The sequence below is a fragment of the Cherax quadricarinatus genome, chromosome 18 (genome assembly GCF_038502225.1).
Source record: "Cherax quadricarinatus isolate ZL_2023a chromosome 18, ASM3850222v1, whole genome shotgun sequence".
Taxonomy (NCBI): domain Eukaryota; kingdom Metazoa; phylum Arthropoda; class Malacostraca; order Decapoda; family Parastacidae; genus Cherax; species Cherax quadricarinatus.
In genome coordinates, this window is record NC_091309.1 from 2,032,179 (window position 1) to 2,104,267 (window position 72,089).

Here is a 72,089-nt window from a genome sequence, read left to right on the forward strand (position 1 = left end):
GCTACCATTTCACCAGTACAGTACCACAACTGGCTGTCATTTCCCTATATCTAGAAGGGTAGTTCCCTCTGTATCTGGCGGCGGCGGTTCCTCCCTGTATCTGGCGGCGGCGGTTCCTCCCTGTATCTGGCGGCGGCGGTTCCTCCCTGTATCTGGCGGCGGCGGTTCCTCCCTGTATCTGGCGGCGGCGGTTCCTCCCTGTATCTGGCGGCGGCGGTTCCTCCCTGTATCTGGCGGCGGCGGTTCCTCCCTGTATCTGGCGGCGGCGGTTCCTCCCTGTATCTGGCGGCGGCGGTTCCTCCCTGTATCTGGCGGCGGCGGTTCCTCCCTGTATCTGGCGGCGGCGGTTCCTCCCTGTATCTGGCGGCGGCGGTTCCTCCCTGTATCTGGCGGCGGCGGTTCCTCCCTGTATCTGGCGGCGGCGGTTCCTCCCTGTATCTGGCGGCGGCGGTTCCTCCCTGTATCTGGCGGCGGCGGTTCCTCCCTGTATCTGGCGGCGGCGGTTCCTCCCTGTATCTGGCGGCGGCGGTTCCTCCCTGTATCTGGCGGCGGCGGTTCCTCCCTGTATCTGGCGGCGGCGGTTCCTCCCTGTATCTGGCGGCGGCGGTTCCTCCCTGTATCTGGCGGCGGCGGTTCCTCCCTGTATCTGGCGGCGGCGGTTCCTCCCTGTATCTGGCGGCGGCGGTTCCTCCCTGTATCTGGCGGCGGCGGTTCCTCCCTGTATCTGGCGGCGGCGGTTCCTCCCTGTATCTGGCGGCGGCGGTTCCTCCCTGTATCTGGCGGCGGCGGTTCCTCCCTGTATCTGGCGGCGGCGGTTCCTCCCTGTATCTGGCGGCGGCGGTTCCTCCCTGTATCTGGCGGCGGCGGTTCCTCCCTGTATCTGGCGGCGGCGGTTCCTCCCTGTATCTGGCGGCGGCGGTTCCTCCCTGTATCTGGCGGCGGCGGTTCCTCCCTGTATCTGGCGGCGGCGGTTCCTCCCTGTATCTGGCGGCGGCGGTTCCTCCCTGTATCTGGCGGCGGCGGTTCCTCCCTGTATCTGGCGGCGGCGGTTCCTCCCTGTATCTGGCGGCGGCGGTTCCTCCCTGTATCTGGCGGCGGCGGTTCCTCCCTGTATCTGGCGGCGGCGGTTCCTCCCTGTATCTGGCGGCGGCGGTTCCTCCCTGTATCTGGCGGCGGCGGTTCCTCCCTGTATCTGGCGGCGGCGGTTCCTCCCTGTATCTGGCGGCGGCGGTTCCTCCCTGTATCTGGCGGCGGCGGTTCCTCCCTGTATCTGGCGGCGGCGGTTCCTCCCTGTATCTGGCAGCGGCGGTTCCTCCCTGTATCTGGCGGCGGCGGTTCCTCCCTGTATCTGGCGGCGGCGGTTCCTCCCTGTATCTGGCGGCGGCGGTTCCTCCCTGTATCTGGCGGCGGCGGTTCCTCCCTGTATCTGGCGGCGGCGGTTCCTCCCTGTATCTGGCGGCGGCGGTTCCTCCCTGTATCTGGGAGCGGCGGTTCCTCCCTGTATCTGGCGGCGGCGGTTCCTCCCTGTATCTGGCGGCGGCGGTTCCTCCCTGTATCTGGCGGCGGCGGTTCCTCCCTGTATCTGGCGGCGGCGGTTCCTCCCTGTATCTGGCAATGACGGTTCCTGTATCTGGCAACGACGGTTCCCCCGTATTTGGTGGCTTTGGTAACCCATATCTGACGGCGACGGATCCCCACATCTAGCGGCGGTGGTTACCCGTTCCGGGTGGCGGTGGTTACCCGTGTACCGGGTGGCGGGGGCGGTGGTTACCCGTGTACCGGGGACAGTTTTACCCGTGTACCGGGTGACAGGGCAGTTCCCCCGCGTCTGCCGGGGGCGGTTCCCCCCGCGTCTGCCGGGGCGGGTCCCCCCGCGTCTGCCGGGGGCGGGTCCCCCCGCGTCTGCCGGGGGCGGGTCCCCCCGCGTCTGCCGGGGGCGGGTCCCCCCGCGTCTGCCGGGGGCGGGCCCCCCGCGTCTGCCGGGGGCGGGCCCCCCCGCGTCTGCCGGGGGCGGGCCCCCCCGCGTCTGCCGGGGGCGGGCCCCCCCGCGTCTGCAGGGGGCGGGCCTCCCCGCGTCTGCCGGGGGCGGGCCTCCCCGCGTCTGCCGGGGGCGGGCGGGCCGGGGGCGGGCCTCCCCGCGTCTGCCGGGGGCGGGCCTCCCCGCGTCTGCCGGGGGCGGGCCTCCCCGCGTCTGCCGGGGGCGGGCCTCCCCGCGTCTGCCGGGGGCGGGCCTCCCCGCGTCTGCCGGGGGCGGGCCTCCCCGCGTCTGCCGGGGGCGGGCCTCCCCGCGTCTGCCGGGGGCGGGCCTCCCCGCGTCTGCCGGGGGCGGGCCTCCCCGCGTCTGCCGGGGGCGGGCCTCCCCGCGTCTGCCGGGGGCGGGCCTCCCCGCCTGCCGGGGGCGGGCCTCCCCGCGTCTGCCGGGGGCGGGCCTCCCCGCGTCTGCCAGGGGCGGTTCCCCCGCGTCTGCCAGGGGCGGTTCCCCCGCGTCTGCCAGGGGCGGTTCCCACTGTATCTGGTGGGGGCGGTTCCCACTGTATCTGGTGGGGGCGGTTCCCACTGTATCTGGTGGGGGCGGTTCCCACTGTATCTGGTGGGGGCGGTTCCCACTGTATCTGGTGGGGGCGGTTCCCACTGTATCTGGTGGGGGCGGTTCCCACTGTATCTGGTGGGGGCGGTTCCCACTGTATCTGGTGGGGGCGGTTCCCACTGTATCTGGTGGGGGCGGTTCCCACTGTATCTGGTGGGGGCGGTTCCCACTGTATCTGGTGGGGGCGGTTCCCACTGTATCTGGTGGGGGCGGTTCCCACTGTATCTGGTGGGGGCGGTTCCCACTGTATCTGGTGGGGGCGGTTCCCACTATCTGGTGGGGGCGCTTCCCACTCTATCTGGTGGGGGCGGTTCCCACTGTATCTGGTGGGGGCGGTTCCCACTGTATCTGGTGGGGGCGGTTCCCACTGTATCTGGTGGGGGCGGTTCCCACTGTATCTGGTGGGGGCGGTTCCCACTGTATCTGGTGGGGGCGGTTCCCACTGTATCTGGTGGGGGCGGTTCCCACTGTATCTGGTGGGGCGGTTCCCACTGTATCTGGTGGGGGCGGTTCCCACTGTATCTGGTGGGGGCGGTTCCCACTGTATCTGGTGGGGGCGGTTCCCACTGTATCTGGTGGGGACAGTTCCCACTGTATCTGGTGGGGACAGTTCCCACTGTATCTGGAGGGGACAGTTCCCCCGATATCTGGAGGGAGAGGTTCCCCCTGGAAGGGGTGGTTGCCCCTGTATCTGGCAGCGGCAGTTACCCCTGTATCTGGCAGTGGTGGTTCCCCCCTATAACTGGTGGGGGTTACCCCTGTAACTGCCCCCACCATGTACAGGGCAGTGCTACACTGGCGAGGGCAGTGCCACACTGGCCGAGGGCAGTGCCACACTGGCCGAGGGCAGTGCCACACTGGCCGAGGGCAGTGCCACACTGGCCGAGGGCAGTGCCACAGTCGTCAGAGCAGTTGCCTAGTGGTGAGGACAGTTGCCCAGTCTTCAGGTCAGTGCCACAGTGGTGAGAGCAGTACCCCAATCATCAGGGCAATGTCAGTCATGATGGCAGTGCCACAGTCGTGAGGGCAATGCCACAGTAACGAGGGCAGGTCCCCAGTTGTGTGGGCAGTTGCCCAGTCTTCAGGGCAGTGCCACAGTCGTCAGGGCAGTGCCACAGTAGGAAAAGCAACGCCAGTCGTGAGGGCAGCTGCCCTGTCTTCAGGGCAGTGCCAGTCAGTGCAGTGCCACAATAGTGAGGGCAATGCCACAGTCGTGTGGGCAGTTGCCCAGTTTTCAGGGCAGTGCCACAGTGACCAGGGCAGTGCCACAGTGACCAGGGCAGTGCCATAGTGACCAGGGCAGTGCCACAGTGACCAGGGCAGTGCCACAGTGGTGAGAGCAGTGCCAGTGACCAGGGCAGTGCCAGTGACCAGGGCAGTGCCACAGTGACCAGGGCAGTGCCACAGTGACCAGGGCAGTTGCCCAGTCTTTAAGGCAGTGCCCCAGTGGTGAGAGCAGTGCCACAGTGACCAGGGCAGTGCCCCAGTGGTGAGAGCAGTGCCACAGTGACCAGGGCAGTGCCAGTGACCAGGGCAGTGCCCCAGTGGTGAGAGCAGTGTCACAGTGACCAGGGCAGTGCCCCAGTGGTGAGAGCAGTGCCACAGTGACCAGGGCAGTGCCCCAGTGGTGAGAGCAGTGCCACAGTGACCAGGGCAGTGCCAGTGACCAGGGCAGTGCCCCAGTGGTGAGAGCAGTGCCACAGTGACTAGGGCAGTGCCCCAGTGGTGAGAGCAGTGCCACAGTGACCAGGGAAGTGCCAGTGACCAGGGCAGTGCCCCAGTGGTGAGAGCAGTGCCACAGTAACCAGGGCAGTGCCACAGTCGTGTGGGCAGTTGCCCAGTCTTCAGGGCAGTGCCACAGCAGCAACAAACTAGCGTGACCCCGCCCATATTGGTCAGTCAGGTGGTAATGGTAGTTCACCCGAGGCAGACACACACACACACACACTTACATATCCCCGCCTCTACACGGCCTACTCTCCGCTCTAGTAGGCCTCCCTGCACCTCACACCAACACTCAACACCAAGATACCCGGCTTACATGTCTGCTGGTGGGCTGGGGAGAGAGACACAAGGTCAAATGCAGAACAATTTGACAGTTGTTTCGTGTCTTGCTAGGTCGATCGATGCCACTGGTCAGCCTCCGAATATTCTCAAGTCGCTTTCCTACCAAGAAACTCCCGGTTATAGGCCTACCCCTGGCCTGGCTACACACACACAACCTCCAGTATGCTCAACTACACCCTCTACTTACATTTCGTGCGAGAGGGAGCGCCAAATTAAGTAATAGGGAGAGAAAAATGGCAGTTGTGGTGAAGGAAGTGTGCGCACTCGCCCGCCTCGACGCTGCTGATTGGTTCACTCTTCTCCCTCCCTAGTCAATACTACATTCTTACTCTTATTTCCAACCTTATATACATTATTTACTCCATTTTACCCACTTGTTACTTGCTGTAATTACTCTACTCTCTTCCCTTCGCTAATTCTATATTTATTCCGGTTATTAATGACATGTTCATTTCTTTTTTTTTTTCTTGCTAAGAGTTTCATAAATGAGAAATATTTAGTAATTAAGGGTCTTCATTAAATGTTTAAAATGATAATGACAAAGGTATAATTTTTATTAAAGATAATGGATAATAAATACGTGGTAAATATGTCGCCAACAACCCTCCATCATCACAAGAATATTACAATTATACCCAAAATTGTTATCATTCTAACCTAGAAAATTCTTATTTTAAAATAAATTATTTTTATATAAATTCTTATTATATAAATTATTATATAAAATCGGGATTTATGGGTAAAAGAAATTTATTATGAGGTTGAAAAAAATATTGATAGTTCGTATTGTTAGACTGAAATTTCCTCTAATATAAGAATCATTTATTTTAAAAGCATTATAGTTTACAGAAATATATATATATATATATATATATATATATATATATATATATATATATATATATATATATATATATATATATATATATATATATATATATATATATATATATATATATATATGTATCTATATATATATATATATATATATATATATATATATATATATATATATATATATATATATATATATATATATATGTATCTATGTATATGTATAATGTATATATAGAAGGAGGAATTGTGGTTAAAATTTTTAAGTAATAACTGTCCCTTAAACTTTAGACATAAATTCAATCTAAATTTACTTTTAAGCTTCACAAATATTCTAGTATTTAAAATTACTAAAGAAAATGATAATTTGTGAATAATAGAGGGAAGAATTGTGGTTAAAATAAAGATTAAAGCAATGTTTGTAACTTCAAATCTTACAAATAAATTCAATATAAATTTCTCACTTTTAGTGTTATAAAATATTGTAATATAACAAATTAGTAAAGAAAATAACAATGTGTAAATTGCAGAGAGCGAAATTGTGGCTAAAATACAGCTTAAAGCAATGGGTGTCACTTCAAATCTTAGAAATAAATTCAATCTAAATCCATATTTCCAGCGTAATAAAATATTACAGTACAAGAATTAGCAAATAAAATAATAATAAATTAATAAAAATTGGATGAAATAATGTGTTATTGTGGATATAAGTATAGTGTGTGTTAGGGCGAGGCTGGAGCACCTCTCTCTCTCTCTCACTCAGCAACACCGTCAACATGACATCGGTGAGTCGTTCTTCTCTTCTTATTTACTATATTAAGGCCTTCGATGTACCTCTCTGGGCAGCGCTGTGCGGCCCTTGTGGATTTAGCGCTTAGTTATGATTGTAGGAGTGGTAACTGTAGCCTTCTCTTGCCCTTAAACTCGTATATATAAGAGCATCATGGGGTCTTGATGCTGCCATGTGTTGTTCAGTGATGGTGGGACGTGGTTTATATATTTACGTAGGTACACGAATTATCAGACTAGTAATGTGTAAAATGCCTAGGATAACCTCCTTTAAAAAGGTCAATTGACTAATTTGCATTGGTGTCCGTGTAGATATGTGAGTTCCCATGAGTTGATGAGCAAGACACGTGTCCAACACTTGAGTCTTATGATTGTGGGAAAGCTTCACCACAGTGCCCCTCATGGAAGGTTCCTTGATGTTGGTGAGGGGCTCTTGATTTAGGGAATTGGATCTGTGCTCCAGTTCCCCGAATTAAGCCTGAATGCCTTCCACATCCCCCCCCCCCCAGGCGCTGTATAATCCTCCGGGTTTAGCGCTTCCCCCTTGATTATAATTATAATTATTCACCACAGTGGCTTCATCAGTCCAGTACACAAGAATGGTGAAGATCAGGAGGAGTTTGAGGTAATCAGGCCCCTCAAGGGAGGTTCCTTGATGCTGGTGAGGGGCACTTGATCTAAGGAATTGGATCTGTGCTCCGGTTCCCTGAATTAAGCCTGAATACCTCCCCCACAGGCGCTGTGTAACCCTACGGGTTTAGCGCTTCCCCATGTTTATAACAATTGAGGTAATCAGTCCCTCAGCCTCCAGGTAGGAGTCTACTCCAGCCTGAGGGACTGATAACCTCAAACTACTCCTGATTGTCACACTTTTGATAAGCAATCCTGAATCGTATTAAGAAAGTTGCTTGAATCTAAATTTCCTGTCAAATTGCCTCGGTCAATTTGTCTAAATTTAAAATCTCCCATTAGCACATTTTCGTATGTAGATGCCTTACGAATTTCTTCCCACAGAAGTTTACTGCACTCCTTATCAAGGTTTGGGGGCCTATATATCACACCCAAGATTAATTTTTCACGGCCCTCGGGAAGCTGAAACCAGATTGAGTGGCTGATGCTGTTAATTTTATACCTTGTCTAACACAATTTAAATTATCTCTGACATACATCACTAATCCACCACCCTTCCTGTTGACCCTATCAGTGTGGAATAATTTATAGCCTTGTATGTGGCATTCAGAAGGCATCTCTCTATCTTTCAGATTGAGCCAGGTCTCTTGTTATAGCAATAATAACTATGCTTCCTGCACTCACAATTAATCTTAGCCTATCTTATTTCTTGTACTCCTGCTATTAGCATAATAAACCTTAAGGGAGCTAGTCTCATGCTGCCCTCTGCTGTCTCCCTTTGCTGACCTGACCCTAGTGCTGCAACCTGACTGTTTCCCACACACACCCATACCTCTTATCTTCTGTCAGTCAGCAATGGCCCCCTCAATCGAGTTGGTATATTTGACATAGAAATTGGACTAGTTGTCAATGAATGGGGGTGCAGGTTCTTTGCAGTAAATCTAATTTTTATTCAGTTTTTAACCCATTGCTGCAAGTCATGTTGTGATTAGATATTTTCATCACATTATACCCTTCAAGTTAATAGAAGACCTCTGATTGGTTTTAAACTTTCATCACTGGTGCATTTTCTTTGAAGGAATTTTTGCAGTGTAAGTCACAGTTTGCTCAAATTGGTATAATGGTTTGTGTGACAGATGGAAAATGCATCCATTGATCATCTTCAAGCCTTACCTAAAACAATGTTTGCAATTCCTGGTCCTCGTAAGTGACTTATGGATGTGGAGATATGTACCATTCTTGGGTTGCAGAGCAACTGAAGTACATGTATATCTAATTGGCAGGTGCTGGTTTGGCAGTAATGTTGATAAGTGGTATGTCTAAAGTGGCTCAGTAAACCTATTGCAGTGATGCTCAGGCTTTAACTTAAGAAAGCAAAAGCACTACAGCAGGCTTGATGGCCCATGCAAGGCAGGTCCAAGTCACCCACTGGCACAAGCCAGTCGGGTCCAACTCTCACCCACTCATGTACTTGTCTAACTTACTTTAAAAGTACCCAACATTTTAGCTTCAGTGATGTTACTAGCTTGTGCTAATAGGTCTGATGCAGTGTTCCTTAAGTTCAGACCAGTGCTTTCGTATATCTTTCTAAATCCAAATTTTTCCATCTTGAACCCATTGCTGAGAGTTCTGTCTTGGTTAGATATTTTTACCACGATATTTACATCCCCTTTATTTATTCCTGCTTTTATGTAAAGGCTCTTTAAATTAAATTTGACATGATGCTATATCCCATTACATAGGCAGTGGCACTGCAGACAAAATTTCATCACCCACTTGACTGATCGACTGCTCTTAAATATTTTCAGTATTGTTTAAGGAAATAGATAATTTATATTTGTTTTATACTCCCAGGTAAAGTCTTCAGCAAAGAAGCCGCAGGCAAAGACCATGGGTAAGTCCACGGCAAAATCTGCGGATAAGGCCAAAGCAAAGCCCACGGATAAGGCCAAAGCAAAGCTCACAGAAGCCAAAGCAAAGCCTGCAGCGGCCAAAGCAAAGCCTGCAGAGGCCAAAGCAAAGCCTGCAGAGGCCAAAGCAAAGCCTGCAGAGGTCAAAGCAAAGCCTGCTGCAGATAAGGCCAAAGCAAAGCCTGCTGCAGATAAGGCCAAAGCAAAGCCTGCTGCAGATAAGGTCAAAGCAAAGCCTGCTGCAGATAAGGCCAAAGCAAAGCCTGCTGCAGATAAAGCCAAAGCAAAGCCTGCTGCAGATAAGGCCAAAGCAAAGCCTGCTGCAGATAAGGCCAAAGCACAGCCTGCTGCAGATAAGGTCAAGACAGAAAAGGTCAAGACAGAGAAGGTCAGGACAAAGGCCTCAGAAAAGATCAAAACAAAGTTCACAGCTAAGACCACAACCAAGGCCGCTGGTGGCAAGAAGCCCCTAAAGCCACGTGCCCAGATGAAGAAGAGCTTAGTTGCCAGGGGAAAGATTACCAAGGGTCGTCGTGCCAAGAAACTACAGCTTAAGTTCCACATAGACTGCCGTCAGCCCGTGGAGGATGGAATCATGAATGCTGCAGACTTTGTAAGTGTCTTTACGTAATTCTCATCTTAATTACATTTACATATATATAATTTTGGTGCTTTGAATTATCTAATTTTTGTTGCATACATTTAATATGACCTATAGAACTGTATATTACTCCATTACATAATTGGGAAACCTCTCACTAATCAGACTAATAGAGGGAAGGGGTGTACAATATTGCCGATTGTCTGCTCCTCCCAAATTGCAAAACGAATATCTCTTGATTGTTTAATTGTAGACTGTAGTAGTGGACTTGGTCTCCTATTGCAGAAGACAATCGATCACTAAGAATATGGTTATTGTAACCTGTAATGCTACAGGTAAGAAGAATTACATGAAGTATTAGAACCTGTATGGTAATTATATAATTACATAATTTACAGCACCCACCCTAGTACAAACACCGCACATGATAAATTTACTTTATTAATTTTTTCATTACATACCCCCACCCTTTATTTCTATGCTTAATATAATACCCAGATTGTTAAGCTAATTATATAATGTGATTCTTCAACCTTAAATAGCCAAACTGTTGATCATATGGTTTAAAAAAAAAAAAACTCAACTGGTAGAGACTAAATCTCAGGTTTATCACATCAAAGCTAGGTTAAGTCAACTAATTTTCTTTCTGAACTAGTTAGATCAATCATTTTATTTTGTTGGCTGATGTGCTAATGTCTGGGGCAGATTTCAATTTATAGTTTGTGAACTGCATTGTCTTGGTTTAGTTTTTGTATAGTTGATGACTATTGAGATTTGCTTCTGCTTAAATACATGTATTAAGTTTGGGTTTCACTTGTTAACTGGCACTAATAGAACAATAGCTAGGGTGACCTTCCCTAGTTGGTTGCTAGTAGGGCCAACTTCCCTACAGTGCCAAACGGTTGTTCTGTCTTGCAGGAGACATTTTTGCAGCAGCGTATAAAGGTTAATGGCAAGGTCAACAATTTCTCCAATCAAGTGTCATTGGAACGAAATAAGCACAAGATCACACTTAATGCAGATATTTCCTTCTCCAAAAGGTGTGTATATTTTTTTTTTTTTTTAAATGAAAGCCAGGTTTTTGTTCTGTATATTGACACACAAAAAAAAAAAAAACTCAACTGAGAGTATAAGTGGAAGATGGGTATCAATAAAGGGGATATAAATAAGGTCTTGAGGATATCTCTCCAAGAGAAAATCCGCAGTAATGGATTCAAATTAGACAGGTTTAGATTTAGAAAGGAGATAGAAAAGTATTGGTTTGGAAATAGGGTAGTTGATGAGTGGAACAGTCTGCTTAGTAGGGTTATCGAGGCTAAAACCTTGGGTAGTTTCAAATTTAGGTTGGATAAATACACGAGTGAGAGGGGTTGGATTTGAGTGGGACTTGCAAATAGGTAAACAATTATCAAAGCTTATTCCTTGGGTAGCATTGAAAATTGGGTTGGGCAAATATTTTGTTAGTGGGATGGATTGTGAAGGACCTGCCTAGTATGGGCCAACAGTCCTGCTGCAGTGTTCCTTTCTTATGTACATGGATAAAGTTAATATATGGCACTGGAATATACACAAGGCTCAGTTTTATCTGGCATGTAAGAAAGAAGCAGTATGTGTGTAATAATAAAAAAAAAAATTAGAAATTGCTTCAACTGCTTTGAAGTTCATGGACATATCCAAATGATTATCAGTGAAAATATTGGCAGGTTTAACAACAGGAAGTGGTAACTGTTGAAAGGTGTTAAATAAGAAGGCTATGATTTAACCTTTGAAAGTACAGTGGACCCCCGCTTTACGATCACCTCCCAGTGCGACCAATTATGTAAGTGCGTTTGTACGTGTATGTTTGGGGGTCTGAAATGGACTAATCTAATTCACAATATTCCTTATGGGAACAAATTCGTTCAGTACTGGCACCTGAACGTACTTCTGGAATGAAATGTCGTAAACCGGGGGTCCACTGTATTTTAGTAGAATTCTGGCTAATATTTCCAAAATGATGAAGCTACCTGAAAGGGCACTTGTTAAATCTTTAATTGCCATTTCAGATGCCATTAAACAAAAAAAAATAGCTTTATCGTTTCAGAGGTACTAGCCAGAATTCTACTCAAAACAATAAACCCTTGCTATCATAGGAACCTATAGCTACCTCCAGTATAACTTATACAGGCTCTTACCACCTAGCGACGTACTAGTTTACCGACCACTTGAACTTCCAACCAGATTTTGGGAAATGTTGAGTGAGTGCGTGGGGAGTTTTGAACCAAGTGTGAGGGTACTTGTCGTTGAGGATTTCAATGCTAAAGTGGGTAAAAATGTTGTGGAGAGGGAGTAGTGGGTAAATTTGGGGTGCCAGGGGTAAATGAAAATGGGGAGCCTTTAATTGAGCTATGTGTAGAAAGAGGTTTAGTAATAAGTAATACATATTTTATGAAGAAGAGGATTAAATATACAAGGTATGATGAAAGTAGTTAGATTTTGAATTGGTGGATACAAGATTGATGGGTAGGCTCCAGGATGTACATGTTTATAGAGGGGCAACTGATATATCTGATCATTATTTAGTTGTAGCTACAGATAGAGTAAGAGGCAGATGGGACGAACAGAAAATGGCAACAGCAAGTAAGAGAGGTGAAAGTGTATAAACTAAGGGAGGGGGGAGTCAGATACTATAAGCAACTATTGGCAGAAAGGTGGGCTAGTGCAAGTATGAGTAGTGGGGGGGGGTTGAAGAGGGTTGGAGTAGTTCTAGAAATGTAGTACATGTATTAGAATGTAGGGCAGAAGTTTGTGGCTATAGGAGGGTGGGTGCAGGAGGAAAGAGGAGTGATTGGTGGAATGAAGTAAAGGGTGTGATAAAAGAGAGAAAGGTAGCTTATGATAGGTTTTTACAAAGCAGAAGTGTCATAAGAAAAGCAGAGTATATGGAGAGTAAAAGAAAGGTAAGGAGAGTGCAAAAGGAGGGCAGATGATAGAGTGGGAGAGGCACTGTCAAGAAATTTTGATGAAAAGAAAAAAAATTAGAGTGAGATGAACAAGTTAAGAAAGCCTAGGGAATGAATGTATTTCAGTTAAAAACAGAGTAAGGGAGTTGGTACATGGGAAGCTGGAGGTATTGGGTAGATGGCTGGAATATTTTGAGGAACTTTTGTATGTCAATGAAGAAAGGGAGGTGGTAATTTCATGCACTGGCCAGTGAGGTATGACATCTTTTAGGAGTGAAGAAGAGCAGGATGTTAGTGTGGGGGAGGTGCGTGAGGCATTACGTAGAAGGAAAAGGGGTAAAGCAGCTGAGGCTCAGGTTAGGGTGTGTAGAAGAGAGGGAAACTACTTCCTGGTAAAAGTAGGTCTTAGACAGGGATGTGTAATGTCACCGTGGTTATTTAATATATAGATGGGGTTGTAAAAGAAGTAAATGTTAGGGAGAGGGGTGGGATTAAATTATGGGGAATCAAATACAAAATGGGAGTTGACAGTTACTTTTTGCTGAAGATACTGTGTTTATGGGAGATTCTAAAGAAAAAATTGCAAAGGTTAGTGGACGAGTTTGGGAAGGTGTGAAAAGGTAGAAAGTTGAAAATGAACATAGATAATAGTAGTGATGAGGGTATCAAATGATTTACATCAAGAAAAATTGGATATCACAATGGAGAGAGGGAGAATGGAAGAAGTAATGTTTTCAGATACGTATTTGGGAGTTGACGTGTCAGTGGATGGGTTTATGAAGAATGAGGTTAACCATAGAATTGATGATGGAGAAAAAGGTGAATGGTGCATTGAGGTACACTGTATATGTGGAGACAAAAAACATTCCCTTCTTTGCCTCCATAGATAATGTATGAAAGTATAGTGGTACCAACACTTATATGGGTGTGAAGCTTGGGTTGTAAATGCTGCAGCGAGGAGGGGGTCGGTGGCAGTGGAGATGTGTCTAAGAGCAATGTGTGGTATACATATTATGTAGAGAATTCTGAGTGTGGAAATTGGGAGATGTGGAGTTAATAAAAGTATTAGTCAGAGGGCTGAAGAGTGGTTGTTAGGGTGGTTTGGTCATTTAGAGAGAATGGATCAAAGTAGAATGACTTGGAGAGCATATAAATCTGTAGGGGAAGGAAGGCAGGGTAGGGGTCATCCTCAAAAATGTTGGAGGGAGGGGGGGAAAGGAGGTTTTGGGGGCGAGGGGCTTGGACTTCCAGGAAGCGTGTTAGATAGGAGTGAATGGAGACAAATTGGTTTTGGGGCCTGACGAGCTGTTGGAGTGTGAGCAGGGTAATATTTAGTGAAGAGATTCAGGAAAACCAGTTATTTTTACATAGTCAGACTTGAGTACTGAAAATGGGAAGTACAATGTTTGCACTTTCAAGGAGGGGTTTGGGATATTGGCAGTTTGGAGGGATGTTGTATATCTTTATATATGCTTTTAAACTGTTGTATCTGGGCGCCTCTGCAAAGACAGTGATTATGTATGAGTGAGGTGAAAGTGTTGAATGATACACAAATAACCCGCACATAAAAGAGAGAAGCTTACGACGACGTTTCGGTCCGACTTGGACCATTGACAAAGTCACTTTGTCAATGGTCCAGATCGGACCGAAACGTCGTCATAAGCTTCTCTCTTTTATGTGCGGGTTATTTGTGTATCGTTCCAGTCACGGTATTGTGCCTTTTTGTTATTTATTTGTGTTGAATGATGAAAGTATTTCCTTTTTGGGTCATCCTGCCTCGGTTGGAGACAGCGGACTTGTTGGGAAAAAAAAAAATAATGTATATTAGAGCTGATTTCCTCTGTTCTATTTATTACAGTAAACTACTGTGTGAACATTTTAAAAATACAGTGGACCTCCGGTTTTCAGCCAGTGCAGAAATTGAACACTTTTTTTTTTCGGTGAAATTTTACCCCCAGATTTTGTGCATCCGCTCAGAAATCATTGGTGCCACACGTATTCACCTGGGCCGTTCATATGTTCGTGACTCACTCTTTGGCACATTAAATGTCTTATTTTAGGTTAATATAGACATTTTTATTAATCCATCTGTGATATTTTCTTCAAAATTAAGAAGAAACACATTACATAGCATATAAACATGCCTTTGTTACTCTTTCACCAAGAGTTTCCCTCTAGTCTTACGCCATAGTTATAATACTAATAGTATGTAATAATAATCACTCGTGGGCCCACTAAATGTCTTCTTTTACTTTAATATAGACACTTTCATTAATCCATCAATGTTATTTTCTTCAAAATTATATAAACACGTTACATATATAGTATGTATATAAAAACATCCAATGTTTATATGCGATGTATGTTTAATAAAAAAAAATCACTCGAGCACATTAAATGTCTTGTTTTAGGTTAATATAGACATTTACATTAATTCATCTGATATTTTCAAAATTATATAAGAAACATTACATAGCATATAGCATATCAACATGCAATGTTTATATGCTATTGAGTGATGAGTCTGGTGGAGGGTAAACATTGTTTTCTCTGGTCAAGCGTTTGAGAAAACCGTGAATCTGGCGTCAAACCCACTACCAGTATAGTATGCTTCTCATTTAACGACCAATTCTCTTACTGGCCTACTCTTAGGAACGGAACCCCGTTGTTAAGTGGGGAGAGGCTGAATTTTTAAATTCTCGGTAGAGAAGGTACATCAAAAGTCTAAGTTGTATTTAAAAATCTTGATACAGTAAAAAAAAAAATAAGAAAGTAAGTCTCCTAAATGTTAAATACTTGCTAATGCATTGTCCTTGTACCCCATCTACAGGTCCTCACCACTTGATTGAAAACTCCCCAAACACACTTTTTGTCTCAAAATCTTTCCTCTGCATTCCTTTCATCTCCACATACACAACACTTAGTATAATTCACTTTCCACATTCAACCCTTATTTTAATCCACACAATCCTTGAATTTATGCATTTATATTCCTCCTTTTCCTTCCATAACTGATCAGTTTGTAAACCTACACATTTTTGCCAGATACCTGAAGTACCTGACGAAGAAATATCTCAAGAAGAATAACCTTCGTGATTGGCTGAGAGTGGTGGCACCCCCCACTGCCAAGGACACCTACGAGCTCAGGTACTTCCAGATCAACAATGAGGAAGAAGATGACGATGATGGTGACGAGTAAATCACAGCTCAATAAAATGTGAAGTTTATTTCGCCTTTCATTTACTACTGTGAATAGGCATGTTTTTTCCTTTTATTACAGATGTTAATTTCAATGGATAGTGACATTTAAAGCATCTAGTTTTACCTAGTAAAAAGCTGCTTAAAAGTATAATGTATCATGTACTTCCATGTATTAAATTTCATAACCAATTACCCAGAAACTGGCATCTCTAAAGTGCTACATAACCTTTGTGACACATGGGATTGTGATTTTTATTAAGTATGGGACTCGCTTCCCATGATTAGTAAAAAAAAAAAAAAAAAAGGTATGGGACTACCAAATTTTTTGCAGATACTATTAAAAAATGGCTGACGGTAACTTTAGCACATCTCTGCTTAAGTATACTGCCTTTGACAACTTTTGGAGTGTAGAGAGAGAGAGGCAGTTCAGCCTGGGCGAGGCTTTTCTAAAATGCCTTTGTTCCTGTAAGCACCATTATTGCTGTGGGTTTAGCACTCCCTGTGAGAAGGTTCTCGATCTGATGAATTGGGCCTCTTGCCTTTTTTCCTCATGATTAAATGCCTCCTACCCTCTCCGGTCATCCTTTGGAGATATGCCTTTGTAAATTAGGCTGGAGGCTGCCGAAAGGTTGGGCTTATAACGGAGGTCCCTCCCCTTGGGATCAAACATAACCTCACAGACAGCATAAACTAGGGTTTAGTGCTTCCCCGTGAATGTTATGCTCAGCCTTCCTTTCAAGGGAGGTTCTGTGCTGCTGGTCCTCCCCTCAAGGAAGGTTCCTTGATGTTGGTGAGGGGCTCTTGATTTAGGGAATTGGATCTGTGCTCCAGTTCCCCGAATTAAGCCTGAATGCCTTCCACATCCCCCCCCCAGGCGCTGTATAATCCTCCGGGTTTAGCGCTTCCCCCTTGATTATAATAATGTGCTGCTGGTGGTAGCGCTGTATGACCCTTATGCGTTTAGAGCTTAAGTTTATTCAGGTATACACAAATAGTTGCATAATTATCATACGTAGCATGTGTAAAAAACCTAGGATAACCCAAAAAGAAAAGTCTGTGACAAGTCCATGCACTATAACTATGATTCCTGCCCCTCAGGGAAGGTTCCTAGATGCTGGTGAGGGACTTGATCTAGGGAATTTGATCTGCTCCAGTTCCCTGAATTGAGCCTGAATGCCCCTCAAGGAAGGTTCCTTGATGGTGAGGGGCTCTTGATTTAGGGAGTTGGATCTGTGCTCCAGTTCCCTGAATTAAGCCTGAATGCCTTCCATCCCCCCATAGGTGCTATATAATCCTACGGGTTTAGTGCTTCCCCCTTGATTATAATAATAATACTCCCCACCCACAAGTGCTGTATATTCTACGGGTTTAGCGCTCCCCCTGGTTATAATCCCCTCGCTAGTATCGAGGTACCTCCCTTAAAAGGAGAGGTAATGTATTAAAAAAAAAAAACACGATGCTATAGCCCTTGTGTGCTGTATAGTCCTTGTGGCTTAGCGCTTCTTTTTTGATTATAATAATAATAATAGCCCTTGTGCCTTAGCGCTTTTTTTATTATAATAAATATGGTACTACCTCCACAGTTGATGTTGGTGAGGGGCTCTTGATTTAGGGAATTGGAACTGCTCCAGTTCCCCGAATTAAGCCTGAATGCCTTCCACATCCCCCCCCCAGGCGCTGTATAATCCTCTGGGTTTAGTGCTTCCCCCTTGATTATAATACCTCCACAGGTGGCCTGGTGGCTAAAGCTCCCGCTTCACACACGGAGGGCCCGGGTTCCATTCCCGGCGGGTGGAAACATTTCGACACGTTTCCTTACACCTGTTGTCCTGTTCACCTAGCAGCAAATAGGTACCTGGGTGTTAGTCGACTGGTGTGGGTCGCATCCTGGGGGACAAGATTAAGGACCCCAATGGAAATAAGTTAGACAGTCCTCGATGACGCACTGACTTTCTTGGGTTATCCTGGGTGGCTAACCCTCCGGGGTTAAAAATCCGAACGAAATCTTATCTTAGAAAGACTTCCATGCTAATGAATGTTACGAGAGGTTAAGTAAAGTTCGTCAACCTCTTCAAGGGGGGCTCCTTGGCGTGGTGAAGAGGCTCTTGGTCTGAGGAATTAGACCTGTCGGTCTTCTTCCTCAGACCAAACCTAATTGCCCCCAATCTCCCCTCCCCTATCCCATCCTCCCCTTTTTCCTTTCCTCCTCCTCCTCCCCACCCCTCCCTTTTGCCCTTCCTCTTTTCGGCCTTTGGGATTTCTCCCACAGGCGCGCTAGTTCCTAGGTAGGGGAAAGGATACCGGGGTCCATCCCATTCCGTTGAGGTTCTTGGCGGTGGCGTAGTTTGCCGTGGAATCTGGATCGCCTGGGGATGTCCCGATCCCTCTCCGGTATCCCGGAGTAGCTTTGGGTGTCTTTCGGGCGACGGGTGTATCTCTGGAAGCCACCTTTCGGATTCCGGGGGTGGCGGCCGAAGGAGGTATGCTTTGTGGCGGATATCCGGCCGCCCTCTCTTTTGTCCACCGAGGTAGCTCGGCAGATGTGAGGTTGCTATCCCGGATTGTTAGTTTACTAGCATGATGGGTAGGGTATGGCACGGGTTCCATGCTGCATCTGCGCTACTTGCGGTGCTGAGGTCCTCTTGGGCGCGGAGGGAGATTTCTGGCCCTTTCATTCCTCCTAGGAACTATCCCTCCCCGGTCCCCCTTTTTTTTTATTCTTTTTATTTTTATTTTCTTTTCTTCTTTCTTTTTTTTTTTTCTTAAAAAAAAAAAGAAAGAAGTAACCTAACCATGGCAGCCCTAGTCCATGAACCTCCTACCCCCGGGCCCCTTCTTGATACCGCACCCCGTTCTGACCCCGCCTCGTCTTTGGACCACTCTTCAGACACTCCTCATGCCTCTGTACCTCTTGCCGGTGCTGTTTCCTCACCCGCTTCAGGTACTGAGGCCTCGACTGACTCCTTCGATTTATCGGACCTTCGCTCTCCTCTGACTATGCTTCCGGCCTCTCCCTCTATGGTGCGGCAATTTTAAAATCGCCGACCCGTTCCACGTCGGACCAACTCTGGTCCCACGCCTAAACGCCAACGACAATTACCTGCTGATGATACTTCTCCACCTTCTCGTTCTCAGAAACGATCGACACGTCCTTCACTACCTTTCCACGCTCAGTTTCAGACTGAACAATGGACTAAATTCTTCACTTTACGACCGACTTCCTCTACTGCCTATCTTTCTGACCACAGTATTGGCAAGGCACTCCTACGCCATGTTGGTAAAGATATTTCTTTTCATGCTCTTAAGAGCGGTACACGCATCATCACCGTACAGAATGCTACCCAGGCTCATGAGCTCTCTCGTCTTTCCCATATCGATTCTGTTCCTGTCACTCTTGAAAAACATCATTCCCTCAATTCTTGTAGTGGTACCGTCATTCTGCCCCATACCATAGTTCAACAAAATTTCCAGACATGTGGCACTGACATTCTTGAACAGCTGGAACTCCAAGATCTCCCAATCCTCAAGGTAGACACTTACATTCTTCCTGCCCGCGGGCGGAGACGATACCCTAGCAATGTGGCTCGTTTAACTTTTGACAGCCGAGAACTCCCATCCTCAGTTTATATAGCAGGACATCGGTTACAAGTCCGAAAGGTGATCCCTACACCGCAACAGTGTAGAAATTGCTGGCGGCCATCCAGCAAAATATTGCAGATCTATCGCCGAATGCCCAGTCTGTGGTGCCGATGACCATTCTCATACGTCTTGCAATCGATCTCCCTCTTGCCTTAACTGTCATGAGGCTCACCCTTCATACTCTCGCCGTTGTCAAGTCTATTTAAACGAGAGGGAAATCCGTTACCTCAAAGAGACAGAAGGTCTCCCTTATGCCATGGCAGTTTCTCATCTCCGCCTCCAAGGGAGACTCCCACGTGTTTCTTATTCCCGTGTTTCAAAACGTCCCCCCACTTCTGGTATCCCATCTTCTACACCCACCTCTGTGGTTACCTCTCCCATAGTCACTCCTGTATCTAATCCTTTTGCTGTCCTCGGCTCAGACGTCCCTACTTCAACGCCTCAGTCTGATCTCGCTTCTTTGTGTTCTCTCTCACAAGCCTCAGTAACGACGAGATCTCGTATGACACCTCCTCCCAATCGTCCCTCTACTTCTCAAAAGTCAAAAAAAGGTCCGTTAACACTGCCTACCCATCTTTCACCTCCTCATTTTACCCTCCCTGTCTCTGTCCCTGGTTCTCCCCCTCTCACTGGCTCTGTTACAAGTGTAGAGGTTCACACTCCTCCTCGTACTGTACCTTCCCTGTTCCCTCCCAGGTTTCTTCCTCTTCTGCCACCTTCCAGGTTTCTGCCTCTTCTGTCCCCTTCCACGCTTCTCCAGTTCCCTCCACCCTTTCGCCCCCCCCCTACCTTGGTACAGTCCAATACAGTTCCAATCTTTACTCATCCTCCCCCTACCATTTCCAATATTGTCTCCCATACGACGTCTCTGAATTCCGAAACACTTGAAGCAATCTCTGAATATATTGCAGAGACCAAACCATCAATGGACACTGATCCACCCTCTGCTCCTTCTCTCTCCTCTCCTCCATCTGCGCAACTCCTTTCTTCACAGCGCACCGTTCCTTCGCTGCTTGAACGTTTTTCACTGCCTCCGCATGTGGACTTTTCTAACCCCTCTAGTCTGTAGGAACCCTTACCTTCGGATTTCAAGTATCTTTATCATTGCCAATCATGGCCTATTTACAGTGGAATATAGGCGGCCTCAGGGGTAATCGGAGTGAGCTTCAGATGTTACTCTCCCAGTTTGCCCCTGTTGGTGTTTGCTTACAGGAACCAAAATTACACTCTGCTGTTATCTCTCCCATCTCAGGCTATAATTTATTGTATTCTTCAGATCTTTATCCTGATGGGACCTTTAATGAAAGTGCCCTTCTACGCACTGATATTCCGTACCATCAGCTATTTGTTCATACTTCGCTGCATTACACAGCAGCCCGTATCCACTTGCATAGGTGGTATACGCTCTGTTCTTTATATCTCCTTCTCGGGCATTATCTATTCCGGATATTGCCTTTCTTGTTTTGTCATTACCGCCACCGATTCTGTTACTTGGTGATTTTAATGCCCACCATTTCCTCTGGGGGGGTCTCACTGTGATTCCGTGGAATTCAGTTAGAGGCTTTTCTTGCCACCCACCCCCTCCATGTTTTAAATACAGGTACACACACCCATTTTGATCCTCGGACTCATACTCTCTCTTGCATCGATCTCTCAGTCTGCTCTTCCTCCACCGCATTAGACTTCACTTGGTCTGTTCTCCCGGACTTACATGACAGCGATCATTTCCCAATCATTCTTACTTCCCCTTCATATTCACCACCTCTTCGCATCCCACGCTGGCAATTTGATCGGGCAAATTGGAACCTTTACTCACACCTAACTGTTTTTAGAGAGGTTCCTTCTTCGTCCTCCATCGATGAGCTTTTACACCTCTTCTCCTCCTCCGTTTTAACCGCAGCTTCTCATTCTATACCCCAAACTTCGGGCAGGCATTCTCAGAAATGCGTGCCTTGGTGGTCTCCTGCTCGTGCTCGTGCAGTACGTTTGAAACGCGCTGCATGGGGCAGGTACCAGTACAATAGAACCACAGAGAGACTCCTTGATTTTAAACAGAAGCATGCGATCGCTCGCCGTGTCATCCGTGACGCTAAATGCACTTGCTGGCGAGATTATGTCTCCACCATCACCTCTGCTTCCTCTATGAGTGCAGTCTGGAAAAAAGTACGAAAACTGAGTGGTAAATATTCTCCTGACCCGGCTCCTGTTCTGCGGGTTGCCGGTGTTGATATAGCAAACCCACTAGATGTTGCCAATAAAATTGGCAATCATCTTGTCCGTATTTCTCAGGGACTCCATCTATGCCCCTCATTTCTTTCCTCAAAGTCTGCCAGAGAGTTAGCACCCTTGGACTTTTCTTCTCTCAGAGAAGAACAGTATAATGTGCCTTTTACACTTCAAGAACTGGAGCCAACACTCTCAGCTTGCTGATCATCGGCAGCTGGGCCCGACGACATTCATATTCGTATGCTACAACATTTACATCAGTCAGCCCTTGCAGTCCTATTACGCCTTTTCAATCTTATTTGGTCACAAGGAGTTCTTCCACAGCTGTGGAAATCCACCATTGTTCTCCCTTTCCTCAAACCAGGCACTACGGGACATGAAACCTCCCACTATCGTCCCATTGCTCTTACCAGTGCAGTTTGCAAAGTAATGGAATGCCTAGTAAATAGACATTTAGTGTGGTATTTAGAGACACATAACAGTCTCTCCACTCGTCAATATGGCTTTCGTAAGGGACGTTCTACCATAGACCCCTTACTACGCTTTGATACGTATGTTTGTAATGCCTTTGCGAATAACCACTCAGTTATTGCCATATTTTTTGACCTTGAGAAGGCATATGACACAACTTGGAGGTATAATATTTTAGCCCAAGCCCACTCCTTAGGCCTTCGAGGCAATCTACCATCCTTCCTTAAGAACTTTTTAACTGACAGGCATTTCCGTGTTCGGGTTAATAATGTGCTCTCCCCGGACTTTATCCAAGCTGAAGGTGTCCCCCAGGGATGTGTTCTGAGCACAACACTTTTTCTCCTTGCTATTAATGATTTGGCCTCTAGTCTTCCATCAAATATTTGGTCATCACTCTATGTTGATGACTTCGCTATTGCCTGTGCAGGCGCTGACTGTCACCTCATTACAGTTTCTCTCCAACATGCAGTCGACCGTGTTTCCAATTGGGCCACCACACGTGGGTTTAAATTTTCCAGCACTAAAACCCACCAAATTACTTTCACTAGACGCTCTGTCATCTCCGATCATCCTTTGTACCTCTATGGCTCCCGTATCCCTGAACGTGATACAGTCAAGTTTCTGGGCCTCCTCTTTGATCGTAGGTTATCCTGGAAACCTCACATTACCTCTCTGAAGGCAACTTGTCACAGCCGGCTGAACCTTCTTAAAACCCTTGCTCATCTTTCATGGGGAGCTGATCGTCGAACCCTCCTCCGCCTGCATTCCACCCTTATTTTATCGAAACTTGATTATGGTGACCAGATCTATTCAGCGGCATCTCCTGCTACTCTCTCTAGCCTTAACCCCATTCATCACCAAGGATTACGTTTATGCCTTGGTGCTTTTCGCTCTTCCCCTGTCGAGAGCCTCTATACAGAAGCGAACGTTCCATCCTTATCCGATCGCCGTGATGCCCATTGCCTGCGCTACTATGTACGCTCTCATGATCTCTGCAATCCTTCCATTTATAGAATGGTCACTGATATTAGTAGACATTCTTTATTTGTTCGCCGCCCCTGTTTACTCCGTCCCTTCTCTCTTCGCCTTCATTCGCTCTTGTCTTCTCTTCAGCTACCACCTTTCTATGTACATGTAGCATCTCACTTTTCCCTACCCCCCTGGGAAGTTCCAGCTGTTCGAGTCTGTTCTTTCTCCCTCCCTTGCTCGAAAGCCCAACTGTCTACGGTCGCTTCCCGCTCTCTTTTTCTTGACCACTTTCACTCTCATTCTCATGCCATTGCCGTGTACACAGATGGCTCTAAGTCTTCTGACGGCGTAGGATTCGCAGCAGTGTTTCCGGACAGCGTCGTACAAGGGCATTTACTATCTTCGGCTAGTATTTTTACTGCTGAATTGTATGCCATCCTTACAGCACTTATCCGTATTGCATCTATGCCTGTGTCATCATTTGTGATTGTCTCAGACTCCCTTAGTGCTTTACAGGCTATACAAAAATTTGATACACCTCACCCCTTAGTCCTCCGTATCCAACTTTGGCTATGCCGCATCTTTACCAAGCATAAAGATACTGTTTTTTGTTGGGTCCCTGGTCATGTTGACGTACAGGGCAATGAACAGGCAGACACTGCTGCGCGGTCAGCAGTACATGACCTACCAGTTTCTTATAGAGGTATTCCATTTACGGACTATTTTGCTGCAATATCTTCCCACCTTCACACCCGTTGGCAACAACGTTGGTCTACTATGCTCGGCAACAAACTTCAATCTATTAAACCGAGTATAGGTTACTGGCCGTCTTCTTATCACCAGTGTCGAGGTTGGGAGACTACTCTCTCCCGTCTTCGCATTGGCCATACTTGTCTTACTCATGGATATCTCATGGAGAGGCGTCCTGCTCCTCTTTGTGAGAATTGCCAAGCTCCATTATCAGTCAGCCACATTCTGTTGGACTGCCCACTTTATCAACGAGCACGCAGAATTTACCTCTGTCGTCGTCTTCGCTCTGCTGCTCTCTCTTTACCTTCCCTTCTCGCTGATGGACCCACCTTTCATCCGGACTCTCTCATTGACTTTTTGACAACAACTGACTTACTTCACAAATTCTGATACCTTCAGCCCTTTCTACTTCAATCTCTTGCTACCCTCTACCCCCGTACTATCCCCTGCCCTGCTGTTTTCTGTAACCTGCTGATCATCCCTCCTCCCTTCTGCCATCCAATATCCTCGCTTCCTTCCCTACCCTGCAGCGCTGTATAGCCCTTGTGGCTTAGCGCTTCTTTTTGATTATAATAATAATAAAGTTCGTCAGGAAACGACAAGTTTTCCTGACATGGGTCTCGGATGATGACCCGCAGCTGGAGCTTTTGGTCATCTGACCGAGGCCTTCCGCTGATTTACCGGTCCATCCCCCTTTAAAAATTATGGTCACCATTTCTATCAGTGTGAAATTAAGACACATGTGCAACATCTGGGTATCTTTATTGTAGACGTTTCGCCATCCAGTGGCTTTATCAATACAAATTCTAGGACATAACTTGAAGACAGTAGAACTATGTACAGAAGATGAGGTAATCAGTCCCTCAACCTAGGAGTAGGTGCAAAGAGCACCATAGTCGTGGAGATTCTCAGAATCTCCACGACTATGGAGACGGCCCTGACATCGACTTGTCACCTTTTTTTGTGTCAGCAACTGCCCCTCAAGGAAGGTTCCTTGATGCTGGTGAGGGGCTCTTGATCTAGGGAATTGGAACTGTGCTCCAGTTCCCTGAATTAAACCTGAATACCTTCCATCCTCCCCCACAGGCGCTTTATAGTCCTACGGGTTTAGCGCTTCCCCCTTGATTATAATAATGTCAGTAAGTGCTTTACAATACGAACTTGGATATATAACTTCTAGCGTCCCTTCCAGCCCTTTTCTCCCCTTGCCTCTGATCCTGCTTTTCATTGGGGAAATGTTGCATCTCCTGCAGCCGATAAGTTGAAGAATTGAGACATTTATGCAGCATATGGGAATCTTTATTGAAGAAACGTTTCGCCACACATTGGCTTCATCAGTCCAATGTAAAGCAGGAATAGATTCCCATATGTTTGCATAAGTGTCTCAATTCTTCAACTTCAGCTCATTATTTTCCACTTCCCTGGTTAGCGCTTCCTTCCGTGTTTCAGATAATCTGGTATTTTTGAGGAGCTCGGTTATTCTTCCCCTTCTCTTATAGCACCTTTCAAGGCAGGTGAAATTGCCGACCTAGAAAATGTACAGAGAACTTTCACGGCGCGCATAACGGAGATAAAACACCTCAATTACTGGGAGCGCTTGAGGTTTCTAAACCTGTATTCCCTGGAACGCAGGAGGGAGAGATACATGATTATATACACCTGGAAAATCCTAGAGGGACTAGTACCGAACTTGCACACGAAAATCACTCACTACGAAAGCAAAAGACTTGGCAAACGATGCACCATCCCCCCAATGAAAAGCAGGGGTGTCACTAGCACGTTAAGAGACCATACAATAAGTGTCAGGGGCCCGAGACTGTTCAACTGCCTCCCAGCACACATAAGGGGGATTACCAACAGACCCCTGGCAGTCTTCAAGCTGGCACTGGACAAGCACCTAAAGTCAGTTCCTGATCAGCCGGGCTGTGGCTCGTACGTTGGTTTGCGTGCAGCCAGCAGCAACAGCCTGGTTGATCAGGCGCTGATCCACCAGGAGGCCTGGTCACAGACCGGGCCGCGGGGGCGTTGACCCCCGAAACTCTGTCCAGGTAAACTCCAGGTATAGAGGGAGCGTCTCTCTCCAGTGTACTTCTTCATGTGCAAGTTTGATACTAATCCTTCTATGATAAGAATATGCAGAACAACCACTGTGAAAAAAAATAGAATTTTAAACGCATTCGTGATTTCTCACATTATCAAGGAACTGTTATAAATGTGAGAAATCATGAAAGCACTTAGAATTCTATTTTTTTTTTACAGTGGTTGTTCTGCATATATATATATATATATATATATATATATATATATATATATATATATATATATATATATATATATATATATATATACATACATACATACATACATATATATATATATATATATATATATATATATATATATATATATATAATTCTTATCTTAGGGATACATACATACATATATACATAGATACACATACATATATAAGCTGCGTGTTGACTTTAAATTCTTATCTTAGGGAATAAAGTAATACTCTGGTGATGTACTTAACGTTCATCTTTAATGATGCTCAGTGTAGTCGATGGGCATTAATTAAACCCTCAACAACCATTAACCACAGTGTGTGTGCCACCTCATAACACCTGTGTGCCACCAAACCCCCTGACCCCCCCCCCCCCAAAAAAAAAAAAAAAAAAAAAAATTATGCCATGGATAAACCTCGGCGAGGTTAGTGAGGCAGACGGAGGTACATCTTGGAGCCTCCACTACGTAACTTCTTTTTTACCTGCAACTGTAGCAATGAAGACTGATGATATAGTGTACCTGTCACTGCTGATAGCTTCTATAGGGTTTGGACAGTTGTACAGACGTCTGGGAAGCCCTGAAGTGAGGAAATGGGTGGGTACATGTGTAGGAGTGTTGCTGACACTTGCTGTGTCTGGTACACACATCCTTCATCCACTCTTACTCACTGCTACTAATATTCTCATTATCAACTACGTTAGTAAGAGGTGAGTCCTCCTGATTATTACTTTAAATAACAGTTATTGTGTATGAATGTCAGATAAAGGACCCCAGTGGAAATAAGTCATTTTTTTTTGGGGGGGGGGTTATCTTAGGTTCTCTGCTGCTGTGTATGATAATCTATGAATACAATAAAATAACTATATTTATGTATACCTAAATAACCTTAGTAAGGTTATAATAGGCTGAGAGATGTGGTTCTCGGTGAGTGTGTATATTGAGAGTTTAATCCTTATTTTAAGTGTTATTCTTTATTGATGAATATGTTACATGGAGCTTTAATGACCCTCAGTGTGGCTCATAGTCTTTCAACTCAGTTAACAAATATGTGAGAGGATATATAAAGTTTGTCAGTATTTCTCGGTCACTTCTCCAGATGTGTCCCCAAGAATCCCATATAATCCATAAAACTAATAAACTCGCAATTTATGTATTTATTAATCCCAGTGCTAAATGACTCACATGTGTTGAAACTTACTAATATATAATAAATTTAGATTATCGTTGCAGTTAAATATGCAAATTGAATCATTTGCTATTCTTGTTTATAGACTGTATATACTTATTGCAGATGACCTATACTAGTTTAGCAGTTTTCTTGAAAATACTTATGTAATTTGTGTAGATATAAACTTTTTTAGCCTATTGGTCTGTAATACTTCCATGGTCATTCAAAACTCAAAATTCCAATTTTTATTTCTTTGCAAAGTTTAGTGTGTGACTGACAGGTTTTTTAAAGGGAGTATTTCCATGCATAGTTTACAATGTTTAAAAACTTTGGGGCCCAGTCCCTGGACCCATTATGTACCTCTGTAATCTTTTGACTACCGCCCACAGGATGGGTATGGGGTGCATAATAAACATATTAAACTAACTAATTACAATATTGATTTTCAAGTGCAAAGAAAGCCACTATCATGCTGAGGCATTACGGTCATGGTAGTGTGTATCTAGTGGTCAATGGTACTAAAGAAATATGTAAAACTATTTCTTTAGTACCTAACATTGCCTCCCAAATCAAAATCAAATCAAAATTTCATTTCTTTGCTAAGGTTACAATGTGTATTTACATTTCATAATTTGATTGATACAAAGAAAGTCACTATCATGCCAAGGCATTTTGGGCAGACTTAACCTAATATTAATAGACTACTTTAGTCTAGACAGGTGAAGAGTGGTAGAATACAGATATTCAATATTTTACTCTATTATTAATATGAGGTGCTAGTACACTATGATACAAACATACATCCCTTCATGTGGGATTGCCTTGATACTGGTGAAGGCCTCTTGATCCAAGGAATTGGAACTACCATCCATTTGGACCAAACCTCATTACCTCATTTTCCCATATTCCTAGTATATCTCCTTTATAGTATAATAATAAGGTATTAAAAGGACCCCAGTGGAAATAAGTCACTCTGTCTGACCTTTTTTTTTTTGGGTTATCCCAGGTTCTCTACACATGCTGCTATGTATGATAATCTATGTAACTATATTTGTGTATACCTAAATAAACTTACCTCCAATTTCCCAAGTGTTGTATGACAATTTGGATTTAATGCATCCTAGCCAAATTTTACCTGGCCTAATCCTTTCCAAACCCTGCCCAAACCCTAATGGAAATAAGTCACTGACTTTTTCTTTGGGTTATCCTAGGTAATTTACACATATGTTACTATGCATGATAATTTGTGTAACTGTATTTATGTGTACCTGTATGTAAATCAAATCAAATCAAATCAAGTTTATTCTTTATAAGGATTACAATGCTGAGTTTACAGAATTTGGATATTGTGTGGTTTACATGTTTTAAAATACTAATTACAGTGGGGGCCACTAGAACACCTAGCATGGCTAGGCATTTTGGGCAGACTTAGATTAATTCTTAACTTTAAAATATTACAAATTATGAGGCAAGTTGGTATTATGGCTAAGTGACTAAATACAGTTTGTGAGTTTAGCACAATACATAGTTTCAGTATTGGAGTATCACAGGCCAACTTATGACTAGTTGGGATTCATTATTTTAAGATTAAGATTGATATTTCTGTGTTTATGGTCAAATGGGTGAGCGAGTGTAAGTGTGAACCACCAGGTGGTATTCATGTAATTAGTTGACGGGGTGTATCAGGGAGATAAGATGTTTTCTAATGGTAGTTTTGAAGGTGTTGAATGTGTCTGCAGTTCTAGAGTTGTTAGGGAGGGTGTTCCAGATTTTAGGGTCTTTGACATACATTGAATTTTTGTAAAGGTTTAGTCGGACACGGGGAATGTCATAGAGATGTTTGTGTCTGGTGTTATGCCTGTGGGTTCTGTCACAACTATCAAGAAAGCATTTTAGGTCAAGGTTAATATTGGAATTTAAGGTCCTGTAGATGTAGATTGCACAGTAGTAAGTGTGGATGTACTGAACAGGGAGTAAGTTTAGATCTATGAAGAGTGGGGGAGTGTGTTGCCAGGGATGGGATTTAGTGATTATTCTTACTGCGGCTTTTTGTTGGGTTATTATTGGCTTTAGGTGTGTTGCTGCAGTTGATCCCCAAGCACAAATAGCATAGGTGAGGTATGGATAAATAAGTGAGTGGTATAGTGTGAGAAGGGCATTTTGCGGCACGTAATATCGTATCTTGGAGAGGATCCCAACTGTTTTGGATACTTTTTTGGTTATGTGTTTTATATGGGTGCTGAAATAAACATAACCCTGCCCTGCCCTGCCCTACTTGCTCTTCCATACCATACTCCCTACTTTATTTCACTTAATCTTACCTAACAACTTAATATTTGTGCATTTTCCTTCCAAAACAGCACTTTGGGCTGCATACATCAAGAGATTAGTATATATAAAGTATGTTCATTGGAAACCTATTTTAATTCCTATTATAGGAATCAAAAGCAGCTAGTCTTCATTTTCATTTCCATTTCGATGTTAGTGTTATCTAAACATAATACTGTACTGTAAGAAAATTGCTGTTAAAGGCAAATTTGTATTCTTTGCATACAGTAATTGTTAATTCATTTATTCCCTAAATTTTGATTAACGTTGCCTTTTCTACCATTATAATTTTTCTAATTATAACATATCACTAATCATAATTTTCATTCATATTTCATCCCTTCATAAATACGATACTTCCAAGGATGCTGTGCCCTCTGTCTCCATATTGCTGTTTTTAATCTGTCAGCTTCACTGCAGTTAATTTTTTTAATACACATATGCATTATCAATAGACCCCAGGCTGTCTTCAAGCAGGCGCTGGACAGGCACCTAAAGTCAGTGCCTGACCAGCCAGGCTGTGTTTCGTATGTTGGGTTGCGTGCAGTCTACAGTAACAGCCTGGTTGATCAGGCCCTGATCCACCATGAGGCCTGGTGGTGTAAGAATGGTATATAATACCGACAAGTTGAAATTAAGACACATGTGCAACATCTGGGTATCTTTATTGTAGACGTTTTGCCATCCAGTGGCTTCATCAATACAAATTCTAGGACATAACTTGAAGACAGTAGAACTATGTACAGAAGATGAGGTAATCAGTCCCTCAACCTAGGAGTAGGTGCGAAGAGCACCATAGTCGTGGAGATTCTGAAGCAGAAGAAAGGAGCCTGGCGCTTATATAGTAACGTCAGGTGTAGCAGACGAGGGCATAGTCACTGGTAGGCGGGATTCTCCAGCGGAAGTAGGTCCTTCCCAAAGAGATGGGTTAGTTGTAGTAGTAGTTGTCGTAGTCGTGAAGGTTATGTACATGTCCTCAGAATCAAGATTCCATGATGTTGCAGTGTCTGACATGTGTCTTAATTTCATCTTGTCGGTATTATATACCATTCTTACACAACTTGTCAGACACTGCAACATCATGGAATCTTGATTCTGAGGACATGTACATAACCTTCACGACTACGATAACTACTCACCCATCTCTTTGGGAAGGACCTACTTCCACTGGGGAATCCCGCCTACCAGTGACTATGCCCTCGTCTGCTACACCTGACGTTACTATATAAGCGCCAGGCTCCTTTCTTCTGCTTCAGAATCTCCACGACTATGGTGCTCTTCGCACCTACTCCTAGGTTGAGGGACTGATTACCTCATCTTCTGTACATAGTTCTACTGTCTTCAAGTTATGTCCTAGAATTTGTATTGATGAAGCCACTGGATGGCGAAACGTCTACAATAAAGATACCCAGATGTTGCACATGTGTCTTAATTTCATCATGAGGCCTGGTCACAGACAGGGCTGGGGGAGGCGTTAACCCCCGGAACTCTCTCCAGGTATACATACTGTACATATTGCAGTGTATGAGTTAAGTGTTTGTGTACAGATTAAAAAGGCTGTAGATATGTACAACATTTCTGATACTTAAATTAGGACTCAGCTGTAAAGATAATCTTAGTTTTCCTTTTGTTTCTCTCTCTCATATTCTCACACACACTTATGTAATCAATGTGCTCAATTTATTCACCAAAATTTATTTTGTCAAAGAACTCGCACTGATATTAGGTTACATCTTATGTCCACAGTTTGTGCCATGCTGTCAGCTTTTGGTGGAGCTTTTCATATCTGTTGTTTTTCCGCATTTGCCATCACCTTGGCTTGGAGGCAGCCCCGGCACATACCAATGCAGTGCAGATGATGATTACACTTAAGGTACATGGTTTCTTGAACCCTTAATACTTTGATGCTGGTGAGGGGCTCTTGATCTAGGGAATTGGATCTATACTCCAGTTCTCTGAATTGAGTCTGAATACCTTCCATTCCCCGCCCCCCCAAAGGAGCTGTATAATCCCTATGGGTTTAGCACTCTCCCATGATTATAATAATAATTACTACTTTTATGACTATACAAAATTTAGTTTTTGTTCAGTAGAGGTGTAGCTATTAAAGTATGTGATAGCAGAAGGAGAATCTAATCAAAGTCACTCCGTGAAATGAATGAGCTCTATGTAACTAGCATTTCATGTTAATAATGATCTTTTAGATAAATATATTCATGGCCCCATGTAGTTTGGTGAAAATACTGGATCAAAATTGGATTTATCTTTTTGGTCAGGAAATTATTAAATTAAAATTAATGATTGCTACTAGGGTGAGGAATTCTGTATCTTCAGTAAATAACCTAGGAAATGGCATCCTAGGGCAAGTCACCTATAGCTCAGTGATAAGAACCTTTGGCTGTCAAATAAAGGACTTGCATTTGCTTCCTGGGTGGGGTGAGACATAGGGGCAAGTCTTGCACCTGCTGCCATGTACATCTTGTAGTAAATAGATACTGTAGTGTATTTAGGAGTCAGTCAGTTTTTGTGGGTTATGCCCTAGGGGAGAGACCTCAATTAAATGTGAAATCTTAAAAGTGGCAAGAAATCAACACCAGATGTTACTGAGCATTAAGTTGAGACTTTAAATATAATTTATAGGGTTGTGAAGAATTTGTAGAAAAATTGGACGAGACATTGAATCCCCTCTTTTATTAATTTCTAAATTTCCTGATTAATTTTAAAAACTGTACAAATTACAAAGCATTGCTTTGTTATCAGTATAGTAGTCTTGTTATTTTTATTATTTAACATTATTCAGGTGAAAATACTTACCATTCTTACCATTCAAGTGATATTGTACCCTTCTTATCACCCAGATGATATTGTACCCTTCTTATCACCCAGATGATATTGTACCCTTCTTATCACCCAGATGATATTGTACCCTTCTTATCACCCAGATAATTGTATTCTTATCACCCAGATGGTACCCTTCTTATCACCCAGATGGTATTGTACCCTTCTTATCACCCAGATGATATTGTACCCTTCTTATCACCCAGATGATATTGTACCCTTCTTATCACCCAGATGATATTGTACCCTTCTTATCACCCAGATGATATTGTACCCTTCTTATCACCCAGATGATATTGTACCCTTCTTATCACCCAGATGATATTGTACCCTTCTTATCACTCAGGTATTATTTTACCCTTCTTATCATCCAGGCGATAACACTATTATTCTTTTCAATTTCTTTTTAACTTAGCAAATTGTATTCATCACCAGTATGATGCTACCTTATTCCTTGTGATAATAACATAGTGGGAATGAAAGTTAGCTCTATTTCTCTGTCATATTCCATCACACAGGGTGGATTTCATATAGTATTGAAATCTTTCAGCCTGAGCTGGGAGACTTTAGTATGGCAATGAGGATATCATCGAGTAATTCATTAAAGGTTCATCAACTATGGGGGCTTCAAAGGTTTTTCGCCAGCAAAGCTGGAGTTACTGTTACTTGGGAATAACTTAACTTTCAGGATGGCATATGACACACACACACAGCACCTTTATCACTCAGTAATAAGTTATCATTCACATGATAACACTTGGGTTAATCTTTTTTGTATCTTGCTTGCCAACCAACAGTATCAACGATTGATAATTCTTTCATAAACTGTAATATATGTGGACACAGCTTTGACATTGGCAATGAAATCAGATAAGTCAGACTTTTATAATTATTATTAACACGCCGGCCTTTTCCCACCAAGGCAGGGTGGCCGAAAAAGAAAAGCTTTCATCATCATTCCTACACTACAGTTACAAAACTGCAACATTAACACCCCTCCTTCAGAGTGTAGACACTGTACTTCCCATCTCCAGGACTCAAGTCTGGCCTGCGGTTTCCCTGAATCCCTTCATAAATGTTACCTTGCTTACACTCCAACAGCACATCAAATCCTAAAAACCATTTGTATCCATGTGCTCCTGTCTAACACGCTCGCACATGCTTGCTGGAAGTCCAAGCCCCTCGCACACAAAACCTCCTTTACCCCCCTCCCTCCAACCTTTCCTATGCCAACCCCTAGGAATGTATACTACTATATATATATACTATATATGGTAGTAGGTTGGTAGACAGCAACCACCCAGGGAGGTACTACCGTCCTGCCAAGTGAGTGTAAAACGAAAGCCTGTGATTGTTTTACATGATGGTAGGATTGCTGATGTCTTTTGTCTGTCTCATAAATATGCAAGATTACAGATATGTCTTGCTACTTCTACTTACACTTAGGTCACACTACACATACATGTACACATTTATTTATACACACTCATCTGAGTTTTCTTTGATTTTATCTTAATAGTTCTTGGTCTTATTACTTTTCCTTTTATATCCATGGGGAAGTGGAATAAGAATCTTTCCTCCGTAAGCCATGCGTGTTGTAAAAGTCAACTAAAATGCCGGGAACAATGGGCTAGTAACCCCTTTTCCTGTAAAGATTACTAAAAAGAATAAGAAGAAGAAAATTGTCAAAGTGGGAAGTCTGAATGTGCGTGGATGTTGTGCAGATGATAAGAAAGAGATGATTGTGGATGTTATGAATGAGAAGAAGCTGGATGTCCTGGCTTTAAGTGAAACAAAGCTGAAGGGGGTGGGAGAGTTTCAGTGGAGAGGAATAAATGGGATTAGGTCAGGGGTTTCAAATAGAGTTAGAGCTAAAGAAGGAGTAGCAGTAATGTTGAAGGATAAGCTATGGCAGGAAAAGAGGGACTATATTAATTCAAGGATTATGTGGAGTAAAATAAAGATTGGATGTGAAAAGTGGGTTATAAGAAGCGTGTATGCACCTGGAGAAGAGAAAAGTGTAGAGGAGAGAGAGAGATTTTGGGAAATGTTGAGTGAATGCATGGGGAGTTTTGAATCAAGTGTGAGAGTAATGGTGGTTGGGGATTTCAATGCTAAAGTGGGTAAAAATGTTATGGAGGGAGTAGTAGGTAAATTTGGGGTGCCAGGGGTAAATGTAAATGGGGAGCCTTTAATTGAGCTATGTGTAGAAAGAGATTTGGTAATAAGTAACATATTTTTTGAAAAAGAGGATAAATAAATATACAAGGTATGATGTAGCACGTAATGAAAGTAGTTTATTAGATTATGTATTGGTGGATAAAAGGTTGATGGGTAGGCTCCAGGATGTACATGTTTATAGAGGGGCAACTGATATATTGGATCATTATTTAGTTGTAGCTACAGTTAGAGTAAGAGGTAGATGGGAAAAGAGGAAGGTGGCAACAAGTAAGAGGGAGGTGAAAGTTTATAAACTAAGGGAGGAGGAAGTTCGGGCGAGATATAAGCGACTATTGGCAGAAAGGTGGGCTAGTGCAAAGATGAGTAGTGGGGGGGGTTGAAGAGGGTTGGAATAGTTTTAAAAATGCAGTATTAGAATGTGGGGCAGAAGTTTGTGGTTATAGGAGGGTGGGGGCAGGAGGAAAGAGGAGTGATTGGTGGAATGATGAAGTAAAGGGTGTGATAAAAGAGAAAAAAGTAGCTTATGAGAGGTTTTTACAAAGCAGAAGTGTTATAAGAAGAGCAGAGTATATGGAGAGTAAAAGAAAGGTAAAGAGAGTGGTGAGAGAGTGCAAAAGGAGAGCAGATGAAAGAGTGGGAGAGGCACTGTCAAGAAATTTTAATGAAAATAAGAAAAAATTTTGGAGTGAGTTAAACAAGTTAAGAAAGCCTAGGGAAAGTATGGATTTGTCAGTTAAAAACAGAGTAGGGTAGTTAGTAGATGGGGAGATGGAGGTATTAGGTAGATGGCGAGAATATTTTAAGGAACTTTTAAATGATAAGGAAGAAACAGAGGCAGTAATTTCATGCACTGGTCATGGAGGTATACCATTTTTTAGGAGTGAAGAAGAGCAGAATGTAAGTGTGGGGGAGGTACGTGAGGCTTTACGTAAAATGAAAGGGGGTAAAGCAGCTGGAACTGATGGGATCATGACAGAAATGTTAAAAGCAGGGGGGGATATAGTGTTGGAGTGGTTGGTACTTTTGTTTAATAAATGTATGAAAGAGGGGAAGGTACCTAGGGATTGGCGGAGAGCATGTATAGTCCCTTTATATAAAGGGAAAGGGGACAAAAGAGACTGTAAAAATTATAGAGGAATAAGTTTACTGAGTATACCAGGAAAAGTGTACGGTAGGGTTATAATTGAAAGAATTAGAGGTAAGACAGAATGTAGGATTGTGGATGAGCAAGGAGGTTTCAGAGTGGGTAGGGTATGTGTAGATCAAGTGTTTACATTGAAGCATATATGTGAACAGTATTTAGATAAAGGTAGGGAAGTTTTTATTGCATTTATGGATTTAGAAAAGGCATATGATAGAGTGGACAGAGGAGCAATGTGGCAGATGTTGCAAGTATATGGAATAGGTGGTAAGTTATTAAATGCTGTAAAGAGTTTTTATGAGGATAGTGAGGCTCAGGTTAGGGTGTGTAGAAGAGAGGGAGACTACTTCCCAGTAAAAGTAGGTCTTAGACAGGGATGTGTAATGTCACCATGGTTGTTTAATATATTTATAGATGGGGTTGTAAAGGAAGTAAATGCTAGGGTGTTCGGGAGAGGGGTGGGATTAAATTTTGGGGAATCAAATTCAAAATGGGAATTGACACAGTTACTTTTTGCTGATGATACTGTGCTTATGGGAGATTCTAAAGAAAAATTGCAAAGGTTAGTGGATGAGTTTGGGAATGTGTGTAAAGGTAGAAAGTTGAAAGTGAACATAGAAAAGAGTAAGGTGATGAGGGTGTCAAATGATTTAGATAAAGAAAAATTGGATATCAAATTGGGGAGGAGGAGTATGGAAGAAGTGAATGTTTTCAGATACTTGGGAGTTGACGTGTCGGCGGATGGATTTATGAAGGATGAGATTAATCATAGAATTGATGAGGGAAAAAAGATTAGTGGTGCGTTGAGGTATATGTGGAGTCAAAAAACGTTATCTATGGAGGCAAAGAAGTGAATGTATGAAAGTATAGTAGTACCAACACTCTTATTTGGGTGTGAAGCTTGGGTGGCAAATGCAGCAGCGAGGAGACGGTTGGAGGCAGTGGAGATGTCCTGTTTAAGGGCAATGTGTGGTGTAAATATTATGCAGAAAATTCGGAGTGTAGAAATTAGGAAAAGGTGTGGAGTTAATAAAAATATTAGTCAGAGGGCAGAAGAGGGGTTGTTGAGGTGGTTTGGTCATTTAGAGAGAATGGATCAAAGTAGAATGACATGGAAAGCATATAAATCTATAGGGGAAGGAAGGCGGGGTAGGGGTCGTCCTCGAAAGGGTTGGAGAGAGGGGGTAAAGGAGGTTTTGTGGGCAAGGGGCTTGGACTTCCAGCAAGCGTGCGTGAGCATGTTAGATAGGAGTGAATGGAGACGAATGGTACTTGGGACATGACGATCTGTTGGAGTGTGAGCAGGGTAATATTTAGTGAAGGGATTCAGGGAAACCGTTATTTTCATATAGTCGGACTTGAGTCCTGGAAATGGGAAGTACAATGCCTGCACTTTAAAGGAGGGGTTTGGGATATTGGCAGTTTGGAGGGATATGTTGTGTATCTTTATATGTGTATGCTTCTAAACTGTTGTATTCTGAGCACCTCTGCAAAAACAGTGATAATGTGTGAGTGTGGTGAAAGTGTTGAATGATGATGAAAGTATTTTCTTTTTGGGGATTTTCTTTCTTTTCTGGGTCACCCTGCCTCGGTGGGAGACGGCCGACGTGTTGAAAAAAAAAAAAAATATCCAACACCATATGCCATTCCATATCCTGCACAATACTATGTGCCTGGTGCTTAATAATTAAGTCTAATAAAAAAAATTGCATTTTATACTTTTATGCTTGCTCCTAACACTGTGTAACAAGGCCTTTACTCTATTTGTTATAAATTTCTAAACCTCACGTATAATAATGTAGCTTTCGCAAACAAAATTACCATTGTCATATGTTTTGTTAACCATTATGGATTTAGAGCTTGAGAGATCCATTGAACCGTAGAAATAACAAAGGGGAAAAAAAGTTGGGTGATGCATTGAGTCATCTGTGGAGAGAAAGAACTTTATCTATAGTGGCAGAAAGAGAAATGTACCAGAGTACAGTTGTACCAATACTGTTGTGCGAGTGTGAATCATTGGTTTTGAATGTTAGAGTGAGGAGAAGGCTGAAGGGCAGTAGAGATGTGTTGAGGGGAAATGTGTGGTGTGAATATTATGCAGAGAATTCACAGTTTGGAGATTAGGAATAGGTGTGGAGTTACCAAAAGGATTATTGAGAGGGCTGAGGAGGCAGTTGTTGAGGTGGTTTGGACATTTAGAGAGGATGGAGAAAAATAGGACTGGAGGGTGTATAAATCTAGGGTGGAAGGAAGGAGGGAAAGGGGTCAGCTTAGGAAAGGTTGGAGGGAGGGGCAAAGGAGGTTTTGAGAGCTAGGGCTTTGGACATCCAGCAAGCTTGTGTGACCATCATAGATAGGAGTGAGTGAAGCAAGTGGTTTTTATGGTTCGATGTACTGTTGTAATGTGAGCAAGGTAACATGAAAGGATTCTAGGAAACCAATTAGCTGAACTGAAGTCCTGGAGGTGGGAAGTGCAATGCCTTCTTTCTGAAGGAGGGATGGCTGTGTTGCAGTTTGGAGGATCATCTGAACTGTGATGTCATTGCCCTTCTGGCAAGAGTAATTGAATGAGTGACAGTAAATTTTTTTTTTTTCGGGTCACCCTGTCTCAGTGGGAGATGACTAGAGTATTAAAAATAATAATAGGGATATGTTTTGTGTGATCAGCAAAAATGACCTAAATAGGAAAAGGATAGACATTGTATTAAATATGATAAGGAGTTAAAATGAGGATGAAACTATAGAGCTACTTGCAAACTTCTGAAGAATATGTCATGTTACTTTGTAATAATGTATAGCGTTGCACAGAACAATTCAGATGTTGCTCTTTAGCAACTCATAAAATTTAATCTCGCAGTTGATTGGTGTGTGCTTTGAAGTTCATGATACTTGGAGAAAACGTGGAGAAGCAAAGAAAAACGATGATGAGAAGAGAGCACAGCTGGAATTAGAGTTGAAATACGAGGAGGTTGACCCATCCCCAATGGACATCTTTCATTATGCTTTCTGCTATATTGGTGTCCTCACAGGTATTGTACATGTATTTAGAGATTATCCAAATGGCTGTGTTTTTCTTGATTTTCATATTACAGTTTGAAATACCTACTTGGGATTGTGTTTCTTCATATTTCTGATAAATTATTAACTACAAAATTTTTGGCTAGGTCCATATTATAAGTACAGAGTGTATGAAGATATGTTGCAAGGGTCACCTGTCAGCAGTGGACTGGATTGCTTACAAGCGACGCTGCGTAGAATATGGGTAGTGCCACTGTATGGAACTGCATTCCTAGCCTCTGATTACTTCTTTCCTCTGTCAGTAAGTGTTTTAATAAAATCGAGATTATCCTCGCCATGTTTCTGTTTACTGCTTACTTTGCCATATTTTTGTGTTATAAAAAGTACTGTAATTTGAAATTTCAAATGTACAGTGAGATTTATACAAGACTAACTACAACGAAAGTATGTAAGATCAGGACTTGTTATTGGTGGAGCAAAGAAAAAGAGAGTTAAGTGATCATGACACAAAATATTATGTAGCACAGACATGATAGACAAGCATAGGCTCTTTTTGAGGAGTGCTGCAAGAATAAGGGATCAAGGTATAAAATGATATATGTAATTGAGTCATAGGGGCTCAAAAATAAATATAACAGGACTCGCTTGTCGGTCATGAAGCAGCATCGAGAGATCATGCTGAACCCCACAAACTCTAATGGCTAAAGTAATTTCCATTAGGTACAGTAATTGCAGGCTTCATAGAAAAAACAATTGGTACCTCTTCACTGACCTAACAATTAAGATAAAACTGCATTTACAGTTTGCTGAAGATGAAGTGATCTTCAAAGATTATGGCTTTTTCTATCGTATATGGTACATGACTCCAGTGTTCTTCAACTTCCGCATGCGCATATATGCTGGCTTTGTCCTCTCGGAGTGTGTGTGCATCATGGCAGGGCTTGGAGCATACCCAGTAGCATGCGAGCCCAAACCTGGTCGTGGCCCTAGCAAATATGAGGCACTGGAAGTAAGGTGAGTGGTGGTGGTTTACTTACAACAATGTTGAGTAGTTTTCTATCTAAATCTAATAGTGTGCACAGTAGGCTAATGTTATGGCTATTGACCTTAAAGGAGGTTGACTTAAGCCTGTTAAGTCAAGAATATAACTAGAATTATGATCCGGCTTATAGCTTGTTGCAATTAAAAAAAAAATGCTCTCAGGATCCAACACTCACATGTATGATTAAACAATTTCTGCTCAAAGCTAAAACTATGTGGGTCATTCAACACTGCATTTCATAGGCAAGACTAACTTTAGAGGGAAAGAGGTAGATGTGAAGGTTGAGAACATGGACACAAAAAGGAAGGTACAGTCAGTGCAATAAATCAGTTTCACTTAAAATATAGAGATAATTTGCATTAAAGATAGTAGAGTAGGAATATCAAAGCACTGTTGGACTCTCAGTGTGACCTAGCAATTTTTTCACATCACCATTGGGCACTAGTGGCATAGCTAGGGGAAAGAGAGGGCAGCAGAAGGAGGAGTTGCCTCCCCAGAAAACATTTGGGGCTTTTTTTTTTTTTACACCCTTGCCTTTTTTCAGCTGTACTAACTGGAAGGCTGTATTTTTATTTCCAACATGAAATATGATATGTACTTACTGTAAAACCATGCTTTAAAAATAGTTTATGCACAGCATAATCAATTCAGTTTTCAACAATAAAAATTGAAGGGAGGTATTGAACATTGCAGATCTGAGAAAGAGTCAACCAAAGTTGAATATAACTTTGAAACTATCCATAATATTGATGAGTTTGGAGCAGACTTCACCCCAACTGTTCGTGCTGGCATGCGTTGCTGGAACATGACTGTGCAGTTCTGGCTTGCCAGCAATGTATACAAACGTCTCAAACTGGCCAGGCCAGTTAGGTGGGTGGACTCTTGTTTTTACTCTGTGAAGACCTTCTCAATAGAATCATTATGAAATCATTAATAATAATACTGATTGTTAAATTTGTGTAGTTTTTAATTGCTGTATCAGTGTTGTGAATCCATTCATGTTCTTCTTTCAACAAGCCAGCCATATCCCACCAAGGCAGGGTGGCCTAGAAAGAAAAACAAAAGTTTCTCTTTTTAACATTAGTAACGTATATAATAGAAAGGGTTACTAGCCCCTTGCTCCCAGCATTTTAGTTACCTTTTACGACACACATGAGTTACAGAGAAAGAATTCTGTTTCACTTCCCCATGGAGATTGGAGGAAATAAACAAGAACAAGAACTAGTAAGACAATAGAAAAAATCCATAGGGGTGCGTATATATATGCTTGTAAATGCATGTATAGTGTGACCTAAGTGTAAGTAGAAGTGGCAAGGCTTACCTGAAATTTTGCATGTTTCTTTCTTTCAACACAACGGCCGTATCCCACCGAGGCGGGGTGGCCCAAAAGGAAAAATGAAAGTTTTTCCTTTTACATTTAGTAATATATACAGGAGAAGAGGTTACTAGCCCCTTGCTCCCAGCATTTTAGTTGCCTTTTACGACATACATGGCTTACGGAGGAAGAATTCTGTTCCACTTCCCCATGGAGATTGGAGGAAATAAACAAGAACAAGAACTAGTAAGACAATAGAAAAAATCCATAGGGGTGTGTATATCTTTCTTTCAACACACCGGCTGTATCCCACCAAGGCAGGGTGGCCCAAAAAGAAAAACGAAAGATTCTCTTTTAAATTTAGTAATTTATACGGGAGAAGGGGTTACTAGCCCCTTGCTCCCAGCATTTTAGTCGCCTCTTACAGCACGTGACTTACGGAGGAAGAATTCTGTTCCACTTCCCCATGGAGATTGGAGGAAATAAACAAGAACAAGAACTAGTAAGACAATAGAAAAAATCCATAGAGGTGTGTGTATATATATATGCTTGTAAATGCATGTATAGTGTGACCTAAGTGTAAGTAGAAGTGGCAAGGCTTACCTGAAATCTTGCATGTTTATGAGACAGAAAAAAGACACCAGCAATCCTACCATCATGTAAAACAATTACAGGCGTCCATTGTACACCCACTTAGCAGGACAGTAGAACCTCCCTGGGCAGTTGCTGTCTACCATCCTACTACCTAGGTTATTTATTTATTTATTTATATACAAGCCTTTTCCCACCATGGTAGGATTACCCAAAGGAGACAACACTTTTACCATCACTGACTTCTAGCTGTCTTTGAAGAAGTGCATGACATTAATCACAGTTCAAATACCCAGTGAGCTGCTTTCCTGCATTCACTCTAACCTAAGACTTATGAACAGTAAGCACTTAAATCTCAACAGGGAGGCACTGACAATGCTGGCTTCTGCATACTGGCATGGAGTGTATCCAGGTTATTACCTCTCCATGTTGACTGTGCCATTTATCCTGGCCGTGGAAGACTACTTTGACCGCCTCGTCAGGAGGAGACTCGGAGATTCTGTATGTAAACGGTTTATGCAGAAAATGTTGTAGTTTAGAATGTAGATGTACCCAAGAAAAAATACAGATGAAGCATCAAAAGCATAGTGTAAAAATTTATGACAATAATAACTACTGGAGAACTAATTTTTCTTCTTAGCACCTAGTATGAAACTTAAAAGAAAAAGCCTATTAAAGATAAGACTAATTGACCAGGTCAATTTATGTCACAAAGGGCCAAGAATTGCACTTCATTTTTGTGTAATTAATAGTTGAGAGATAATGTAGGAGCCACTTTTACACTCCACCATTATGTGAAACCCTATGTAATAATGAATGAATAATAAGTAGAAGACAACATGTGATGATGATAGAGAATGAAAGTGGAAAATGTATATATATAGAGAAAAAACTATGTTGAATCAATATTTCAGGGCAAGTATGCCTATGACTGGTTTGCCTGGTTCGTCAAGATGCAGAACTTCGCTTACATGGGCATGGCTTTCCTGCTGCTGCGTGTGGACACTACACTGCATTACTGGCATTCCATAGGCTACATATACCATGGTCTTTTAATCATGATGCACGGCTTTGCTCAGTATGTCAACCTCATCGTCGGCAAGGTCAGTAAAGTAGGCTATATACATAATGTACACACAGACAGACAAAGACAGATGCACACTGGCAGATGCGCAGACACACAGACGTGGGCACAGATACACAGATGTGCACACACAAACATACACACACTGACACGATGTATCCCATGTCTGTCTTTAATTCTGTCCCATTTTTCATTTCTTGACTATTTTGGCTGTCAACTGAATATTTTCGCTTGAGCTGTGACCAGATCTTACCTGTCAGTGCCTTGTACTTAGTGCACAAGTTTAAACAAGTTTAAACAGCCTCGGTGGGAGACGACCGACTTGTTGAAAAAAAAAAAAAAAAATATATATATATATATATATATATATATATATATATATATATATATATATATATATATATACATGTATATATATAGCGTGTTAGATAGGAGTGAATGGAGACGAATGGTACTTGGGACCTGACGATCTGTTGGAGTGTGAGCAGGGTAATATTTAGTGAAGGGATTCAGGGAAACCGGTTATTTTCATATAGTCGGACTTGAGTCCTGGAAATGGGAAGTACAATGCCTGCACTTTAAAGGAGGGGTTTGGGATATTGGCAGTTTGGAGGGATATGTTGTGTATCTTTATATGTTTATGCTTCTAGACTGTTGTATTCTGAGCACCTCTGCAAAAACAGTGATAATGTGCGAGTGTGGTGAAAGTGTTGAATGATGATGAAAGTATTTTCTTTTTGGGGATTTTCTTTCTTTTTTGGGTCACCCTGCCTCGGTGGGAGACGGCCGACTTGTTGAAAAAAAAAAAAAAAAAAAAATATATATATATATATATATATATATATATATATATATATTATATTATATTATATTACATAATATGGCACAGAAGATTTAAGAGATACATTGTTGATATAAAGGTGGCATATAAGGTACATGTTGTTACCTGTGTATCACCGATTATAAGGCGAAAATCTCATCCAGCTCCTCAGAGCTGGGGCGTGTGCCCAAAATGCAGCAGGCATTACCCCTTTGAACAGCCGCACTGAGCCGCTGGAACAGAAAACTAGCTGCCCTGGGATCCCTAGTTACCCTGATGAGTCTTTTTCCCAGCTCCTTAAGGAAATTAGATGCACTCTTTCCCCATGAGCCAAGGGTCTCTGAGCCTATGGGAACAAACATGTAATGATGGGCAAGTTCTCCATATTTTCTAGACTTTTGGGACTCCCTGAAGCTGGCAGCTGCCCCTCCTTCCTCCCTGGTGTATTGGAGATAGGTATCAGCCAAGGTAGATGCACATGTATAGTCCCACACCACCTGCTTCCCATCTGTCCAGGCTTGAAGGGTGATACCATCTGGACGCTTCTGGCTGCCATCAGATCTGCATAGTTGGGGTGGCTCCCTTACTGCTGGGCATCCAGCTGTTGTGAGGCTCCTCTTGATAATGTTATTAACCTCCTCATGTCTTGCAATCTTTCCCTCGGATTTACGGCACATTTTTTTTATTTTTTTTTTTTTTTTTTTTTTTTTTTTTTTTTTTTTTTTTTTTTTTTTTTTTTTTTTTTTTGCCATAATGCTGTGCATACTATGGGCTTCTCACAAAATCTATATCACTTGCATGCTGTTTTAAGGGTACAAATTTTTATTTGTACTCTTAAAACCTGCTTGTAACTGTTTACCACACACACACATGCCCGTGCTACCACGGGTAAGTAAACTCAATTGCTGTATGCACTGTGGCTCTATTACAGTACTACATTTTTCCTTATCAGGCAGAACACAAGCTGAAGAAGAGCCGAGCAACAGCAATAATTGATGAACACACCAAGATGCGCTATGTCAAGACCAAGGAGGTAGTCGTGGATGGAGAGAATATTGCCCCCAATGGTTGTAATGGAGAGTTAGTCAAAGACAAGTAGAATCATTATATAAAATTAAAAAGTTGAAGTAAAGAAGGCATTTATAAATTTTTAAACACTGAAGAAAATGTAATAATTATCGCCTTGTATTTTATTTATTTTTTATACAGGGTTAAAACTTATTTCAAGGTTGAAGCAGATTTTTTTTGGGTGTGTCAACCTTGTATATTATTATTTTTAAGAAATAATCTTTATTACTACTTTACACACTTTGCTACATCATTGAATAACTACAAATATTGAGGATTTAACATTTTCTCCCCTCAGAACTTATTTTTATATAAATCATATTTGCAAAATTAGGTTTGAAATTAGTTTTCCTGAAATATATTTGTAATACAGTGTTACTCTGATGGCATTTCAAGCAGTGTGTTCCAACTGTATTTTTCTTGCTGATCCCCTTTAGCTTAATTCACAGAGGTTTATAGCCAGAAGTGACACAAAGGCAAAACAAGTCTTGATATTTAATAGTCATTTAAAATACTACTACAGTAATCAGTGATTTACACTATGAAAGAAAGGATTTTGCTGTTAATACATATTGTTCTAGATTAGGATTGAACTTCAATAACTTGTATTCATTGTTGCATTATTTGTGTAACTAGTGACCACAGTTGTGAATTATATTTTATTAGTGTGTTGATGAAGATGTATGAGGTGAGTGATGTGTGGCAGGATATTACAAGACAAAGGTTAAAAAAAAAAAATTCCATATTCTTCTTGAGATTAATTGCATTCATTTCTAGATGAAGATTTATGGAAAGAGTGGCAGAATAGCCCAGGAATCTTACTGTATTTAATGTGCTTACACAAAGCATGCTGGATACTCAAGCCCCTACAACTCAAAAGTTTTTTTTTGTACCTCCCTTCTTTTACCAATCCTGAGATGACTCCCACCCTTCTATCCCAGATTTATGAACCTTCTACATCGACCTAGCCCTCTTCATCTTCTCTACCTACCCAAACCACCTTAACAACTTCCTCGGCTCTGACTTACCCTTGGCCACCCCACATTGCCTCTTAATTTCTATGCTCCATTATATTCACAACACACACAAAAACAGTATCATTAAATTCAAAGATTAATATGATTTCACGTTTTCAATACTATTGATTATATAGTGTGTATACGTATTATATAGAACCTGGATGGAACTGCTAGTTTTTAGGTTAAAACAATCTTTGCATATTAATTTTCCCTTACCATAACCTAAGTTAGAGATAGGTAACTATCTTGCAGTCAATTGTAAATTCAGATTTTAAATAAGAGGTTCCACTGCTAATGCCAAGGATGGTTTAATGTGTTAATGATAGGTAAGAGTGTTAGATTGAAACCTAGGAACTGGACTCTCAGATTTGAGTATAGCAATAAAATCTGAGAATCTACTAGATTTCCAGCACATGCAATGTGCAGCTTGGTGTCTGGTTAAACAATTACTGATGAACCTAGTAATTTGTTATCCCTGGCTATTTACATCTTCCATTAACTTAAGAACACAATTACAATGGACTTTCAATAATAAAAAAGTTTAAGTTGCAAAAAAACAGGCCACATTTATTAATTTTTATTTAGTGTTTGTTTTTTAAAATATACAGTATTAGTCATTATTTTACTATGTCATTTTATTTCTCTCGTATAGTAATTGTGGTTTGAGTTTTTATAAATCCTATTAATGATAAAATTCAGATTTTTTTTGTTGTTTCTGTCTTGTTTTCAACCAGGTAATATTTGCTTATTGTCCCCTTTTTTGTTTATAGTTGTACATATGTCAGTTTTGAGTAGTGTTTTGTCATCCTGAGGGGATTCAGTTTCTTTCACTAACTTTTCTGCACCCTGAATTTCTAGTCTTCCAGAGAGTTACCATAGTTTATTAAAAAAAGATACGTTTGTGAAAGTGTTTCTTTTTTGGGTCACCTGCTTCAGTGGGAGGCTCGGCCGGCTTGTTGAAAAAAAGATGTTTGTGTTAATGAGGTAAGGAGGATATAATTCTTGACAGTTTTTGATCATAACAAAGAAATAACTTGGCATTGTATTTAGCTATAGTTTATTCCCTCTGGTTGATATTTGTGATTTGTCACATTTGTTAAGAAGTCAAATTTTGATCTTCAAAATAGACATGGTGTGGTTCAGCTGAAGATGTATTTTATGTTCAAATGATTATCAAGTACAGTATCAAAATTTATAACTTCTCATCTGAAACAAAGTAATTAAGGGAATATATAATATACAGTGGACCCCAACTTAACGATCACCTCCCAATGCGACCAGTTATGTAAGTGTGTTTGTACGTGTATGTTTGGGGGTCTGAAATGGACTAATCTACTTCACAATATTCCTAATGGGAACAAATTCGGTCAGTACTGGCACCTGAACATACTTCTGGAATGAAAAAATATCGTTAACCAGGGGTCCACTGTACATAATTGCTTAATTCGTATGGATTATTCAACATACGTGTTTGGGTAACAGCATGTACTTAGTGTGGTATTATGCATTATTTTAAAGCAAGTCTTACTCACAAAATTTTTATTATATTCAAGAAGAAACTTATAACAATTGATAAGCTAAAGTATTGATAAAGAAGTGTGAAAAAGTAGGACAAATGAACTTGATGTATGGTAGGTACACTGCATGTAAATGTCTATTTTAGTTTGTAGGAAATGAGGTACTGCTCTTGATCCTGCCTCTTATATAACTTTCAACCATCATGAAAAAATGTGCCAATTTTGTGGGTAATATTACATTTTATACATCGTGTTATTCTAGTCAGTTTATTGTGGTTCCTAAGTGTTGCTCCTTTACCTGCAGTTTAGGCAGACCAAAATGGCTCCAGAAACTCTTTATAAACTATTACAGTAATTTATTTTTGACACAGAAATCACATACACTATTATGGTATATTACTGTATACTATTTGCTGAAAGATGGAAAGTATATTTTGTTGTTAAATGGAATCTTTACATTGCAGTTTTTCATATTATTAGTTAACCCTTTGACTGTTTTGGTCATATATACATGTATACATCTTACGAGCCACCGTTTTTGATGTATATATGTAGTACTCATAAATTCTAGCAGCTTTAAATCAAGCAGGAGAAAGCTGGTAGGCCCACATGTGAGAGAATGGGTTTGGGTGATCAGTGTGCACCATATAAAAAAAATCCTGCAGCATGCAATCCATAATGAGAAAAAAACTCCAACCGTTTTTTTTTTAATTAAAATGCCGACTTTGTGGTCTATTTTCGTATAGTATTTATGGTTGTATATTCGTTTTCTTGGTCTCATTTGAGAGAATGGAAAACATATTATAGAAATAGAGGTGATTTTGATTGGTTTTACTATGAAAAGAACCTTGAAATGGAGCTCAAAGTAGGGGAAATGTTTGATTTTTGCCGATGTTCAAAAGTAAACAAATGATGTCATTTTCCAATAAATGTCCAAGTAGCCATTCTAATATACAGTCATGAATGGGTTGACATTATTTATACAATTGTTACAATATTGCAGTAGTCTGCATAACAGTAAATCTTCTATTTTTTGTTTGAATAAAAATTCAAAATAGAAAGCAAGAGCAATATCAGAGGGGCCTGGAGATGTGACTGATGAACAAAGAAAATGTTATTTTAGAGCCAGGAATGTCTGCATTGTTCATTCTGGACCCTATTTTGAAATTGTCATATTTTTTAATTTTCGTGAAATTGGCCAAATTGCAAATTTCTGACGACGTTATTGGGTGGTTGAAATCGGTAAATGGGCAGTTTCTTGTACTCATTCAATAGAAAAAATGGAGTTCTAAAGAAATAGCTATGAGTTTGGGCGACTGGAACAATGGAATTAGCCGAAAATAGGACTCAGAGTGGGCGAAATCGCCAATTTGTAAATATCGCCGAGGCCGCTAACTTCGTGAAAGCGTAATTCCGTCAGTTTTCCATCAGATTTTGTTCTTTTGGTGTCCTTACAACCGGGAAAAGATTCTCTTATCATTTTATAAGAAAAAATAACTTTTTATAGAGGGGGGGAATTTTGCGACACCAGGAGACACCTCAGGATTTGGGATTTCAACAGTCAAGGGGTTAAGAGTAAGCATGTAGGAAGTTGAAGTAACAGTGTGTGGAGAGAAAAAATAATGGGGCAGGTAAGGTTAAATTCATTAATTGATTTCAGGATACACTTGTTTGAAAATGTGATTTGTAAGCCTATTGCAAATTTTATGAGAAGTTTAATACCCCATCTTACTGTAAGTTTTTTATTAAATATTTCAAAATCTTGTTAAAATATATGCATAAATTCTCTGTGCCAAATATAAAACCTATTAAAAAGCTTTTGTGTATGCTGTATATAAGTGAAAAGCTGTAGAGTTCGTATATTTTAAAAATCTATTGAAAACATAATATTTTTGTAGATGAAAAGAGTTTAGAGTGAAACCATAATGATACATGTCTCCTCATTATCATATAATGTACTTAAAATGTCACATGACATTATGTAGGATTATTTATATCATGTAGTTGATAAATGCATGCTTATTTGGGCGTTTTGTTTGCAATATGAGTGCTCCTGGAAATATAAACACACACGCAGTATAATGTGATCCTTTATTGACAACGTTTCGCCCACACAGTGAGCTTTTTCAAGTCACAAACAGATCTACCTGGGGTGGAAGGTACGCGAGTATTTATAGTCAGGTTCAGAATGTTGAGGTCAAGTGGAGAATGCTGCATCTGATGATCTACCGAGTGGTGTTATAAAGTCTAAAATCTTGGGTAGCTTGGAAGGGAGATTGGATAAGTATGTGAGTAGACCTTCTGCAGTGTTCCTCCATTCCTATGTTCTTATGTGGGATAGCGATGAAGTTTCTTGGCAAGTGGTTCAGCTATGTTATAGAAGCCATTGTTCTGGTTGAAGTTGTTGGATATGGAGATAAGCGATGATTCCAAGATTATTCAGTATTGAGTGTTGTCTTCTCTGGCGATAAGTCTTGAGTTTCTGTAGTTTATTAAATGGTTGTGTGAATTACAGTGTTGTACACAGGCATATCTTGCATCATCAGACCTGCTTGCGTATTGGTGTTCTGAAATACGTGTTTGGAGGTCTCTTGATGTTTTGCCCACGTATAATTTGCTGAAGTCATTACAAGGGATTATGTATACCCCTGCAGAGGATGGAAGTTTGTCCTGTCTATTACTGGTAATGTCCTTGATGGTCGTGGTTGTGGAGGTAGATACTTGGAATGAGGTATTGGAAAAGATGTTGGAAACATGTTTGGCAATGGAGTTGGTGGGGAGGACTGTGTATCTCTTCTCGGCAGTGTCTTCTCTGGGTGTGTTGAAGATGTTTAATGCCTATTGTCTGCAGTCTCTGATGAAATGACGAGGCATTAAACATCTTCAACACACCCAGAGAAGACACTGCCGAGAAGAGATACATAGTCCTCCCCACCAACTCCATAGCCAAACACATTTCCAACATCTTTTCCAATACCTCATTCCAAGTATCTACCTCCACAACCACAACCATCAAGGACATTACCAGTAATAGACAGGACAAACTTCCATCCTCTGCAGGGGTATACATAATCCCTTGTAATGACTGCAGCAAATTATACGTGGGCGAAACATCAAGAGACCTCCAAACATATTTCAGAACACCAATACGCAAGCAGGTCTGACGATCCAAGGAATGCCTGTGTACAACACCGTAATTCACACAACCATATAATAAACTACAGACACTCAAAACTTATTGCCAGAGAAGACAACACTCAATACCAAAGAATCATGGAATCATCGCTTATCTCCATATCCAACAACTTCAACCAGAGCAATGGCTTCTATAACATAGCCGAACCACTTGCCAAGAAACTTCTTCATCGCTATGCCACATAAGAACATAGGAATGGAGGAAGACTGCAGAAGGTCTACTCACATACTTAATCAATCTCCCTTCCAAGCTACCCAAGATTTTAGACTTTATAACCCCACTCGGTAAATCATCAGATGCAGCATTCTCCACCTGACCCAGCATTCTGAACCTGACTATAAATACTCGCGTACCTTCCACCCCAGGTAGATCTGTTTGTGACTTGAAAAAGCTCACTGTGTGGGCGAAATGTTGTCAATAAAGGATCACATTATACTGCATATGTGTTCATATTTCCATTGTGTCGGTATTTTATACCATTTATTTCCATGAGTGCTCTTGTTATTATGACTGTCAGTGATTGTTCTTGTAATTTCTTGTGACTCAGGTTCTCTGAAGTATATATGCACAAGGCAAGTGAGTAAGTGAGTAGAGTAGTTTGAATGTGGCTCAAAGATGTTGCCTGTTTTTCATGCTAGTGATGTGTTTATAGACTCTTGCCACCTGGACTTTCTTAATTGTTCAAAGGTCATTCTTTACTAGCACATTTCTTAGGTTGCACTTACACATGTACAGTCTCTATGTAACAAGTGGGTTGCATGCTTAACCATCTTAATACGGTGAACTCTTGTAATGTGAATCACACTTCTCACATAAACATCCATTACTGATATGTGAATTGTGAACTATAACCTTTCATGTTGGGCACCAAAACAAATGATGGGGAGTGAGTATCTGAGTCTAGACTAGGAAAACAAGCACAAGAGCTGCCTGCTACCTACAGCCCAGCTCAGGTTGTAACATTATACATGTACTGAAGCAAATCAGTCATACAAATGCTTCCCAATGTGTCTCCTTTGTTAAAGCGAATTTCTTAAAAGAATCATTAGTGATTTGAAGACTACCTTTCTTTAACAGAAGCTAAGAATTCTCTAAACCCTGAGATTTATAGTTTCATTGATTATTATGAGTGGTGATGCTTGAAGTACTTGCCTGGAGGTCATTCCAAGGGTCAATGTCCCCACAGCCAAGTCCTTGACCAGGCTTCCAGCGGATCAGGGCCTGATTAACCTGGCTGTTACTGCTGACTGCATGGAGCCCAACATATGAACGACAGCCCAGCTGTTCGGGTACTGACATAAGGTATCTGTCCAGTTCCTTCTTGAAGACAGCCAGGGGTCTGTTGGTAATTCCCCTTATGTATGGTAGGAGGCTGTTGAACAATTTTGGGTCCTGGACACTTACTGTGTATTCATGACACCCCTGCTTTTCACTGGAGGTATGTTGCACCATCTGGCTAGTCTTTTGCTTTCATAAGGAGTGATTTCTGTGTGCAGATTTGGGACCAGTCCCTCCAGGTGTATGATGTACACATATCTTTCTCACTTGTGTTCCAGGGAGTACAGGTCAAGGGACTTCAAACATTCCCAGTAATTAATTAAGGTGCTTGACTAAACATATAAGTGCAGTGAAAGTTCTCCGTGCATTATCTAGATTTGCGATTTCACCTGCCTTGAATGGGGCTATTAGTGTACAGCAGTATTCCAGCCTAGAAAGAACAACAAGTGACTTAAAAAAGATCATCATTGACATGTCATCCCTCATTTTGAAAGTTCTCATTATCCATCCTATCATTTTCTTCATAAATGTGATAGTGACACTGTTGTGATACTTGAAGGTAAGATCCTCTGACAGGAACACTCCCAAGTCCTTCACATTAGGTTTTTTTGCTCTATTGTGTGGTTAAAGTTTGTAGTATACTCTGACCCTTGTGGGTTTAGCTTTTCGTTTTGATCACAATAATAATAATGTAGTATACTCTGTTCTGGCTATTATTTCCTCACATGATGTGCAGATTTACTCTCGATTCACCACATATCTTTGTAGTTAAGTTCCTAATTGTTTCATTACTGGGTACATTGGTTAAGGCAGTAGCATTATATAGTGTATTTTAAAACAAATACTACTATGCAGATTTTTTTTTTTTTAAATATTATCATACAGTACTAGTATTGTTGCAATAGTTCTTTTTATAAACAGTATTGCACATCTACATTGTGATACATTACAAAATTGTGTGGCTTCCTGTGCTGTAAGAAGAGTGGCTTAATATATGGGGACTGTACATAGTTACATGGTTTGTTTAAATAGGCATATTGTCTTAAACTATTTCTTAAAGACTGGATGCATAGTTATGTACAGGTGGTCCATTGTAATAAAGTACCAGAAATGTAAAGCCAGAATATTTAATGAGAAAAAGAATCACCATAAGTTCTGCAACTAAAAGTATTATAAACATTTGAAACTCTGAATGAAGCATTCACAAGCTTTCTAGTTTTATACTTGCACATTCATCAATTGTAAAAAGTCCTACAAACAAGACTAAACACATTCTCATGTCCTGGTCTCAAAGATCTAGTATATATGTTGTATAACTGGGTGATAAATTATGTTTTGTGAAGCTTTTGTTTTCCTAAATGTAGTTTGTATTGCCTTTTGCTGCTCCTACATATTCACTAGACATTCCACACTCTAATTTCTCAGTGTAAGCATGTGTGTGAAAACTTACCAGGATATGCAAGTTTTCCCACAGATACTTCATTTGTGATCTATACAAGTTCAGTGCATTTTTATGAATAAGTCACAAATCCTGCGAAAGGTTATAACCATAAAAGATGGTTGAAATGTCTGGTAAAAGTATACATGTGGAATCTCCTTAAGGAAGAGATGATTAAAATAAGATGTAGATGAAGATCAAAATACTTAAGAACTATTTGTAACACAGTGTATTATTTATTCTCTATAAGCTAGAGTGCATATAGAACTGTATATGAGACATTAATACCTTCAAACACGATATTGGATTAAAATTTTTAGATTTAATGTACTGTGCCAGAATCTAGGATATTAAGGTATCTATGTCAAGAAACAGTATTGACCTGTAGTGCATATATTTCCAGGTTACTCTGTATTGCCATTGACTTGTGTATTGATGTCTATGTGATTGCATTTGTTACAGTTACGTATTTTATTCTTCACGTGAATTTTTTTAAAGAACGTGATGCAACATAAAATATTGTCAAATTGAATTTTTGCTGTGAATCACTCACACCCAGTGAGTGCATAAATATTGCTACACACACACACATGCTTATTTTAAAATTCAGTTTAAGAATACAGTACAAATTTTAAAGGAATTATAGTTGTTGCTTTATTAGTGCAGCAAATTTGATGAATACTGCAGCACTAGAAGGGATTTCTGATTTCTAGTTAGCCTTATTTGCACACCAGGTGCTCTAAGTACATATATCATTGTGATAAGCTAATACCCACATACCAACCAGGTTTAGCACTTAGCTTGATTATATTATTATAATTATTATTACTATTACTGCCCGCACTAAAGTACAATAAAGTGTTCTCACAAAAATAATTCCTCGAGTACTGTATTTCAGTTGCAGTACATGTGAAATGTATTTACCCAGTGCATCAATGTTTGATATATAAGAAACAGGATTTTTATGCTCATTATACAGACAGTACTTAATGCATATTGTTGAACGAAATGTTAAGATGTTAAATAGAGCATTTTGTTTCAAATATCTCTTATTAGAACCTCAAAAAAGTAGAGTCAGCAGACATTCAAATACAACTAAAATTTTAATTTTAATGCTACAAGTAAATTTGCAAATCATCTCAAATTCTCTTTGTATGATTATTTTAATGAGGAAAACAATTAATATTTAATACAGTGACATATAAACTGCAAGATTAGACAATGAAATTATATCGGTTCATGATGTTGATCAAACAGTTTATGATCATACCCAAAGATAATCCTTAAGAGTTAGTAGTCATAAAGGTCATTGTTGCAACATAATAAGGCCAGTTAATAAGAAAACATGAGCTGTGTATATGAAATGGTTCAAAATATTTGAGAGAGATTCCCAACTCTTTCGCGTGCATAACCATTCTGATCTAAATTTACACAGATGTAAAGTCTTTAATATACAGAACATTAGTTGTGGATCAGTTAGCCTTGAGGTTTATTTAAAAAAAAATGTATTTGGAAAATATCTCTTGGAATTATTAGCTGTCATTTAGTTGAAGTCTATAAACAGTATATGTGAGATTACAGTTGTGGACCAGATAGTGTAATTGATTGATACATGTACCATATGGTAGATAATAAATGGGGCTGCCCGTGCTTCATACATGGATGCCCATTAATACCATAACTCATTTTTACTAATTATTACTCAAGCATTACTAGATCTTCATACATTATAACTGTGACTCTAGTCCTCTATGAAGATGTGTTTGCATTTGTATAAGTGAAGGAATACTTTTGTGCCACATAGCAAATAAGAGAGTTATGGAGTTTCCTTGTAAGCGTATATTACTGTTTTGTGAGAAATCCTTAAAAGTTTAACTAAAAATTACTCTTGTATTATTAACCCTGCTTTGGCATTAGTACCAATTTTTATATTAGACACAATTAAGAATTTGTAAATGTTTGATAATTTTGTGTTATATTAACAAATGAAATGTAACTTAATTTAGTGGAAGCTCAATATAGTATTCCACTAATTTTTGTAACTGAAGCGTCACATGCAGTCCTCAAGAAAACTATACTTATATTCCTAGTGAGAGATTAGGCATAGCAGAATTGACAATTTATATTCTCATAGATTTCATATTAAGTGAGATCACTACATCTTATTAGTAGTAATGTCCCTATATGCATAACCACCACTTTTTTATTTATAGCGAGGCAACTGAATCCTCTATACATGTATGTACCACGAGATGCACTGGCTGGGGCTTACTATGCCAGTGGAGCCATCTCTGCAGAAATTTTATAAAAGCTTATACATGTTTTGTGCATGGTAACTCTGAGACAGCAGGGTCAGTGTGAACTCCCCTGAATTTATTTGCTTATATTTAGACACTTCTGAAAGGTCATGTAGGCTTTAGAAGGAATGTAACCTTTTAGTTTTGTGGTTTACACAAGGTACTCTGATCATTCCATACATATCTGAGAATCTTCCTTGTTGGTTTCTGTGGTGGGCAAATGAACCTTGACTTCTGAGTCAGAGCATTCTTATGTTCATCCAAGGATTCCTTTTCTTTAATATGACATGAGAAACATTGTTTAAAACCTGGGAAAAATTTGGAACTCTACCAACAGCCAGGTGGAGCTTTTTTTCTCTCTCCAAAGATTGTCCAGTTGGCATACAAACTACCAAAGAAAGCCATTCTTATCATACGCCTGACCACTACTTCTCTAACCATCCATGACTTGGATCTGCACAACTCAATAAATGTAGGAGCTGTAGGAAAAACATTTTCCATGTAGCTATTGTGCCCACTCAACTTGCATTCAAAAAGGTCCCTGTCTCTGTGGATGCCTTGTGCTGTGCTAGCTGGAACTTCCCATGCTAGTAAAGCTGTTATTGTAAACACTGATTTAGAAGTGCCTCCATATATGGTGACCATTGAAAATGGGAGATCCAAACTTGACTCTACCATATCTGACAATTGGTTGTTACTGTCCATTGAGAACTTACTGATGAGGGTTAAAACAAACGTAGGGAGACTGTAAACTTTCAGTTGCATATCTGCTACAAGAGGCTCTCATTTGTCCTGGGGTGGGGAATGAAGATGAAATTTGTCACCTTTTAATGCCTTGTTGTGAATATATTTCAATAAAAAGTATACTGGGAACTCCCACCTTATTTCTTATATTCATGGTTGGTGCTAAACATGTAGTGTAATTCTGTGCTTGGGTGGCCCCTCGAGGAAGGTTCCGTGATGTTGGCCCCTCAAGGAAGGTTCCTTGATGTTGGTGAGGGGCTCTTGATTTAGGGAATTGAATCTGTGCTCCAGTTCCCCAAATTAAGCCTGAATGCCTTCCACATAACCCCCCAGGCGCTGTATAATCCTCCGGGTTTAGCGCTTCCCCCTTGATTGTAATAATAATAAAATCCGTGATGTTGGTGAGGGGCTCTTGATTTAGGGAATTGAATCTGTGCTTCAGTTCCCCGAATTAAGCCTGAATGCCTTCCACATCCCCCCCTAGGCGCTGTATAATCCTCCGGGTTTAGTGCTTCCCTCTTAATTATAATAATAATAATACTGTGCTTGGGTGGTATTCATGTTTGATTACTGGCCCTAGTAGGTTTAGTACTTCTTTTTTATTACAATAATAATCAGGTTTGATTAGAGAAAGAAGGCAGTAGATCAAATTCCTTGGATCCAGAGCCTTCAAGCATCAAGGCACCCCCTTGAAGGGTCCCTTATCACATGACATGACAAAATATTGATTGCATCTAGCAATTCAGAATGCCATTACTGGACCAGAAAGATGAAGGATTCTCTCCAGAGTTTGTCTTCAGGAAACTGCAGTAAGAGTATGTTTTTGCTTATTGCCTGACCAGTGCTGAGCTGTATAGCCCTTGTGGCTTAGTGCTTCTTTTTGATTATAATAATAATGACCAGTGCTGAACAACCATGACCCTGGCATCTTTCAGTGCAATGACAGTTTACTGACCTCTTGCAGCTCAAGGGTGGTACCTTGATGTTGGTGAGGCTCTTGATCCAAAGAAGTGGACTTTACCTCCTTGTCCTTGGATCAAACCTGAATTCCTTCCATTCCCCAAGCACTATATGACCCCCTACAGGTTTAGCACTTCCTCATGAATAAAATTAAATGATCTCCCTTACAAATATGTCCAGTTAAAGCTGTATTTCATAAACTTCCCTTAACCTCCCCCATTTCCTTATTAAGAAGTCCTGCCAGATGCTCAATTCCTTTGTGGGTTTAGCACTTACTTTTGATCGTAATAGTGGGTTTAGCACTTACTTTTGATCGTAATAGTGGGTTTAGCACTTACTTTTGATCGTAATAGTGGGTTTAGCACTTACTTTTGATCGTAATAGTGGGTTTAGCACTTACTTTTGATCGTAATAGTGGGTTTAGCACTTACTTTTGATCGTAATAGTGGGTTTAGCACTTACTTTTGATCGTAATAGTGGGTTTAGCACTTACTTTTGATCGTAATAGTGGGTTTAGCACTTACTTTTGATCGTAATAGTGGGTTTAGCACTTACTTTTGATCGTAATAGTGGGTTTAGCACTTACTTTTGATCGTAATAGTGGGTTTAGCACTTACTTTTGATTGTAATAGTGGGTTTAGCACTTGGTTATGATTATAATAATAATTTGATTGTAATAAAAATACAGCGCTCAAATGTTGACAAAGTCCTATACACTCCAGCTTCCATGTTGAAGAATGATTTACATGAGTTTAACATTTTTGTTTAATGTGATAATAAATAGGAGGTAGTGTAAGCGTAGAAAGTTGAAAGTGAACATACATAAAAGTAAGGTGATGAGGGTATTAAGCAATGTAGATAAAAAAAACTGGATATCACATTGGAGGAAGTGAGTATGGATAAAGTGAATGTTTTCAGATATTTGGGAGTTGACTTGTCAGTGGATGGGTTTATGAAGGATGAGGTGAACCATAGAATTGGTAAAGGAAAAAAGGTGAGTGTTGTGTTGAGGTATCTGCAGAGACAGAACATTATCCATGGAGGTAAAGAAGGAAATGTACGAGAGTATAGTGGTACCAACACTCTTATATGAGTGTGAAGCATGGGCTGTAAATGCTGCAGCGAGGAGGCGGCTGAAGGCAGTGATGTCCTGTCTAAGGGTAATGTGTGGTGTAAATATTATGCAGAGAATTTGCAGTGTGGAAATTAGGTGGTGTGGAGTTACTAAAAGTATTAGTCAGAGGGCTGAAGAGGGGTTATTGAGGAGGTGGTTTGGTCATTTAGAGAGAATGGAACAAAGCAGAATGACTTGGAGAGTGTATAAGTCTGTAAGGAAAGGAAGGCAGGGTAAGAGTCATCCTATAAAAGGTTGGAGGGAGGGGGTAAAGGAGGTTTTGTGGGCGAGGAGCCTTGGACTTCCAGCAAGCATGCTTGAGCATGTTAGGAGTGAATGGAGACAAATAGTTTTTGGGACCTGACGAGCTGTTGGAGTGTGAGCAGGGTAATATTTCGTGAAGGGATTCAAGGAAACTGGTTAGCCGGACTTGAGTCTTGGAAATGGGAAGTACAATGCCTGCACTTTAAAGGAGGGGTTTGGGATACTGGCAGTTTGGAGGGACATCTAAACTGTCGTTTCTGAGCACCTCTGCAAAGAGTGATTATGTATGAGTGACGGTGAAAATGTATTGAATGATGAAAGTTTTTTCTTTCTTTTTGGGTTTTTCTTTTTGGGTCACCCTGCCTTGGTGGGAAATGCCATCGTGTTAAAAAAAAAAAATAGTTGCTGGAGCTTTCATGTTCTTTTCAGTAGGGCTGATGTTACGTTTATAATATGTGACCTTTCAAGGATTTGGGGGGGATTTCTTGATGCTGGTGAAGGGCTCTTCATCCAAATAATTAAAGGTATCTGCCCCTTCCTAGTACCGTATAACCCTTTTGGGGCTTGAGCATTTAGTTTACTTTTTTATTATCTGCCTCTTGAATCAAACCCAATTACTGATTACCATCTGCTCTCCAGGTGCTGTATGATCCTTAGATTCAGCACTTCCTCATTCATATAATAATAGAGTACTCTACTTCTATATAGGGACTACTAATTTCGATGCCATATCACAGGTTTAGTGGACAGTATAAAAGCATCATGCAAGGAAAAATTATATAAAGTACTCATACACATGTCGTTGACAGTCCAGTACCTTATGATTGACTGTCCCCTTTATCAAAGGGACTGTATAGTTCATTTCCATCTTTCAACGCTGTATAGCCCTTGTGGCTTAGCGCTTCTTTTTGATTATAATAATAATAATCCATCTTTTAACAACCAGATGTTCTTGTTAACCTCTCAGACGGTTCACCTTCAGAGGTGACACCAATGGGAGTTTCAGTCCCCAAAAATTCCCTCAGCTCCACAAAAATAACGCTGCTTTAAAAAATCTAGTCCCCCTTTTCAATCAGACAGCCATTAAAAAAAAAAAAAAAAATTCCCCCTCCAGAATGAACACTGGAGCAGTCATGTCTGCCATCACTGTAAATTCTATGATTTCTTTTACGAAACTTTTGAAGTCAACTTCAGCTTGTTTTTAATCTTTATTTCTACAAGTAATAAGTATAAGTTATACAGAACATAGCTGACATCAGTGACATACTATATAGAAAGTCCGTTGTTATGTAGAGCATTTCCCGCAAATTACCCCTCAAGGAAGGTTCCTTGATGTTGGTGAGGGGCTCTTGATTTGGGGAATTGGATCTGTGCTCCAGTTCCCCGAATTAATTAAGTCTGAATACCTTCCACATCCCCCCCCCCAGGCGCTGTATAATCCTCATGGTTTAGCGCTTCCCCCTTGATTATAATAATAATTCGGGCAAATTAAGGCAATTTTGTCCCAGGATGCGACCCACACCAGCCGACTAACACCCAGGTACCTACTGACTGCTAGGTGAACATGGACAGCAGGTGTCTTAATGAAACAAATACTAATGTTCCCACCCGTACTAGAGATATAGTAGCATGTCTTTGATGTCAGCTATGGTCTGTATACCCTGTACTTGTAGAAATAAAGTTATTATTATAGTGTCTCCATCACTCCGGGGTCAAACCCGGGTCATTCAGATGTGAGGCGAGGGCGCTACCACTGAGCCACGGGTCACCTGGAGTTTAAGTAATGATCATACACATCACTTTGCTTTCATCACATCATCTTTTTCTCCACAATGTAGTGACCTAAAGAAGGAAGCTAATTCACCGTCACCTGCAGTATACCTGTTTAATAATTGCCTTAATCTATTAATAATGAATTATGATTATTATTATTTCTTCACCTGGCTCCACTTTATTATTATTAGCCTTACGGGTTTAGCGTTTAGTTATGATGACAATAATTACTATTATCTTGCTGGTAACGACCTTATGAATCAGAGAATAATTCATTCTCTTCACTGTACAGTAACTCTTCTAATAACTACATAAACTGTACGACTACATACAGTAAATTGATCATTTTGTTATATATTGTAATGCTACAAATTTAAACACAACTATAATGCCGGTGGCCTGGTGGCTAAAGCTCCCGCTTCACACACGGGGGGCCCGGGTTCGATTCCCGGCGGGTGGAAACATTTCGACACGTTTCCTTACACCTGTTGTCCTGTTCACCTAGCAGCAAATAGGTACCTGGGTGTTAGTCCACTGGTCTGGGTCGCATCCTGGGGGACAAGATTAAGGACCACAATGGAAATAAGTTAGACAGTCCTCGATGACGCACTGACTTTCTTGGGTTATCCTGGGTGGCTAACCCTCCGGGGTTAAAAATCCTAACGAAATCTTATCATATGCTTCAAAACTGAAATGTTCAAATTTGTTTACTGTAATTTTTACCACTAAATCTTTTAAGCCTACCCATAATGCTGTACATATAAGGGGCTTTTGGCATGTACATACAACTACTATAATTCCTTGTATAACTATGTTTCATGTCTTAATAAGCTATCTATCTATCTATTCTTAAGAGTTCAGGCACTACTGAGCACCTCCAGGACTCGAGTCCTGTTAACCTGTTTCCATGAATTCCTTCACACTCCAGCCACATTTGAGATGCTTAAGTTACTTTTCTCCACTCTGGTCAAACAACCTTCAGTGCAAGTCTCCTCTCAATGTAGGTTCCTTGATGCTGGAGAAGGGCTCTTGATCCAATGAACTGAACTCATCCTCCCCTTGGATTGAACCTGAATATCTCCAGGTACATTACAGGTTGAACTTACCTCTGATTACAGTCCTTATCGTAATCATATAATAAAAACGTGGTTTTTGATGTATATTGATGACCCAAACACCAGACTTGACTGGTAGAACTTTGTACTTGTAATTAGACAAGTGGTATATTATCTGTTCACTTGTATAAATGTCTCCTTCGCTCCTCTTATCAAATAATGTAACTTTGGACTTGACACTGACCTCACTCCAGCCTCCTCTTAATAATAATAACTATTTACTACCAGTACATGATACAACTTATACAGACCATAGTTGACATCAGTGACATACTACTATATAGAAAGTTCCTTGTTAAGCTGACCATTTCCCGCAAATTAGGTCAATTTTGTCCCCAGGATGCGACCCACACCAGTCCACTAACACCCAGGTACCTATTTTACTGCTAGGTGAACATGGACAGCAGGTGTCTGAAGGAAACACGTCCTGTTTCCAGCCGTACCGGGGATCGAACCCCCGGACTTCAGTGTGTGAGCTGAGTGCACTTAAGCTACGGACTGAGTCTTAAAAACTGATCTTTGAGAGTATCTTGCTCATTATTATTAGTTTTACAAACAAGTTGGTACACCAAGTAGGGTGTTAATTTATTTTGTACCTCTTGTGTAGGTGAAGAGTTATTAGGTAACACAGAGTTATTAACACTATCAGTTACATAGTGTGAAGAATGAGGTAAATAGGTAACACTTAACACTTTGATCATGTCAGAATTACTTCTGCTCTCTCCAGTGTTATATTCGACTGGAGAATCCCTCAAGGAAGGCTCCTTGATGTTGGTGAGGGGCTCTTGATTCAGGGAATTGGATCTGTGCTCCAGTTCCCTGAATTAAGCCTGAATACCTTCCACATCCCCCCCACAGGCGCTGTATAATCCTACGGGTTTAACGCTTCCCCCTTTATAATAATAATATTCAACTGGAGAAGCTCTTTCTGTAGGAGAAATCTATGAGGCACCTAAGTTCCCCCGTCTCCTAACAACATATTCATTTTCCCACTATAATCTACCTTGTACATAATTACTATCACATTTGCTTTGTCTGTTTGGTAAGGTGAAGTCCAGGATCTTGACTTAATTCATGGTATAACGTAACGAATCTTTGATGACAGTTGTGTTGTAGAGGTGTGTTCAGGTCTCTGCAACATAATTATCATCAAGTGTACAGAATGAGGGTCTACTGGCTACCAGGCACTTTAGGCGTCACTGGCACCCAGCCAAAATACATTACTCCTACATATAACTAAGTTTATTTATGTACAGGAATAGTTATGCGCCGGCCTGGAGTTTTATAACTCACTTCAGTTCAATCCCCACCCGTACCGTGGTTTAGTGATTGTTCCTATACCTAAAAATTGATGTCAAAAAATGTCTCCATCTACTCTTAAACGTCGAAATATTCAATAATTATATAGATTTTTATGGACTTTTCATGTTTTTTTTAATATTTGATACAGGAGGTAATTACAATTATCATACATAGTAACACATGTGTAAATTACCTATGATAACCCACAAAGGTGAGAGTGACGTATTTCCATTAGGGTCCCCTTTAAGTTCACACTTACCTATTTGTGGTTCCAGGGGTCGAGTCACAGCTCCTGGCCCCGGTAATAAACCTTAAGGGAGCTCAGGAAAGCTGGGATAAGTCTAATTCCTTACCCCAAGAGCTCTTAACTAGGTGCCAGTAAGTTGATTTAGGCTCCTGGCGGGGCCAGGAGCTGTGACTCAACTCCTGCAGCCACAAATGAGAAAGCAAGTACAATTATACAGTGTGAATTACCTAGGAAAACCCCAAAAAAGTCAGTGGCTTATTTCCAGTAGTGTCCTTGTATTTCCAGTGGTGCCCTTGTATTTCCAGTGGTGCCCTTGTATTTCCAGTGGTGCCCTTGTATTTCCAGTGGTGCCCTTGTATTTCCAGTGGTGTCCTTGTATTTCCAGTGGTGCCCTTGTATTTCCAGTGGTGTCCTTGTATTTCCAGTGGGGTCATTATATTTCCAGTGGGGTCGTTATATTTCCAGTGGGGTCGTTGTATTTCCAGTGGGGTCCTTATATTTCCAGTGGTGTCCTTGTATTTCCAGTGGGGTCGTTATATTTCCAGTGTTATATTTCCAGTGGGGTCGTTATATTTCCAGTGTTGTTATATTTCCAGTGGGGTCCTTATATTTCCAGTGGGGTCGTTATATTTCCAGTGGGGTCATTATATTTCCAGTGTTGTTATATTTCCAGTGGGGTCGTTATATTTCCAGTGTTGTTATATTTCCAGTGGGGTCGTTATATTTCCAGTGTTGTTATATTTCCAGTGTTGTTGTTATATTTCCAGTGGGGTCGTTATATTTCCAGTGGGGTCGTTATATTTCCAGTGTTGTTGTTATATTTCCAGTGGGGTCGTTATATTTCCAGTGTTGTTGTTATATTTCCAGTGGGGTCGTTATATTTCCAGTGTTATATTTCCAGTGGGGTCGTTATATTTCCAGTGGGGTCGTTATATTTCCAGTGGGGTCATTATATTTCCAGTGGGGTCGTTATATTTCCAGTGTTGTTATATTTCCAGTGGGGTCGTTATATTTCCAGTGGGGTCGTTATATTTCCAGTGTTGTTATATTTCCAGTGGGGTCGTTATATTTCCAGTGTTGTTGTTATATTTCCAGTGGGGTCGTTATATTTCCAGTGTTGTTGTTATATTTCCAGTGTTGTTGTTATATTTCCAGTGGGGTCGTTATATTTCCAGTGTTGTTGTTATATTTCCAGTGGGGTCGTTATATTTCCAGTGTTGTTATATTTCCAGTGGGGTCGTTATATTTCCAGTGTTGTCGTTATATTTCCAGTGTTGTTGTTATATTTCCAGTGGGGTCGTTATATTTCCAGTGGGGTCGTTATATTTCCAGTGTTGTTATATTTCCAGTGTTGTTATATTTCCAGTGTTGTTGTTATATTTCCAGTGGGGTCGTTATATTTCCAGTGTTGTTATATTTCCAGTGTTGTTGTTATATTTCCAGTGGGGTCGTTATATTTCCAGTGGGGTCGTTATATTTCCAGTGTTGTTGTTATATTTCCAGTGTTGTTGTTATATTTCCAGTGTTGTTGTTATATTTCCAGTGGGGTCGTGACTGCATGACGGGGGTCAGTAAAACTGTTAACAGGGCCAAAAAGTTTAGGTCAGACACATTACAACTGCTGAAGAAATTAATCTCTTTAAGGGCTCTTGATTCAAGGAACTGGAGCTAACCACCCCCCCTCTCTGTATGACTTCTATGGGTTTAACGCTTCCCCATGAAACCAAAAAAAACATGATAAATATAGAAACGGTTGAGAGATAAAGATGACGTGATTATTATTATTATTATTATTATTATTGGGAAGCGTTAATCCCGTACGGAAATGAGGTATATCAAGTCTGATGTAAGAAAAAAGAGAAGCCCTGAATCGCTGGGAGATATGAAAGATCTCCCTGCTGGTAATGGGAGGGGGGTAGGGGAGGGGAGGGAGGTGGGTATGTGGCTGGGGGTCGTTGTGTAGGAAGGGGGGAGGTGGCAGGGGTAGGGGGGGTGTTGTTAGGGGGGGAGGAGGGTAGTGGAGTGAGGTACATTGATCGTCACAGCACACGAGGTGTCCACGTGATCATTCTCTCTCTCTCTCTCTCTCTGTCTCTCTGTCTCTCTGTCTCTGTCTCTCTGTCTCTGTCTCTCTCTCTCTCTTTTTTTTTTTTTTTTTTTATACACAGGGTTTGACAAGGTTAAGGATCCCTAGCTTTATTGACAACTATATTACAGGTTAAGGATTCCTAACTTTATTGGCAAGCTAAGAGCTGTTACCTACATCAGCTCATTTGAAAGCATTTTTATTGTTATGAGACATACAAGTAGGGAACTGGATGAAGTTGGAGCCATCTGTGGGCCAGCATTTTCATTTGATCAACTGACTATCTCGTTGACATCATTATGCTGTACGAATGTGTTCCATACTCGAGTCATCCTGGGTATGTATGATCTCAGATGGAGTGATGTTCTGGAGAAGGGTACAGCCAGAGTGAAGTTGCTGCTTTCTGCCCGTCTTGTTTTATTTATTTATTTATTTATTTATTTATTTCCAATTTGTGCACACATAAAAGCTTGTTTCACGCTGTCCCTCGAAGTGGATCCAAGTGTGGTATTTTGACAATATTGGCCTTGTACATAACAGTAAGGCCACCCACATCCCTCCTATGTTGAAGGCTCTGCTGAAATGACAGATCTATCCAGGATGGGTCCAGGCGAGAGATGAGACGTCTTGCTCTGTTCTCTACTCTGTCAAGCAGTCGCAGATGAGAGGGGGGGGGCAGGCAAACCAAGAAAGTGGAGCATACTCAAGGTGTGAGCGTACTTGTGCCTCGTACAGAATCTTGCAACCCCTACTGTCAAGCAGATGCGAGATACGGCGAAGTGCTGTAAGCTTCCTGGCTGCCTTGTTTGCAAGATTTACAACATGGTTCTTCATGGTTAGTTTGGAGTCAAATTTCACCCCAAGGATATCAACTTCTTCTCCAGGTGCCAACATCCTCCCATTCATCCTTACTACTGCACCAGCATTACCATCATGGTGCCTAGAGACCATCATCATTTGCGTTTTCTCAGGTGCAAATGTTACTTGCCATCTATTTCCCCAAGCTGATATAGCTCTCAGCTGGTGATTGATGTAGCTTAGAGCAGCTGGCATTTCTTCTCTTGGATAAGTGAATGTCAGTGTACAGTCGTCTGCATATGCATGTGATTCTGGGATGAGATGAAGAAGGTCGTTGAAGTAGACATTCCATAACAGTGGACCCAGCACGCTTCCTTGTGGAACGCTTGCCCCAATAGGATGTCTTACTGATTCCGTTCCACTGAGGACTACACTTAGAGATCTACCATGAAGGTAATCTCTCTCTCTCTCTCTCTCTCTCTCTCTCTCTCTCTCTCTCTCTCTCTCTCTCTCTCTCTCTCTCTCTCTCTCTCTCTCTCTCTCTCTCTCTCACTCTCTCTCTCTCTCTCACTCTCACTCTCACCAACACCTCCATCACTCTACTAACCACCTACAACACTTCACTTAACAACTGTGGCTACACACAAACATTAACTAACTCCAAACTAAGTGAAACTCGCATATTCTTCCGGATGCTAAATTAAAAAAAAATCCTGCTTTTACTGAGATAAAGTAAATAATGACCCACACTACGACTCTCTTCTAATGGGACTGTGAGGGGAAAAATATATATATAAAAATGACTTTTTAAAGTTGGCCTTAAATCCCTGGAGAATAAATGTGATACACGTGCTAGTCACACTGCCTCTGTTGACATTCAGTTTTTTTTATCAACAATCTATTTTAGTCTGACCAGGTGAGACTCGCCTTGTATATATATACTGTATATATTACTTTTGCATCAATAAACGGTTAATTATCATCTTTCAAAGATTGGGTTGATAATTTTCTTATGAAGTTTGTATGTAACCCATGGTGGTAGTAGTAGTGAGGTACTAAGTACCCACCCTATGGTGGGAGCGGTAGTCAGGTACTCAATACCCATCCTATAGGTGGTAGTCAGATACTTAGTACCCATCCTATAGGTGGTAGTGGCAGTCAGGCACTCAGTACCCATCCCATGGTGGCAATGGTAGTCAGGCACTCAGTGCCCATTCTATGGGTGGTAGTCACTCTCATTCCGTATTCATTATTAACGATAATCAACCTATATTCAAGCTGGGAACGATATTCACCCCACATACTGTGGGTAGTAGCCACCCCACATTCATACTGTGGGTGGTAGTCACCCCACATTCATCCAGTGGGTGGTAGCCACCCCACATTCATCCAGTGGGTGGTAGTCACCTCACATTCATCCACTGAGTGGTAGTCACCCCACATTCATCCACTGAGTGGTAGTCACCCCACATTCATCCACTGAGTGGTAGTCACCCCACATTCATCCACTGAGTGGTAGTCACCCCACATTCATCCACTGAGTGGTAGTCACCCCACATTCATCCACTGAGTGGTAGCCAAGCGATAAGAGAGGAGAAAGAAGATATATCTTGATTGGATTACAGAGGCACACAATGGAGCCAGGAACTAGGCCTCAACATTTTTTGTTAGCTAAGCAAGTTACATATTCAGAGGGTGTGCCCTGATGCAGGTGAAGGGGTTTTGATTCAGTGAATTGGAGTCGTTCTCCCCCTTCCTTGAATCAAACCTGATTATCCCCCATTTCCCGGGTGTTGTATAATCCTTACAAGTTTAGCTCTTCACCATAATTGTTAACTGACAGCTTACATGGGTGAAAAGTTAATACATGAACAAATGGATTACATCATTTCTTATCTGAGTGAGGACTTTGTTTACTGAAGTTTAACTGTTTGTGTGTGTGTGTGTGTGTGTGTGTGTGTGTGTGTGTGTGTGTGTGTGTGTGTGTGTGTGTGTGTGTGTGTGTGTGTGTGTGTGTGTGTGTCTGTTCACCCATTTGTAGTTGCAGGGGTTGATTTCTCAGGTCTTGGCTGTGCCTCTCAACTTGCCATTCTTCTGATTCACTCTCTTAGCCTCGTGGACTCTCCTGCTCTTAAAACTATGTATAGAGCCTGCATCCATCACTTCCTCACCAAGATAATTATACTTTCCAACCACTCTGAGACTAATGAAATACTTCCTGACATCCTTATGACTCATCTTTGCATTGACTTTTCAACGGTATCCTGGAATTCACTTCTCAAACTGCCCATCCCTGTCTACCATATCAATTCCCCCTGAACATTTTGTATGTTGTCATGTCTCCCCCCTTCCCCCGGTTCTTCTGTCCTTCACTGTTGTTAGGTCTGATTCCGTTAGCCTCTCCTCGTTGTTCATGCCCCTTAGCTCAAGTTCAGGAACAAGCCTTGCTGCATATTTCGGCACATTCTTAACATACTTTTTCAGGGCGGGCTCTATATTGGTGCTGCATACTCCAAGATGGGCCTTGCGTGCTGTATAAATAACCCGGAATTACTCTTTGCTGAAATTCTTGAAGACTATTCTTTGATTTGCCAGATGAGTGTTGTTTGCAGAGGTTATTAGGCTGATGTGAGCCACTAGCGTTATAATGAGCACTATGCTCACCTCTAGGTCTTTTTCTGAGTGAAGTCTAGAGCCTCCCAAGTCAATATCTCGTTTCCAGTCTTCTTAGTCCTTCCCCAGTCTTCATTATCTAGCTGTTACTGGGGTTCAATTCAAGCAACCACTTATCTGACCACTCTTGCAATTTGTCCAGATCCCTTTGAAGCCTTTCCTTGTCCTCATCTGTTTTTAGCATCCTCATTAGTTTTACATCATCAGCAAACATGGATATATCTGAAACAATCCCATTTAGAATAACTTTCACATTAGCCAGAAACAGTACTGGTCTTAATATGGATCCTTGTGTCACTCTTCTTGTTACACTTCCACATTCTGACGTCTCATGCCTGAGAGTCATTCTTTACTTCCTTTCCCCTAATATTATCTTTGATCTACCGGATTACGTTCCCTGTTACTGTTGCCTGAATCTCAAGTTGACCCAGCCTCTTGTGAGGTATAGAATCAAACAATGTTCAACAAGAGAAAGAGTGTCCATCCAGCACTTTCTTTCTCTTGTTGAACATCTGTTACTTCGTTCATGTGTATGTATTTACTCACCTAGTATATGTGGCTGCAGGGGCCGAGTCTTAATTCTTGGCCCCGTGTGTGTGTACTCTCCTAGTTGTGGTTGCAGGGGTCGAGTCACAGCTCCTGGCCCCGCCTCTTCACTGGCCGCTACTCGGTCACTCTTCCCGCTCCATGAGCTTTATCATACCTCTTCCTAAAGCTATGTATGGATCCTGCGTCCACTACATCATTTCCCAGATTACTCCACTTCCTGACAACTCTGTGATTGAAGAAATACTTCCTAACATCCCTATGGTTCATCTGAGTCTTCAACTTCCAACTGTGTCTTCTTGCTGTGTCCCATCTCTGGAACATCCTGTCCCTGTCCACCTTGTTGATTCCTCTCAGTATTTTATATGTCGTTATCATATCCCCCTACCTCTCCTCTCTGTGTGTGTGTGTGCGTGTGTGTGTGTGTGTGTGTGTGTGTGTGTGTGTGTGTGTGTGTGTGTGTGTGTGTGTGTGTGTGTGTGTGTGTGTGTGTGTGTGTGTGTGTGTGTGTGTGTGTGTGTGTGTGTGTGTAGCACCAATTGGGTAAGTGGGGGGTACACTGAGTGTTGTGTTGGTGGGTTTAAGGATAGTGTAGGAAGTGAGGGATTAAGAGTATGGGGTTTTCTTGGGGAGATCAGGAGTGTTGGGGAGGAATGATGGGGTGGGAGAATTTCTTGTATTTTTTAATTAACATCCTTAGTAAAGTGTTGGAGATGATTGAGGGAAAATGAGGGAGAGGTGGTGTTAGGAACGATTGAGAGAATAGGTGGTGTTGAAGAAGAATGAGGGAGAGAGGTTGTGATAGTGAATAAGGGAGGGAGAGGTGGTGATAGTAAGGGTAGTGAATAAGGGAGGGAGAGGTGGTGATAGTAAGGGTAGTGAATAAGGGAGGGAGAGGTGGTGATAGTGAATAAGGGAGGGAGAGGTGGTGATAGTAAGGGAAGGAGAGGTGGTGATAGTGAATAAGGGAGGGAGAGGTGGTGATAGTAAGGGAGGGAGAGGTGGTGATAGTGAATAAGGGAGGGAGAGGTGGTGATAGTAAGGGAGGGAGAAGTGGTGATAGTGAATAAGGGAGGGAGAGGTGGTGATAGTGAATAAGAGAGGGAGAGGTGGTGATGGTAAGGGAGGGAGAGGTGGTAATGGTGAGTAAGGGAGGGAGAGGTGATGGTGAGTAAGGGAGGGGAGGTGATAGTAAGGGGGGAGGTGATGGCGAGTAAGGGAGGGGGAGGTGGTGAGTAAGGGAGGGAGAGGTGGTGATGGTGAGTAAGGGAGGGAGAGGTGATGGTAAGGGAGAGGGAGGTGATGGTGAGTAAGGGAGGGGGAGGTGATGGTGAGTAAGGGAGGGGGAGGTGGTGATGGTGAGTAAGGGAGGGAGAGGTAGTGATGGTGAGTAAGGCAGGGAGAGGTGGTGATGGTTAGTAATGGAGGGGAAGGTGATGGTGAGTAAGAGAAGGGGAGGTGACAGTAAGGGAGAGGTGATGGCGAGTAAGGGAGGGGGAGGTGGTGAGTAAGGAAGGGAGAGGTGGTGATGGTAAGGGAGAGGTGGTGATGGTAAAGGAGGGAGAGGTGATGGTGAGTAAGGGAGGGAGGGGTGGTGATAGTAAGGGAGGGGGAGGTGATGGTGATAGTAAGGGAGGGGGAGGTGATGGTGAGTAAGGGAGGGGGAGGTGGTAAGGGAGGGAGAGGTGATGATGGTGAGTAAGGGAGGGGGAGGTGATGGTGAATAAGGAAGGGGGAAGTGATGGTAAGGGAGAGGTGATGGTGAGTAAGGAAGGGAGAGATGGTAAGGGGGGGAGGTGATGGTAAGGGAGGGGGAGGTGATGGTGAGTAAGGGGAGGGGAAGTGATAGTAAGGGGAGAGAGAGGTGATGGTGAGGGGAGAGGTGATGGTGAGGGGAGGGAGAGATGATGGTGAGTAAGGGAGGGGGGATGATGGTGAGTAAGGGAGGGGAAGGTGATGGTGAGTAAGGGAGGGGGAGGTGATGGTGAGTAAGGGGAGGGAGAGGTGATGGTGAGTAAGGGAGGGGGTGATGGTGAGTAAGAGAGGGGGAGGTGATGGTGAGTAAGGGAGGGGGAGGTGGTAAGGGAGGGAGAGGTGGTGATGGTGAGTAAGGGAGGGGGAGGTGATGGTGAATAAGGGAGGGAGAGGTGATGGTAAGGGAGAGGTGATGGTGAGTAAGGAAGGGGGAGATGATAGTAAGGGAGGGGGAGGTGATGGTAAGGGAGGGGGAGGTGATGGTGAGTAAGGGGAGGGAGAGGTGATGATGGGTAGTATATACATGAGGGAGGGGAGGGAGAGGTGATGATGGGTGGTATAAACAAGAGGGAGGGGAGGGAGAGGTGATGATGGGTGGTATATACATGAGCGAGGGGAGGGAGAGGTGATGATGGGTGGTATAAACAAGAGGGAGGGGAGGGAGAGGTGATGATAAGATAAGATAAGAGAGATTTCGTTCGGATTTTTAACCCCGGAGGGTTAGCCACCCAGGATAACCCAAGAAAGTCAGTGCGTCATCGAGGACTGTCTAACTTATTTCCATTGGGGTCCTTAATCTTCTCCCCCAGGATGCGACCCACACCAGTCGACTAACACCCAGGTACCTATTTGCTGCTAGGTGAACAGGACAACAGGTGTAAAGAAACGTGTCGAAATGTTTCCACCCACCGGGAATCGAACCCGGGCCCTCCGTGTGTGAAGCGGGAGCTTTAGCCACCAGGCCACCGGGCCACCTATGATGGGTGGTATAAACAAGAGGGAGAGGGGGGAGAGGTGATGATGGGTGGTATAAACAAGAGGGAGGGGAGGGAGAGGTGATGATGGGTGGTATAAACAAGAGGGAGGGGAGGGAGAGGTGATGATGGGTGTTATAAACAAGAGGGAGGGGAGGGAGAGGTGATGATGGGTGGTATAAACAAGAGGGAGGGGAGGGAGAGGTGATGATGGGTGGTATATACATGAGGGAGGGGAGATGTGATGATGGGTGGTATATACAAGAGGGAGAGGTGATGATGGGTGGTATAAACAAGAGGGAGGGGAGGGAGAGGTGATGATGGGTGGTATATACAAGAGGGAGGGGAGGGAGAGGTGATGATGGGTGGTATATACAAGAGGGAGGGGAGGGAGAGGTGATGATGGGTGGTATATACATGAGGGAGGGGAGAGGTGATGATGGGTGGTATATACATGAGGGAGAGGTGATGATGGGTGGTATAAACAAGAGGGAGGG

The 72,089-nt window shown here is 42.0% G+C and overlaps 2 protein-coding genes across 2 annotated transcripts; both read left to right on the forward strand.

Annotated features, from left to right (window-relative positions):
• Positions 1–6,125: 6,125 nt before the first annotated feature.
• LOC128689319 (Ribosomal protein L22) lies at positions 6,126–15,587 on the forward strand. Its single transcript, XM_053777465.2, has 4 exons — positions 6,126–6,273; positions 8,762–9,430; positions 10,337–10,458; positions 15,406–15,587. Exons 1-4 carry the CDS (start codon positions 6,265–6,267, stop codon positions 15,557–15,559), a joined length of 954 nt encoding a protein of 317 aa, XP_053633440.1. The 5' UTR covers positions 6,126–6,264; the 3' UTR covers positions 15,560–15,587.
• Positions 15,588–26,309: 10,722 nt separating this feature from the next.
• On the forward strand, positions 26,310–44,663 carry frj (membrane bound O-acyltransferase domain containing farjavit). Its single transcript, XM_070086044.1, has 9 exons — positions 26,310–26,609; positions 31,145–31,271; positions 38,416–38,587; positions 38,723–38,877; positions 39,379–39,590; positions 40,312–40,488; positions 41,887–42,025; positions 42,439–42,627; positions 44,381–44,663. The coding sequence occupies exons 1-9, from the start codon at positions 26,398–26,400 to the stop codon at positions 44,525–44,527; spliced, it is 1,530 nt and encodes a 509-aa protein (XP_069942145.1). The 5' UTR covers positions 26,310–26,397; the 3' UTR covers positions 44,528–44,663.
• Positions 44,664–72,089: the final 27,426 nt, after the last annotated feature.

What these genes read in the sequence shown, in the direction of transcription:
- LOC128689319 (XM_053777465.2), top strand. An exon ending in TCATGAATGCTGCAGACTTT is followed by an intron (nt 9,431 to 10,336) that starts GTAAGTGTCTTT and finishes TCTGTCTTGCAG; the next exon opens with GAGACATTTTTGCAGCAGCG. An exon ending in GATATTTCCTTCTCCAAAAG is followed by an intron (nt 10,459 to 15,405) that starts GTGTGTATATTT and finishes CATTTTTGCCAG; the next exon opens with ATACCTGAAGTACCTGACGA.
- frj (XM_070086044.1), top strand. Translation starts at nt 26,398, where the DNA reads ATGAAGACTGATGATATAGTGTACCTGTCACTGCTGATAGCTTCTATA. An exon ending in AGATGATGATTACACTTAAG is followed by an intron (nt 31,272 to 38,415) that starts GTACATGGTTTC and finishes TTAATCTCGCAG; the next exon opens with TTGATTGGTGTGTGCTTTGA. An exon ending in TCAACCTCATCGTCGGCAAG is followed by an intron (nt 42,628 to 44,380) that starts GTCAGTAAAGTA and finishes TTTCCTTATCAG; the next exon opens with GCAGAACACAAGCTGAAGAA.